The sequence below is a fragment of the Liolophura sinensis genome, chromosome 7 (assembly GCF_032854445.1).
Source record: "Liolophura sinensis isolate JHLJ2023 chromosome 7, CUHK_Ljap_v2, whole genome shotgun sequence".
NCBI classification, from domain to species: domain Eukaryota; kingdom Metazoa; phylum Mollusca; class Polyplacophora; order Chitonida; family Chitonidae; genus Liolophura; species Liolophura sinensis.
Window position 1 is genome coordinate 54,019,632 of NC_088301.1, and position 60,948 is coordinate 54,080,579.

A 60,948-nucleotide genomic window follows, 5' to 3' on the forward strand; every position below is an offset into this window, starting at 1 on the left:
AATTGATTCAGTTCAGCCATTCAATACTGGCAAGTGGGAAATATGCACAAAATAAAAAGGTACACATATAATGTTCTGTTCACTTGATAAATAAATGACGAAAGAGCGTATACAAATGTCCTGCTCAAATACATGTCTTCGATAATGGATTGTTTCGTCACGTAGTATTGTTCAAGTGGTATCAGGTGTTCCTTTAACATCAGATACAACTATCTTTTGCTGCGACGAAATTAGAATTTAATTTAACGTCATCTCTCTTATTAACAGGCAAACAATGTCTGAACGTCTGAATGCCTGAACGTTTGCTCTTGGTCTTGAAAACCTGATCTTCTTTGTCCTTTTATATTGAAACCGCTTTCTGCACACTTGTTAAATTAGGAATTCCTTGTTCTGTTGGTGCCGCATACCAAATGACCATAAGACATATAATTGTTCACCATGTGGGCCCGCATGTTTAGTTCAATACTGATCAACTAAAACACGTTTATAACACAATGTAAGAAATGACATATATACTAATAGTAAATCTTACTCTGGTGTGAGTTATAATAACGTCTATGCGTAATTTTTCTGAGTCTGAAATGAAAACCTCAACCCGTCGGTGACTTCTTTTGCCAAAAATAAGGAAAATCTGTATCTAGCTATGGGGAAAAGAAAGAAGCTACACTCCACGAACATTGCATGAGGGAAACACCATTGGCGAGGACATACATGAGGAATATTGACTTATTCGAGAAAATATACCTTAGGGACACTCAGTTTAGGAAGAACATCAATGGGTCAGTAACTGACTTTGGTTAGAACATTACGCCAGAGACAATGAATTAGGCGGGAATAATGCGTCCGAGACAATGAATTTGGCCGGAACATTACGCCAGGCAATGAATTTGGCACGGACATAAGACAATGCCAGGGACTATGGAGTAGGCATCATCTCAGGGGCAATGACATGATGAGAACATTACGTCAGAAACAATGATTTTGTTCAGACCATTATGTCAGCTAGGGACAATATCTTTGGTGATAAGATTATGTCAGCTTGGACAATATCTTTTGTGAGAATAATGCGTGAAGGACGCAAACATTGCCAAGAACGATGGGTAAAAACACTGTGAGGAAAACATCTTTGTACTTTGACAATATCGTGTGAAAAGGTATGGGTCGGAGATGTAAGAGGGAAACAGCTTGCAAAGAACACCGCTTTCCTTAAACACTCAAAGACACGTGTTATGGAGAATAGCGCATAACAGGCTTCTGGCAAAATGATCTATGAGAAACACTGGTCTTGAGAGTACAGTGTGTACGAGACCCTGGCGTTGAGAGTACAATGAGTGAGACACACTGATTTTGAGAGTATAATGTGTAAGAAACACATTGTCTTTGAGAGTATAATGTGTAAGACACTGACTGAGAGTATAATGTGTAAGAGACACTGGCCTTGAGAGTACAATGTGTCAGAGACACAGGTCTTGAAAGTACCATGTGTAAGAGATACTGCCCTAGAGAGTACAGTGTGTAAGTGACACTGGCCTTGAGAGTACAATGTGAAAAAAACATACTGGCCTTCATTCTTTTTGAATGCAATTCAAAAAACACTGTTCTGAAATGTGTAGGAGACACTGGCCTTGAGAGTACAATGTGTATGAGACACAATGGCCTTGAGAGTACAATGTGTAAGAGACACTGGCCTTGAGAGTACAATGTGAATGAGAGACAATGGCCTTGAGAGTACAATGTGTAAGAGACACTGGCCTTGAGAGTACAATGTGAATGAGAGACAATGGCCTTGAGAGTACAATGTGTAAGAGACACTGGCCTTGAGAGTACAATGTATAACAGACACTGGCCTTGAGAGTACAATGTGTAAGAGAGACATACTGAGAGTACAATGTGCAAGAGACACTGGCCTTGAGAGTACAATGTGTAAGACAGACGTTAATCTTGAGAGTAGAATGAGTGAGACACATTGATTTTGAGAGTACAATGTGTAAGAAACACATAGGTTTTGAGAGTAGAATGTGTAAGAGAGACACTGGCCTTGAGAGTACAATGTGTAAGAGAGACATACTGAGAGTACAATGTGTACAAGGCACTGGCCTTGAGAGTATAACGTGTAAGGGAGACACTGGCCTTGAAAGTTCAATAAGAAAGAGAGACACTGATCTTGCGAGTACAATGAGTGAGACACATTGGTTTTGAGGGTATAATGTGTAAGAGACACTAGCATTGAGATTACAATGTGTAAGAGGGACACTGGCCTTAAGAATACAATGAGTGAGAGACACTACCGTTGAGAATGCAATGTGTAAGAGACACTGGCCTTGAGAGTACAATGTGTAAGAGAGACACTGGCCTTGAGAGTACAATGTGTAAGAGAGACACAGGCCTTAAGAGTACAATGAGTAAGAGACACTAGCATTGGGAGTAGAATGTGCAAGAAACACTGGCTTTGAGAGTCAATGTGTAAGAGACACTGGCCTTGAGAGTACAATGTGTAAGACAAACGTACTGAGAGTACAATGTGCAAGAGACACCGGCCTTAAGAGTGCAATGAGTAAGAGACACTAGCATTGGGAGTAGAATGTGTAAGAGACACTGGCTTTGAGAGTACAATGTGTAAGAGAGACACTGACTGAGAATACAATGAGTAAGAGACACTAGCATTGGGAGTACAATATGTAAGAGACACTGACTGAGAGTACAATGTGCAAGAGACACTGTTCTTGAGAGTACAATGTGTAAGAGACACTGACTGAGAGTACAATGTGTAAGAGACACTGTTCTTGAGAGTACAATGTGCATGAGACACTGGTCTTGAGAGTAAAATGTGTAAGAGACACTGGCCTTGAGAGCACAATGTGCAAAACATACTGGTCTTAATTTTTTTGGAACGCAATTCATTTTGGAAATTAATATGTTATGCAACGCTCTTAACATCATGATTCCTAAAAACTAAAAACTTCTTAAAGAGAAACTGAACATAAAGGAAAATATACATTACAAGGGTACCTGTTTCCCCACAAGGAAAAACTCCAAAAATAAAACTGTCAAAAATCTGTAAAATAAAGGAAAAATATAAAAACTAATGCTCCATGTCCAAGATTTGATTTTTTAAATGTCCACAATGAGGAGAAGAGATATACCAAATCTGAAAGTAACACAGACACACACACAAAGATGCAAATCAGGATGTGCCCATTGTATTTGCATGGGGGCATAAAAATAACTGTTGGGGTCGGGTGCGAGAGTTCTAGGTTTCATGTTGTCTGTTCCTTGGTACTTAAGGTTACTTTCTTTGCATTTTTTTCATTACAGAATTCACATTTCACACATTTTTTGAATTTCTAGAAAAAGTACCTTTCACATGAGTGACAAAACACAAAATTGATTTGATACCTGCTATGGAGTTATGCCACCAAGGATATATAACTATACTTAAATGTGGGGCTTTTTTGGAAGTCATGAAATGCGGCCATGTTTATCTTATAATCCTTAATGATTAATCCTTCAAGCAAGTGACAAATGCTATCACAAGAGTAGGTCATCAAAGGAAAAAACAAATCTGACAAACAACTGGAAACTATATGTAAAACACCTTCACTCCCTTTTTATAACTCTCCTGAATAAACTTTAATGCATTTAAATGTTTGAATTCTTGGATTGGGTGAACCAAGCAATTATTTTAAATAATTCTTATAAATAAGGTCAATAAATTACATGTACATTTTAAAATTGAATAAGGCCTCTTCTTTTAGAAATGAGCTTTCATTCTGTGGGAACAATTATCATACTCTTCTACTGATACATGTACGACCGCAGTTTATTATATTAAAATTTCAATTAAGTACCCATAATTAATAAACTCACTTCAAAGTCATTTTTAACTGTGATGAAATTTGATTATGTTTATTTCTGAAACGGCTGAATCGCTGAACTGAAGAAACGATATATCGTCGATATGGTAAATACAGCAGTGAGCAGGTAAGACAATAGTCACCTTACAGATGAGGCATTTGTGATGACTTTCGTAAGATCCCTTGTGCAAGGCAAAACAATAATATTTCTTTAAATTCTTAAAAGAACCTCTGCTTCTATTTTGTGTAATGTTAAGAGCTGTTTTGTTGTCAAGATAACTGACGTATGATGCCTCACCTGCAGGTAATATTCAATGAATCCAAGTTCTATTTACTGCAACTACTGCAGATTCACTTATGAAATCTGCCTATATATTGAATACACGCATTAGCACTTTTCAACGTCACAAAACAACACAGTTTAGTAGCCTAAATAATTGAACACAGTAATGAAATTAATCTGCTATCTACAATGATACTTGAAATGATCTGAGAAATATAAATTAACTGACTTTCATATAATTAAAACCACAGGGCATAATGTGAAGTTGTTAAAGAAACAAGCTACCATACAAGAAAAATACTGTACTGCAAAATTAACAACCAAAAGCTAAGCTGTGATGAGAGAAACAGATAAAAAGAGATCAGTCTGAAATGTCTGAACAGATTGCTAGTCACAGAACCTATACTAAAAATTCTAAAATAAACTATTTAGCACCTACTACACACACAATAACCCAAAAATGTGACAGCAACATAATCCTATAAACACAAGTAAGAATCCTTCCCCACAATAAAGGAGATGTGGACAAGCGCACCATTGTGATGAGGTTAAGACAACTTTGGGAGAACAAGGAAATCAGATATGGCAAATTTACATAACGGACAAATTATTCAAATTGATACACATATTAAAAAATGTCTGAAATTATATAGGAGTTGATAACCTACGTATTGGTGAAACAGGTTGTTGATGTAATTTAGCAGAAAAGACTTTTCAACTGTATACTTTCAAATCTTAGGGTCCAGGAGATAAATATGTTAGTTCAATATTTACAAAATTTGCCTGGAACTGATATATTGCATCAGTATATATATTATCTACAAGACTGGGAGATTGAAATATGATGTCAATTCTTATCCTGTGTTTTAGGAAAAACCCAATCTGTTGCCTTTAAGTAGATTATTAAAAATAAGCCTTCCAGTTTTTCAACTCGAATCGTGTAAAACAGAATGAAATAGTGTAGCTTCAAGAGAGGTTGATCATCTTGTATGGTAAAGTGATTACCGTATCTAAAACTGACATTCAGTACCATGATGTACACATACATAAATGCAAAGTGCTGTATACTCAACCCAAATGCATGATAAAACACAGCTCAAGACTTTAACCCGTAAATGCACTGGGTATTTAAAGTTGTAAAAATGGTCAGTTATGAAGTAAAAAATAAACTTACACTTACTTATCAACATTTATTTTGACAAAAGTTAAACGTACATTATCCCAAAAGCAGAAGAATCCAGTTTTGTTGTGGGGGTTCTTTCTTTTAAGGTATATTACTCCTTGAAGTTTACTGTTTACGTTAGTACTGGGCATGTATGTATTTAACAAGCACTTTGATAACAAAGAAAGAGACAGAGCATGAAACAGTCTGAAAATAAAAGTTCATATCAATTCATTCAACGATTTGCAAAGTTCACTACTGATGAAATTCTTAGATTGCCTATTTATAATTTACATCAGACGTTGGGCTTCACATTGGCATTTCCCGATGACACAATATATACATATACTGTACAATTTACAATGCAATGAACAGTGATATTCACAGAAATGATAAGAAATAAGAAGACTGATGGCTCGGATAAAGATCTTGGCCAGTGTGGAACCCCAGGAGCCCCTGAGGAAACTGTTGGAAAGCATGGTATATGTACATGTAGGACATGCAAACATATGCATTCATAAACTACAGGAAACTAATATGAAGCTTCCCAAACCTGCCATAGTACTACAGATGACCTGAGAAAACCATGCTTGAAACTATGTGAAGGATACAGAGAAACCAGTCATACAATGTACATGTACATATCAAAGGGCACCAATTAATGTAACACGTAACTAAAACAGAGCCCAAAAATCCATTTTAAAACTTTTGACAGGAAATGTAGTTACATACAATTACATGTTTGTTCAGACAATTCAAGGTAAATGTTTCCCACATCAAGTTACTTCCTTTCACAGCTGAGACATTTCAATTTGTGATAAAACAGTGCAGAGATACATGTGAACTTCAGACTGACTCTTATGGACTATTACAGTTTCCAAGCTTGAAGTTAATTCAGTTAACAATAAACTCACAAAGAGCCTGATACCATGCCTTAACACCAACCAGAACTTGAAAAAAAATGAAGAAATGTTGACAAGACCTGAGAAAATCAGCTCTGGTCAGTCTTGCACTTGCAGACAAAATTTTTCACGACAATTTGTGCAACATTTCCATTAGCACTGCAGATGCCTGTGGTGTGTCCATTCATAAGTGAAGCAGGAAAGCATTTCACTCTATAAATATACTTCAACATTCACTAAAGCAAATGAAAGCCGAATGTGAAGCGAAGATGATGAGGGCCTGAGAATACTCAGTTCCAAGAATGTTTTATACCAATAAACAAAAATAAGTGATACATACAGTGATATATGACTGTCTAACATCTTATATATCATTGCACCTTGATATAAAACATAAATACATGTACATGTTATTGTATTACAATGAAACAGTCCTTAATATATTCACATGTACTTTTTATTTTTTATGTATATTTACCATCAAGAACCTGTTCTACGCAACAGATGAAGTAATACTAAAAAATCAACAGACCAGTAACACTGCTAACCAAGCACCACTGCTACATGTAACACTAGTCCTAGCAGTGAATGCTAGACCCAAAACAATCCTGCTTGCAATGTTATGCAGAATGAATCACCACTATGGCTGAGACAATTGTTCATCGATATTTAAATAGACACATCTCAGGCTACAATCAATGGTAAGTCATAAAAAAAAAAATAAAATGGCAGTAACCCACACAGTTCAGGTAAAATGTTTATGAACTTCACTAGATTTGACCATCAATGGCACCAACAGTCCATGTTAACAAATATAAAATACCATGCATAATGGTGCACAAGTCAGTAGTAAATGTATACGAAGCACTAACCACACATATAGAAAATCGTGTCCAGTGCTACTGACCACAGCTCTGGTTATTGCCATCTGTATCTGCTGTTTGGTTGGTCGGTTGTAGGCCCATAGTCCTTTTTCCAAGCTCTAAATTGTCATTTGTTACTTCAGTAGACAGTGGAGTAATATCTCTAGAATCACTGACAAGGGAGTTAACTGTCAACTCAGGCTTCCCTAAATGTTCACTACAGCCATGGGTGACAACAGGCCTGACATGCCATGTTTCCACATCAGAATTTTTCTCAAAGGCACTTTCTAGCACTGTCAATTTTTGCTGTTCACACAATCTGTCAGAGGTTTGTTGTACTGTCTCGCTGGACACAAGCTCTCTGGAAGGCAATGAACATGCTGCATGCAGATTTGGCTCAGAGCCCTGCTCAACAGGGGCAATTTCTACATCTGACTTCATTTCTTCCTGTTTGCAGTCATTTGAGGATTTCTCTACACTGTAATTATTGTTATCCCTTTCATCTTTTTCACTCTGATTAACAGTTAATAGTTTCTGTGAATCTCCGCTGAGAACCATAAGTTTTGGGACACGATCTTCTGTATTTTCATGCAGTTCTCCTCGCTGCCCTTCATCAGGAATTGTTTTCTGTGTGACCTGCTGATCAATAGCATCACTCACTCGCTCCGGATAAATTGCTGGTTCTTGTTTAATCTCCACTGCTTCCTTAATCGGCGGATTATCCTTTAATGAGTTTGTGTCTGTTTTGTCCGGCTTTGATACAACTGGCTCTTTTTTCAATCCTTCTGTTTTCTTCTTTACATGCTCACTTTTCCTCTCCACCTTATGTCCCTCTTTGCGCAGCCGATCCTTTCTGTGTTCGTCTTTACGTTGTGAGCGATGCTCGTGTCGTGACTGATGACTATCTTTTGATACACCTTCCTTAGAACGGGTGCCATCAGACTTCCTGGACACATCCTTACTGCTGTGATGATCCACCTTCTTGAGGCGTTGATCGTTCTTTACAGTGGACACATCATCCTTTTTCACAGACTGTCCTTCTCGTCTTTCGGTTTTGATCTTAATTTTCACCTCACCTTCAGCACCTGTGTCAACAGGTTTGGGCACTTTGACCTGTGTGTCACAGTTGATTTCTGGATTGCTTTCCTGCTGTGAGCTGATGGTCATGCTTGATGAAATCCTGTCGTCCTCACTGTCAGATGTTAGCTCCTGCTGATCATGATAGTACTCCTTCAACCTTACATGCCAAGCTATACTACTCACAGCAGACACAGTCTTAAACTGATGCACAACATTTCTTGGAATAAAGTAGATATCATTATCTCGTAGGGTGATCTTTGCATATCGTATGCCTTCCCTCCTTAGCTGATTAAGTTTGGCATCTTCTACCCATGTTACACACTGCAAAGAAAATCAGACACTTATCACTCATAGTATCAAACAGAAGGCACTATGTCAATCATACACACAAAATCTGCTCATGTATACACAATATCTTTAAAATAGCTATACAGATTCTTGAAATATAACTTGTTTTCTACTGTCCCAGGAGTTGCCACAATACGAAAGTATCATATACTAGTATACTGTCCACATGCTAGTGAAGCATGGACTACATACACCAATGTACTATGCGTCTAAAGTAAAATGAGCTCAATAAACTTAAGGTACATTTTTTTTTTAAATACGTCCTTCATATGGCAGTTAGGATTAAGGAAGGGATTAAGATCAAGAGCCTTTAACACTACAGTGATCTTGGCTTTTCAGTAGTGGGCAATCAGGTTGAACACATGTCATTTCGTTAACTGACAATGCCCATTTTGCAAGTGGTTTAACCTCAATGTGAGAGCTTTGAGACTGGACATTACAACTTCACGGTGGCGCCCTTTGTGCCATGACACAGTGACTTTATGGCGCGCAATGGCTAGTCATAGTGTTCAGTCCCATGCAGATTTCCAACACAACATGGACGAGTACAATACAATTCCATAATGAACAAACACTTCACAATGACTCATTTGTTACATCGCTCAACCTGTCCATGGATTTTCAGGACCTGTACAAATAGCAACTGAAGATACACGTACAGATTCAGGAGATTCATTGGGTAATGCACTCTGTATCCAATGACTGAATATTCCTAAGTCGACTGATCTTCCTCTTTATTATTTTGTGGAATAAGAAATAATGAAATTTCTTCCTCCGTCAACATTTCCTCATCAGTGTTTACAAAAATTTGGAGAGCAAATGATAAACATCACAGTGCCCCCAAATGCTTTTGGCATATAAAGGACAGTCACATGGTACATTTGTGTATGACCCAATGAATTTCATTTGACAATATTTATAGATATTTAACAAAACTTAACTATTTCCATGTTAGTTGATAACTTACCTGGGATACAGGAGGTTCATGGAGATCTAATTGCAATTTTCGGGACACTTCAATGAAATCACTGGCATGGAAACAAAGCACGTCCTTCACTATTCGATCTTCAACAGGCCTGTAACATCAAGAAAGAAATTAACAACTTCATTACTTCATTTCACCCAAAGTTTAATTTTGTCCAGTGATTCTGACTGGTTAAGGGTTTTTTTTTTTCAGTGAAGTGTGATTAATTATCTAATCTTACTTTTTTTTTACAGTTACACAGCTACACACAGTATAACTTGTGATTATGGATAATATTAAAGCAGACATTATCATGACTGAGGTTACTTACTCCTCATCACAATGTATGGCTTTCAACACTCCAACAGCAGCTGTGGTCTGACGATCAAATCCCTGGCCCACGTGGTCAGCATGGCAGCGGGTGCGATCCTCCACCAGCACTTCTCGCGGCTCATGGGCACGAGGTAAATAATGCAGGTTCTTCAGCTCATTCACTCCACTACAACACAAATTGCATTTCATGTTGGGTGACTGGTACCAAGAAGTATTTCTTCATTCAAAGAGCCGCCAACATGATACAGACCACACTTACATGTACACTTTAATTTTAACATAGGATGACAAACTGAACACCCTTTCTTATAGTGAAGTCTCACTATATTGTATTTATTTTACGTTTTCAATCTGACTATATAACTCACAATGTATAAACCTAGGCCTAACAAGATGGCAATCACTTACTCTGCCTGTGGCAAATTTCACATTTCCAGGACTGAAATAAACCTATTACTAGAATTCAATCTTAAGCTAAAACAATATGCATTCTGTTAGTTTTGGTTTTTATCAGCACTTTTTTCATGTCACATTTGACATACATGCAACTCATTTTCATATTCATTGCAGTTGCATACAGGTACATGTAAATGTATACACAGAAGATATTGCACTGTGAAGGCTGAATATCATAAATATTTTTCGAGTGAGAAGGTGAAAATAATAATTATGATATTCAACCTTCACTATGCAATATTCTATCTATTACTTACATTTTGACAATATCATGATTTTGTGTATTTAAACAAGTTTAAGCAATGTTTTTAGCCGTAGGCCTTCACAGACATGTATATAGCGTGACATAATGTCTTGTATAATGTCATGTCTTGTTGTATGATGTTGTGTCTTGTTGCGTGACGTAAGAAATGTTGAAGTTGACTGAAGCTGTATGTGACATCATTGCGCTAAGATCAAATGGGAAGGTCCGAAAACAAAAAGTTTCTTTATGGCGTCATGACGGCAAGGTGTGTCACTGGCTAGGGTTAGATATCACTTTTATCAGTGAAGGAAATCCTGACATTTCACCTTTAAATAAATAATAAATGTATGTTTACAATAAAGAAACCAGAACATATTGGTACATAGAGTGACTGGTGGTAAAATTGTTACATTACATGCAAATTATTGTCATCTTTACTTAATGACAAGTTTGATATCTGACCTACTTAAAGGTACTTTGGATCTAATACTAAAATTTCACTACCTTTGGAAAAGAAACTAATATATCTCTCTCACCTTATTTAATTACACTCCTGTAACTTAACTTCATAAAATGTTTATATTTTAAATGCATTATAATATCATTTGACAGTCAACAATCTGAAAAAAAATGCTAAATTGTGAATGATATAATGCATGTACATGCAATGACAAATCTTTCTCTTTAATCAAAATAAGTGGTGTTTTTAATCATTGTATTCAAAATGACACAAATTCTAATCGCTAAGACCAGAGCCCAGTACCCTGATTATTATCAACTTACTTTTCATAACCCATTTACAGAAAAAAAGGAGAAATAAATTGATAAAGACTGTGACACAGATGTTGAATGTAATTTTGAAATATTTAACCTGTTAAGCATAAAATGTTAATGTAAGCAGAAATAACACTTGAAATACATGTATACATAGTACCACTTAACATACATCATAAATCCATGTAACCTCCATATATTAGGAGATTACATATCTTCCTGTACACTCACATGCAGAGTTACCTCCCCTACAAAAACTGAATTTTGAAAATAAATTCTCATGAAAAGTAATCAACCTCATCTCATAAAGAGGGATTTGATTACAGTTGTGAACTATTGGAAAAATTATAAACTTTTTTAGGAAACAATGTAATTAAATTACAAATATTATATGCATATTTAATAAGTATGAAGTTTCACACTGCCACTCAATTAAGTGTTTTTCATAACCACAAACCACTGGGACAGCTACATGTAACTCTGAATCAGTGCCTGCCCCAAAGACACGTACCTAAAATTTTAGTTTCAAGCCCTGACATGGTTGCCCCATATTATATGATGCAAGTCAAGTAAATCCACCGAAATCTTACGATTATCTATAGCTGTATGTCATCATAAATGGGACAATAGCCCTTTATGAATCTGCTTTTTCAGACAATTAGGTCCATGCAGGGGCATTCAGAAATTCTGTTACAATCTCCTTAAGGAAAATCCTTTTATTAAATATGTTCCAATAGAAAATCATCGAAAGTTTTCTTTGTTTTGCAAGAAAAGCAAATGCATAAAATGTTTCAATCATGTGAGATACTACAAGGTGAAAAAATTGAGCTTTTGCATTTTTGTAGGCGAGAAAAAATATTGAGTTTCTTTACTTTCTTTTTTAAATTGAATTTCTAACAGAAATTTGACTAGAAAATCCCCCATATTGATGTACTGTTTATACTTAACTTACCGTTTTCGTTTGTATGGTGACTTAGGCATATCAGCAGTAGGAACAACTTGTTCCCCTGGCCGACACCAGAGAATAGGTCCATCATTACTTTCCCGAGGTGAATTCATTTTAAGCCAGGACCGCGCACCCCACGGCATCACAGCTTTCAGGAACAAATCCTTCTCCAACATGGCAATAACATCAGGATAATAATCACCAATCTCCTCATGAACTGTTCCCACCAAGCTTATCTGAAGAAGTGGGCCGGAACGATAAGTGTTGCTCTGGTAGGTACGGTGAACCTGCTCTTGAAACTTGGAAAATGGCATTGTTTCGATGTCTGATTTCCCTAGTACACCACAGGTGACTGTGAGGTTAGGATAGGTATAGCTGAAATACTCCACAGGTTCGGGCATGTCATTCACAGCTCCATGGATGATGCCCATTACATGACTGGACGAACCCTCTACTGGCTCTCCATAGACCTCATCAAAGTAATCATCCACAAACTCTGTCAGCTCTGCCTCAGAGAGCTTTGACAGTTCATCTTTGTAGGAGTGAACCACACTGGCACCACCATTAGGGTAATATTCAACATGCATTAAGTGTTTGTACTTTGAAGTTTTACTCCTTGGCTGACAACCAGAGCTATTTAAGTTTTTCATCCTATAGTGTTGTTCACACACAGCACCAGCCACTTTTAGCTGGCCACCTTTGATGTCAGGCAACTCTTTGCGAGTTTGTGTGGATCGTGAAATCCTGTGCTTGCTGTGGTGCTCTGACTTGTGGGGACTTGCTTGTTCCTTCAGGGGAGATTTTGTGCTGCCTTTTAAAGATGCTTTCAAGTTTTCAAAAGGATGTAACTCTTTCTGGGACTCTGGAACCTGGACGCCTTTGGTGTCTGTCTTTCGTTTTACACTCACCTGTGTGCCACAGTTCACCAAGTGTTTGCTCTTCTTGCTGGACGATTTGCTGTGTGAGGAATGAGATTTCTGTGGGGACTCTGAGGACTGGTGAGAGGAAGTGTGACCTCCCTTTTTTGGCGTCCCAGCCTCTGTGCTGGCCGGGTTGTGTCTCTGAAGCTTGAGCTTAGTTGGTGATGGCTGCGAGTGAACCTCAAGCCTTACCAAACTCAGAGCGAGATCAGATTTTGCTGCCTTTGAGGATTTAGAGCCTGAGGGTGACAACTGCTCACATGATGACTTGGACACTGACTGTGATGATGTGCTGCTCAAAGAGTTGGAGTTGGAATCAGAGTGACCCATGGAGCTGCCCCCACCATGTCCATCTGAAAGCTCACCAAACTTGCTAGACTTTGATGAACTGCCAGAAGACTGTTTCTTGTCCTTGTGATGGTGGTGATGGTGACCATGATGATGATGCTTATGTTTGTGTTTATGTTTGTGCCTGTGAACTTTCTCCTCCACTGGTTTAGAACTAACCTCTTCCTGGTGCGAAGTGTTTGTCAAGATCCCAGTAACCTCGCTTGATTCCTGATTGGGACATTCAGCAATTGGCTCTGACACTGCCTCTCTACTGCATGAACCTGAGCCATCCGACATGGATTCCTTCGAGGTGCAATCATTGAAGTCCTCACTACCAGACCTCGCAGGAACTTTCTCAGCCCTTCCTGCTGAAGAAGAGTTAGTCTGTTTAAGATCCTTAGAGCTGTCTTTATCAGTAACTATGTGAAGGGTCTTTAGAATATTCTCATGAGATGGTTGGGATGGTTTAGCACTTCCATCAAGTGTTATTTTTATGTATGGAGCAGGTTTGGTGTCCTTTGATGTCAGCTTACTGGAATCTTTGGGTCTAACTTTGGAACTATGACCACCCGAAGACTTCTGCTGTTCTCCACTCTGTGGTGCTGAACTGGATTTAGTTGTTCCAGTGCTCCGTACTCTGTCATCATGCTCAAGCCTCCTGGATTTTGTAGGGGTGTCACCACATTTGTCTTTTATTTGATCTCTCTTCCTAGAGGACCTCTTCTCTGACTCTGTAGAGGAGTCACTACTGCCTTTAGACAATTTTGTCAAATCTGAAATATTGAAAATGTAAATATTAGACAAGTTTACCTATGCAATACAGGTCACATTCTAAAAAAAAAAAAAAAATAACAATTATGCCTCCACTACAGTTTGCATCATATGAATTATGTGACACAATTAGGTCAGATTCATAAAATTAAAAAGCTTAATTGGCATATTAATAAAACCTTTCACATAACATGATAAAAGTAAAAGAATTCTTATAGGGCCAAAATTAAAATATTGTTTGTTTGATGTTACAAGCTCTTTATAACAGAAGGAAATATAGGTAGGTGGTTTTTCTTATTATTTTTTTTTTGCAGAAGGGAAGAACAATACTCAAATCCTGTTCAAATGACTGATCACAATCAAACTTCCTCAACACTGATCAGAACACAATACTAAATTATCTCACCCAATATTTAGCAATTCTCAAAATAAATATTCTTAGATCTTTACAATAAAACGAACAGGTAAATATTTGTTAAACATTTTTATGAGTACTACGGCATAATTTAAGACAACAGCTTGTGCTAGCATTTTCAGGTCCTGTACAGAGGGGGCAAGCATGTGAAAATGTAACCAAAATCCTCTCCAGCTGATACTTTTGACGGAGTGAAGCACGACCTAGTAAAATAAAATCTATACTGAGAAATCTTTTCAATTTTCCTAAATTTTCTAATGTACATGCTTGTCTAAAAGAATGAAGAGTGTAAGTGCAAGAACCCAAGCAAGCATCAGTTCAGATCACCAGTTTTGACCTAATTTACAGTCCAAATCATTTATACATGAGGAAGACCAGAACCAAAATCATGGTGTGTAAGATGAAGATTGAAGGATGGAACATACCAGCTTTGTCTTTGTATGTGAACTTCAGTGTATCCATTAACAAATGCACCTACCCTTTGTAATGTTACTACCTTTGTTTCCGCTTCACAACAATGTATAAGTAAACAGATACAGTTTCTATCCACCAAAGTTTTCTCAGCATCTGGTGGTGGTGATCTCAATGACAGTTCAGGAAATAAAACCAATATATTCCCAGCTACATGCTCCCTAACATAGGGTTTTTGACAGGGAGAACAGGTATCCACACACCTGACTAACCTTTTTGTAAATTTTGGGACCTCCTGCAAAGTATCTTTCCATGTCAACAGAAGGGGCTCAGGTGAGAGCCTCTGATACATGTGATATAAGAGTAACACAATGATGGATGCCAAAATAAAAAGGGCTCTGTTGGGGAATCTTTTTGTTTACAACAAAAATTTTCTGTCTTGATCATGTTTTAGCAGATATTATGCTGTAATGTCTCACTCTATGACAGTAAATCACTGGTTTTTTTTTAATGTACAGGCACATTGAACCATATGGGCAAGGTGACATGTAAACAGATAGTGCATGGCTTCTTCGTGCCAGCTTAGAGACCCTCCGCACCCCTACTCCCTCCCCCATTCGGTTTGTTCCACATACTCCCGCCCCCATTTGGACCCCCTTAGAATTCTTCTTAAACACGGATCATCACTGACGTGACCGCTGCAAACTACTTAATTTCCAGGCTGGGGCCTTAAGGAAACTGTACTTTGACGTCTTTTTCACCCCCGCCCCCTCCCCAACACAAAGGGAATGTTGAAAAAATTGTTTGTACTGTTACACATGATAATCTGCACGTTAACAAAAAAAAAAACCCAAAGCTTTTCATGTATCCTTTAAGCCTACACACTAAGGAATACCATTCTTTTTTTTTGATTTATGAGGAATAGGTTGTGATTTACATGTTGATTTCCACTTGCCTTTTAATGTCATTTTTTTTCTCATGGTCACATGCTTTTACTGACTTTTCATTGGTTAAAAATGAATTGGGGGATTTCAATTTACATACAAAAAAAACATAGTGTTAGTAAGACGTTCTTCAATCTAGTTTCTGTCACAAGACACTGCAATCCAAGAATGTTCAGCACTCAACTGTTCGCAGTTCATACTTATTTCAGACAGTCATCGCCTGAGTGGTGAAAAAACAGATTGAGTGTTTTTAGACATGTTTAAGATAGATGAACATGGTAAAGGTTGAATGCACATGTGGTTGTGTCGCATGCTTTGTCACATGGTCTAGATCTGAAAAGGATCCCCTCTACATTTGTCCATCCTCAGTCAGGGGAGCATAAATAAAATGACGTAAAGTACTGACGTAGAAAATTACACCAGCAAACACTGCCATGACTGTGACCGACGACCTTAATTTTTACATCAACTTCACAAGCAATAGCCCTGGTCCCAATCTCAAAATGATACTCCATCATTACATTCTCAAATTATTAAGCACAAATAAGTTACTTCTGCATGTAAGATAACTGCCACAGGTGATGAAATGTAGCGAGATCTCACAGTTCACAGGACCTGGGGGCTAATTTTCACTCGATATCCTATGCTGTGACCTAGCGGCGGCATGCTTACTACATTAAACAACCGTTGCATTGAAATTCTCCATTGAGTCCCCATAGAAGGGTTGCATGACCTATTTCTGGCAGCCATATTGGAGTACTGCTGCTCCACCAGCCCATGTTAACAGGACTCCAATATGGCTGACTGGCTATTGCTCTGCCAGAGCGATGATGTCACATGCAACATCTCTCTTCGCAGTAACTTACACTAAAAATAATGGAGAAACTGAAAATGCCAAGTGGAAAGAGTTAGCTTGAAATGTTGCCATTTTATTGGCCATGAAAAGCAGCTGCAGCCTCAAATTTCAAACTTCACTGCACACAACTGGATGCTAATTTGACCATGGCAGTACTGTTGCAGCAAGTCTTGTGGCACACATCCTGAAATGCAAATGTGGTTAATAACAAATTAAATTACCTTTAGTTTTTGGAGTTCCATTAACTGATGGCTCCATTTTAGTCTTGGTTATCAGTTTTATTTTGAGTGGTTGTACTTTTGGAGATTTCGGTGATGGCGATGTTCCCACATCTGAGGATTCACTAGTGGATGAGAATCTTCTCTCCTTCCCTCCACCGACATAATCATCCAAATATCCTGAACTGGACAAACGACGGTAATCGTGGTGAATTCGCTTACGTTTTCCAATGTCCAATCCAGACCCAAACTCTGTTGGAGATTCTGACGGTTGAGGTATTGATTTAGGAGGAGTCCTGGTCGGCGTTGTTATAGGTACTGTTGGTGGTTCACCTGCTTTACTACTTGCAGCCAAGGTTGATGGTACAGCGTTGTTGATGTTACCAATGCCCTTCGCAACAACAACAACAGGCGACAATGTTTGTGACGTTTGCCAGCCCGGGAGATTGCGATAGCAATGTTCCTGCTTGTTATTTGTCACACATTCTGGCTCATTATCTGTTGTAGCATTCTTCTTCTCTTCTGCGTTCACTGTTTCCTTTATCGGGGAGACCTGCTTCTGTATAATTTCGAATATATTGTCACTGTTGTCATCCACAGACCCTTCCTCCGCCATTTTGTGTAACTTCCAAAATCCCCGGATGAAACAGGTGCTTCGCCTTAATTTTGTATCACGCGCTTTCATTGGAGGAGTTTGGCCCTTATTTAAGAAAATTACTGGAATTGTCCAACGGCGTACAACTTCACGTAGGCAGTCGGAGTTCTCCAAGCGCGTGCGTATTTGCATCCTGAATCCTCGCAAACTTTTCAAACGTTGTTGTTCACAAGTCAGATTGATCACAGCAGAGTAAGATGTCGTTTGCTGTGCCGTCCATGCCGGCGGATAATGGAACCCCTGTCAAACAGCAGAAACTATCCACACAAGAACCGCTGTCTGATGACAGCCATGACTTTGATAAAGAAACCCAGAGAGCTTTGGAAGAGATTGATTCGTGCCAAAACGAAATAGATGCTCTGAATGAAAAGGCTAGTGAAGAAATCCTCAAAGTTGAACAGAAGTATAATAAGCTAAGGAGACCACACTTTGACAAAAGAAACGAGTTGATCAAAAAGATACCCAATTTCTGGGTAACAGCAGTATCCTTTAATTGCATGATAACCAGTATGTACTGTTGGACATCACCTGCAAAATCAATGAGTAAAGTAATCTTTTGTCCTTCAATGCTGTATATTGTATAGGCCCTGTGTTTCACATGATGTGCATCCATTATTAGTGAGTATTGTATGTATACACTAATGAATGAATTGATGCTTTTGATGTTTGATAATGCCAGTGTTTGAATTTATAAGGAGTTCGGTAGTGTCGAATTATTTGTTTAATTGATTTATGTCCAGTTGTGCTGACACTTCATGAATAACAAATCTAGATTTTACACGATGATTGTATAAGAAACATTACCTGGACCTGATAAAACAAGATGAAACAGCTTTGCCTTTTTTGATGGCAATGTTCTGCGTTCACAGAATTATTTTTGTGGACATTTATCTGGAAGTCGGCCTCTAAAGTTTAGTTATCATTTGAATTTTCTAGTTGACAAGAAAGTGTTAACGAAGTAACAGTGTAGTGGCCATTGTTGGTGCAGTTGGTAGAAGTGCTGACTTTCAACTGCATTTCCTGCTTCTGTGACCACAATTTTAAATTCAACCCTGTCTTTCAATAAACTTAATGCTCATATCCAAATGCCAGTTTGATAGAATGGATGTTCACAATGGTGGCACCCAAACTTACCAGGTATAGAAAACAATGTCCTCTTTTATGCTCTTCTGGGTTGGATTATGAAGATTGTGCCTACTGATCTTTGTGGAAATATTATAGTAAGTTTGAAATACATGCCCTGTTCTTTGAGATACAGGAATGGACTCCATGTTAGGATGAATTTTACAATTTATGATAGTACACATAGTTCACCTAGATGGACTCCTTTAAGCCAGGATGTTTCCAGGTTTTGTCAGTGGTTTACCACTTGCACTTGTTGTCATATACATATTATCCAAAACACACAAAAAAAACCCTGCATTAAACACCAATCAAATCAGTATACAGTGGACTCTCTCAACCCCGACACCTTAATTAACCGATGTCTTGTCAAAACCAACAACATTTCGTGGTCCGTTTTCTGCACCATGTGACAGAAATGTTAATTGCCTTCAGTAAGCCGACTCTTGTCTATTCTGAACTCTGACAGTGGTTTGTAGTGCAAATATTTCCAGTGAGCGTTAATCTATCTTGTCTAATCCGACACAGCATGTTGCATGACATCTGTCGGAGTCCAAGTTTGGCTTCAACTTGCCTGGTGAGTGAAGTTCAGTGGGAAGGGAGATAGTCTGCTTATCCAAACTCTCACCTACTTCAGCAGGTGGTGATCTTCTGTCTTGATACTGTACCATACCTCCTGCAGAGATCAGAGTTTAGTCACTCTGATTGAAAGATGAGTCTGACACTGAGTAGCTCAGTAAGTGAACAAAAATGCCTCAAATAACAGTTGCCGTCACAATTTTCCCTGCTATTGCTCTGACAACATCCGACCATGGCCAGTAGACCACCACATCATCGCCGTGGGGAAATAAACTAGAGTGATAAAGTTCGATTTTTGCATAAAGCAATTATGTATATGTACTAAAGTAAAGTAGAGATCAGCTTCTTTCCATGGTTTGTTGCTATGCATCACTGTGCTCTTTAACAAGTTTAATTAAATGTATATGTATGTACAATAAACATGTTGTTGTTGTAGGCTACTTACCCATGTTTAATACACCGACATCTTGGCTAAACAGACATTTTTGTTTGGTCCCGAGTACAGTCGGTTTACAGAGAGTCTACTGTGTAAATATAAAACAATATAATCATAGTTTTGTAATGATGTCATAGCTGCTCTGTGTCAATCATTTGCACACTCTTTGATCACATGACTAAAGTACAGCTGAAAACAAAGCAAATTTAACCCAGGTGAGATAGGCATTGAAGGAGATTTTAGTATAAAAAAATAGAAAATAATAAATGTAAAATATAGCTTTTAGGTAAGAAATTCTTTCTGGGATAGTAATCAGAGTGTGAGTGTCCTTTAATTATGATATTTTCAATGTCCTGAAGTGCATTAAACCTTAGAAATCAGCAAAAATCAGCATTTTGTCCATTTAGCTCCATGTTATTTATCACCTCCTAAACCTACCATAAATTGTCAAATTCACAACTTCAGTACTTAATGTATTGAGCTGAAGTTTTGCACTCATTTGTCTCCTACAGGCAAGCTCTTTTAGGTTCAGATAGCCCATCCATGCAAAGCAAGTTTATTATTTGTTCATTCAAAAAGAAAAAGCATTGTAATGGTAATGTCTAATCTTTTCCGCAGTATTATGTATGTAGGTGTCTTGATATGCTTTGATATAAGCATTAGGAGATCCAAAAAATTTAAGCAAACACAACATATCTAAGAAATGTTTAGCTTCCAAATGACATTATTGTTATTTGAATGTGTATAAATTTTCATAAGTATTTGTTATTTTTACATTTTAAGGTTTAATGAAGCCCTTAAATAGGCGAGTGAATCCAATCAAATCATGTCCAAGCTGCAGTAAGAAAGGCTTAGAAAGCATAAAAAGTATTCCAGGTTACCATTTTATATATGATGTCAAAGGTGGTGGAATTATTAAAGGTACTGAGTGATATAATATTTGCAATACTATATGTATGAATATTTGAGGCTACATAATTCAGCTGTTTATGTAGCTTCTCAAGGTGGAGTTGTGCAGTACTGGTATGTCACTTCACTGTATTCATTCATACTCCTAGGAGATACACAATATAAGTTCCCGGTAGGTAAAGGCTACCGCGGCACGTAATTGAAATTAATACTTCCATGGGAGGTTATAAGTTTGCTTGTGTTTATTTGTTCCAGACTCCCTCTTTATCCCTCGGCGCACAAATCAAAATCCATTCAGTTTTGGTGATGAAGTTGAAAACCAGCCAACATGTCTGGTTTTGATAACTTTTTGTTGTTAATTTTGCTGGGGCAGAAATTTGCACTTTTAAAGTGCCTTGTAGTTCATAATCATATCAGTGAAAAGTATACTAATTGTTATCCATCCTTTTCAAAACTCTGAATGAATTTCCTTCACCCTGATCAGTTAGTAAACCACCCACAAACATCAGCTATACTCGATGAAGAGGAAGAAGAATGTCTTCACTACCTGAATATGGTATGTACATTTTCTTGGTATGTAATTAAGTTAGAAATATATGGTGCATAAATTTTCCACTAACATGTAGTCTCATCATAATTCTTTACCAAAAATGTGATGTATCCAAGGTCACAGTATTGATCTACAATACTTAATTTTCTTAATTTTTTTTAAAATAAAATTGGTGGGGTACCTTCAGTAATAATGTAGTCAGGTGCACTGTGCAAGTAACATTTTCGTCTAAATTTCACCCCTAAAGTACAAGGCCAGTAAATATATATTCATTATAAGTAAAGATGTACAGGATAGAGAGTAATACCAGACCAGCGACGACAGTGTAATAGCTGACAAACGGTTTTGTCAATTTAACTTCGGATATAATTCTAACTGTTCATGTAAATGCATAAACAGTAGCAATTTACATGCCCACTGCCACCATGGCTTTAAGCAGAATTAGGTAAAAAAAAAAAATGCAGTGATATTAATTGCAATTTTATAGACATCACTGATCTAGAATTCTTCAAAATACTGTGTTATCATCACATTGAACATACAGTCACATTTAAACAAATGCAAAGAGACCAGGCCTCGGGGATGCTTATTTCACCAGCAGAACCCTGGTTTATGCAGGAATACAATATACAGTGTACAGCATAGAGAGTAAAACCGGAGCAGTGACAACAGTGTGGTAGCTGGCAAATGGTCACATGTTATGTAAGATGGTCTCTTATCAATCCACCTCAGTTTTTTATTCTAACTGTTCATGTAAATGCATTAATAGTAGCAGTTTACATGCCCCCTAGGCATAAGGCAACTTAGGCATAAGCTAACCTGACCAATCCTCCAGATATGGACCTTCTTTTTGTTAGGCTTCAAATAGAATTTGTTTTGTTATATATTTTTAAAATTTTTCTGTCTGTGTTAAATTCTTTGAAACCATTATTCAGAAAAAAAAAATTATCTGAAGTTGGTGATAATAAATGTTATGTGGTAATACATTCCATCAGACAGTATTAATTAAAATTAAATCAAACAGTTTTGTTTTCCTTTCAGATAGAGGTAGAAGAATTTGAAGACATCAAATCAGGGTACAGAATTAAGTTCCAGTTTTCACCAAATCCCTTCTTTGAAAATGAATTGCTCTGTAAGGAGTTTCACTTAGCTGTCTCAGGTAAGTTTGGTCATTAATATTGTGTTAAAAATGCTAATAGTATTTTTTTTTTTTTTGGTGTATATTTTGTACATTGTAAAATTGAGAAGTATGATAAAGATTACAGCATGTTATGCTCACTGGGATGTGACCAATAAGTTTCCTAGCACATGGGTGTTTCGGCAGATTAAAATGTTACCACCAGGAATACCATGCAGTTTTGGGTTCTTCAGGATTTATCTAGTCTTCCATTGTTAGAGTTATCAATTCAGCTCAGAGTTTTTCGTATGTTTAGTGCATGGAGCTTGCAAATTGATCGTAGATATGTGCTAGTGGGCTTTTCTAACAAAACAGTTTATTTGATAAAGGCAGAATAATGCCCTGAGGCTCCTCAAAATAAAGCAAAATGTGTATCGTCTTGCACATTTGCCACTGAAATACTATTTGTGCTCTTCTATGTACAAGTAGATTTCTAATGGAATAATAAAAAGGTAACTCTAAAAGAAAGACTGGTTACGTGGGAAGTAAAGAAAATTATGCCAAAGAAAAAATTTTTTAATTTTAATTTTACTGCGTATTTTATGTCCTAAAATTTTTTGTATTTTACATATTAGGACACAAAGTACATATTAAGACATGAAAACCATATGTTCCGTGTATGATTTATGGCATTAAGCCATAACCATTCATTTATTCATGTATTCGTAAAGAGGAAAGATAGATTAGGTATGGTATTCAAAAAGAGACACAAGTAGGTATTAACTTACTGGCCACATTAATTGCAACTTATGTAGCATTGTATTGTCGTGAAACGAAAATGTTTTTGTTGACCTGTGTCATGGCAAAATGTTATGTGCGTGACAGGTGAGCCCGCCTCCAAGTCCACCCCAATAATATGGAAAGATGGAATGGACTTGAGCACAAAAGCCCAGCCTTTACAAGATAAAACCAACAACAGGAAGCGAGGCAGACCAGTCCCCCGTACATTTTTCTCCTGGTTTTTAGACAATGGAGATCCTTCAGTGGATGACATTGCAGAGGTGAAATATTAGCTCTTTGTCTATTCATTGGTTGTGTTTGGAAATCTTTGATAACTTTTTTATTGATAGTTATTTTGATAGGAATAGCCATTGTTAAATAAACTTTAAAAAGTGTTTTATAATTCAATGTGATGTATTTGACAAGAATCTGAGGGTCATTGTCAATTAAATTGTCTATGATCATTCAAGGTCATTAAAGATGACATGTGGCCCAACCCGATACAGTATTACCTTGTCCCAGAGGTAGAGGCTAACGGTGTTAGGTGAGTATATTATACCTTCTTGTTAGTCATCCTTATACTCAGAAGCACATTTCATTGTGCATGTGCTTTGTTCGGTCATATCTCTGTGTGTTCTTCCAAATGAAGTCCTTATCTTTGTGATTTATCGCTTAGTGATAAATTCTGTCCGAATGTGTGACTGTCATGTATAGACAATAGTTACTACTGTTTTTATGGGTTTGTTTCAGTGACGAAGACGAGTTTGATGAGGAAGGGGCAGATAACTCTGTGTATGTGATTGATGATGATGAGGACGACGATGATGGTCAGTACCTTCTCCAAGGTCATCTATAAATGTGTATCCATTTCCTAAAATTCCCAGCGTTTTTTTTGCATTCATGTACATTTATATTAATAAATGTAAAATTGGTAGTTCACTAGATAGCTCATCAATATGCCTGAAAGATCTGTTAGCTGTTGATGAATACAAGTTGTATGCTACACTTTTCAAGTGTGTTGTTACATAGCAGAGCAGAGCATTACCTTAGAGGTTCAGTGATATCCGCTGTCAAAATCATTATTTGTACCGTTGTATACCATCAGGTAATATTCTGCATGTCTTGACATGTAAATTTAACAACATGATTGTTCATAATATTACACATCATAATCATTTTGCATGTTGACAGTTTTGGAAGAAGTTGATGAACATGATGATGTGGAAGAAATTGGGGATGATACAATAGATGATGATGGAGGTATGTTATTGTGTGATTATGAAACCGGATGTTTACATTGAAATATGTCCTTTCGGTTATTTATTGAATTCGCATAGTACATGTGAGACATTACATACATTACGAGATTCATAATGTAAATGACACGTAAATTTACTGGAATGGGTTAGGTAATTTCTTAACTCGCTCTCTTCATGTCTAATTTTGCAATAAATAGTTTTCCTTGAAGTCTTTTGAAGCTCACCAGACTCACATTAGTCCAATCCTATTATTGTAGTGAGCTTATAGTGAATGTTATTAGGAAATAAACATTCCAGGTAGAGATTTTTTGCCCTCCTTTGCTGAAAGTTGTCCCTTGCACTACTTCAGATCTGGAGTCTGATGAGGTTCTCTTGGAAGGGGAGGTTGATGGTGAAGATGATGGAGAAGAGGAGGAAGATGACATAGAAGAGCTGGAATATGAGTATGAAGATAGGGTTGTGTTAGATGACACAGATGACACAGATGAACCGGGTGTGGCTGTGGAAAACCTTGTTCAGGTGGAGGAACAGGGTAGTCTTGCGGGAACGGCTGAAGAGGAACAATTATCAGTGTCAGATTCTACCAATGTGGTCACATCAGCTGATGGTGATGCAGATGGTGAAGTTGCAGAAGGCGAAGTAGTAGAAGAGGAAGAAGCCAGTGAGGCAAAAGAGACTGACCAACCTGCAGGTACAGGAGAGGAGGAAAAGTGAAAAGTGTGAATATGTGGTTTCAAAAACATTTTATGATACATTTTGTTTTCATCAGTTTACCCTTACCCTAGCCATTAAATGTTAATTAAAGTAAGTCAGCTAAACAGGCCTGGAATTCTGATAGCCTGGGCTTGTTCTCTTCATTGTACATACAACAAGCATCATATGAATTCAGTTTTCATACAGGATTTTGTGGGATTCTTCATTTAAGTACATGTACATGGGTACTTACCACTCAGCTGTGGTTTCATTTAAAGGATTGTAAAAGAATGTGTCTGTAGGTCTCGTTCAAAATAATTCATATCTGTCACAGGGTGACATTCTTAAAGAATTGATAAACACTCAAATACCTTTCGCTTAAAATCCTGATGAAATTTTGTTGTTGAAATGTATCAGCAATTAACATGATTTTGTAAGATTGTAAAATATATTCCAAACAGAAACTTCCAATATTCTCAGTCTACACTCCAGTCTATTGTGATTTGAAAATATCATAGCAGGCTGGAAGAAATTCTGTAAGTGTTAAAAAATGCTGTAGTGTTATCCTTGCAACAACAATATTTTATCCATATACTGCAGGCTGGTATCAAATAATGTGTAGAAGTTCTTATGGAAGTCTCCAGAAATCTCTCTTGCTTGTCATTGAATGGTTCAAATCAGGCAGTTCCCCACGATTTACCTTATATGTTGTACCCAAGTTGAACCACCTAAAATGACCATAAATTTTGTATACGACTAAATTGCTCATTTTTCTCAATTATGAAAGTTCTGTTGATTTTAGAAAGGTGTTTTGAGGCTTGCTTGGAACACCAGATGATATTATACTGGAAAATTGTAAGTTTCAGCAACAAAAATAATATTTTGTGTCTTAAAATTCCCTCTTGTTTTTTAGGTTTAAAGTGTTTTTTAGTCATTTAGCTTATTTGCTTTTCTCGCCCAGACAAACTATGTGAGTAAAAAAATTCTTTTTAAAACTGGAACATTACTGATCTAACAGTATATTTCATGAAAAATGTGTGCACCAATCCTGCACCTAACTCTTGTCACATGTTAAAAGGTCATTAAACCATTAGAAGATGCATTGCTTTAGCAAGACCTACACATATAGGAGGCCTCTTTGTTGGGTCATACTGCTTGTTAAAAACTGTCTGAATGACATAATAACCCGATTTGAATAATTACATTAATTCAGGTTTGGTAAAGGCCAGCTGTCACAAGCCTTGTATACAGATGTGTACTACTGTAATTCTTGAACCTTTTCGCATGTTTGCAAGGTGTTTATTCAAGCGTATTCTGAAGGCATTATTCTGTGTAGCCTGATTAATGTATACTTTTTGTGAAGCCCTGAAATTGGCCAATCCAACCAATGTAGTTTCGTCCAGAATAAAGTTAAAAATGTGCATAGGATGCACTGAAAGTTGCTATTTCAATTGTGAAAAGGTTGAGGAATTAGGGTAATAGCTGAAAAGATTTTTTTTTTTTGGAGAAGATATTCTGATCAATGGCGTTGGTCTGTCTTACTCTATTTTAGGTGTCTCAGTTCAGCAGATGTCCTGTTGTCATACAGTTTGAGTTAGGTATCAAGCCATGGCACTAGAGAGCGCATAATTTACTACTATTTAAGCATTTACATGTACATTAGGAAAAAAAACCTTCACTCTGGTGACAAGAGGCCGTATTTCACCAGTTACTTGCAACAATTTGCCAACTGTCACACTGTTGTTTTACTCTCTGTAGTGTAAATCTTATATTATATTACTAAAGCAGCACATCTAATGGTTTCAGCTTTGCATGTATTGAAAAGGTTAGGTAGAAAACAGCAGTGTATTTTGCTTTGGCTTAAAGAGACAAACTGTCCACTCATCGATTTTGTTCTTTTGTGACCATACAAGGCAATGTAGTATTTTCAGATCGCAATACTCTAACTCCAGCAATTTTTCAAGAGTGACTGAGTAGCATGCACATGTACTCAACCTCCATTTTCACAAAACGCTGTTAGACTTTCAGTTAGTGCATCATGCCAGTTGCAGGGCTGGTTTTCCAAAGCTATCGAACTAAGGTGACTTAAATCTTATCGTCAACATGAGCTAGACTTTGAATACCATTTTTACTAATATATACTATTTGTTACTTTTAATATAAAGGTCAGATGTCAGCAAGGTTAGATTAGTTTGTAAATTTTAATTTCATTATTGTCATTTTAAAGGCAACTAATGTTTTATGGTATTTGCATTGAGGTTGAAGGTTGCTGCATAGTTGCATACATGCTTTACAAAGTGTGTCGCTGCCTGATAGAGTGGACTGTTACTTTTAGACTTGGACATTCAGTTATCCAAACTGTATAATAGTAATGATTTATAGCCTTTGGCATGGATGCTCTCAGGGGAAGCCTGGTTTGAATGATACATCTAGAGGCTCAATGTTTAGTGACATGACCCTAAGATTGCAGTCCCTTTCTTCTTCGAATGACATGCTCAGTAACTTATGATTCATATATGCAAATTCTGAAAGTGGGGATCTAAGGGTTGTCTGACATGCATGTACCACTCATGCATCGGAATCGCATGTTCCAAGTCCATATGTCGCAACAATCTAAAATACAAGTTTCCAAAGGAATATGCAAGAAATAATATTTAAACAGTAAAAGCTTGTAACACGTAGGAGGGAAGCAGTCATCATTGAATAGCTCAACATGAGAACTAAGCCTGCACCTTGTATACAGTTGCTATTTGCCATGATCATATTGCTAGACTAGGTTGATTGGCTGGAACACTCACGCTCGCTTAACTGACTAATGAGTACTGTACTACATAACTATGTTTGAAGAGAATCAAACAGATCTATTAAGATGAAGTCTGATGATTTTACCATTAATGCCACAACAGCACTTTTGAGCTTTAGATCGGAAAAAAGTCTGATGGTGGATTTTGTATATACGGTATTCTGGCTGACATCAAATTCCCCGGCAACGGAGAAAAATATCTTGTTTCGAACAGTTTTTCAAATTTGGCCAAAACTAAAAATATTTTATTCATCAGCTAGGTTGGAAAAACAATCTACACAATCTCTATCCTTACCATAGTGGAAACTGAAGTTACGTGTAACACTTGGTATGTTTGCTAGTGCTGATCTGTGAAGTAGCCCATTATGATGAATCATGGAAGGCTACCAAGAAATCTGTTACCAAATGTTGCTTAATGTTGTTCTAAGACTGTAAAATGTGCTTTAGGTAAATCCATTGTAAATAGTATATTTCCTGTGTAGATACAATCACGCCATTTTTTTTTTTTAGTTATCCAATCACATGTACATGTACATGTAGGGAGTGATGTCCTGTTGAGTGTTTTAATAAAACATGGTATTATTTTAACATAATGCGTGTTCTTGCACTTCTATCTTTACTTGAATCAGAAACTACTATCCCTGTTCTATGTGTATCTACTGTGACCTACAATACGATTTAAGGTATATATACCTTCACCATGTCACAAACTACGCAGATTTTAGCAGGTCTTTTAGCAGAGCCTTTTGACTGGACCATAGACCTTTGTTGCAGGACAAGTTATGTTTTTCTTTTTGGTATTGGTCAAAGAAATTGTTCAATTTCACATTCACATGAAAACTGACATTGCAGCTGGTAGGCTACTTTGTCATTTAACTATGAAAAAGAAGCCCATGGAACCTACTGTGGGAAAAGCATAGGCTTGGCCATAATAATGACTCAACTCCCAGGATGTCCTGGAGGATGGATGCAGTTTCATATACTGTACCCAAATTCCCTGGGAGTGGGATATAAATGGAAGATGCACGACTTCCAACCACTGACAGATGAGGTTTCGCTTCAGTCGTAACCTTAAACATTTAACATGTTTTTTGTTGGGTCCGACTCACAATAGTTCTGTCTCCTTCATCTACGAAACTCACTGCCATCAGCCATGTGAAAAAAATGTACAGTATAAAATAAAATCAATAAATTCAGGACATAGTCAGCATGTGACATCCCTGATATTTACTAAGGTTAAGTTTGAAGACAAACACACTTGGCATGCCTTTATTGCTCGAAGAATATTTAAAGAGGTATGAATAACCTGAAATAACCTTTAAGGTACACAAACAACATAGTATACTACCTGTATGTTAAAAGGAGCTGATGTGATCCAGTCTCAAAATAAAAACACCAAAGATCTTGTCTCCTTTGAGTAGCCTGGCTCAATGTTACCAATTCTGTCCTTATAGTAGACAGAGTCAAGGCCAAGGTTTATAGAGCTGCATCACTGATATGCTGAAGAAAGCAAACATGATGTTTCAGTCTTCACCTTGAGTCACATATTTATAGTCATAAATAATGATTTACCATTACCAAACCCCATGTGATGCAAGCCAAATGAGGAAGCACCAAGACCGCCATTTATAAAACTTTCAGCTTGAAAGATGCTATACTGGAAATGCAGTTGCTGCCAGTTAGGGTTATGCGGACTTCCTCTCCAGTCGTACATGTGAAGGTATGCCAGCGGCCTGCGGATGGTTGTGGGTTTCCCTTGCGCTCTGCAGGGATTCTTCCAACAAAATGCAGACCGTCGTCTTACAAGTCAAATATTCGTGAGTACGGTGTAAAACACCCATCAAATCAATAAATAACCAATATTTCCACAAATTAGCATCAGGTGGTCAAAATCATAGCTAATGCACACAGTACAACTGTCAACGCTGTCAAATGTGAGAACTGCTTTTTATTTCATGAACTGGGCCCTGTATTCTTTGTTCAAGTCGGGTCTATGCAGTAGTGACACACTAACACATTTCAACATGCATATAGATCTACTGCCTCTATGCACCAGTATGGAAGAGTTCCTACTTAGAATCAGGTGTAATTCCATGACGTTTCCATCCATGTACAAATTCAGCATCTGGAGGGCACACTGCTTGAAAGCAAGTGCTTTCCAGGCCATTTTTTAAATATTTATGAATGTACACCATGTCATCTGGGATGAAATAGTTTCTGTAATGGCTACCTGCAACTAGCAGGTGCTTCAGTTTTGGCAGCAGTGAACAGTCCAATTCTGAGAGGTTATTCCCAAGAAGGTACTTTCCCTTGTGCTTCGGGCTTGCCAGGAAGGTCTCCAGCTTTCTCAGTTCAGCTGTCAATGCCTCTTTCAGCTGTGCTGTTTGAGAAGGGTCACTGTTCTTCAAAAGAGACACAAGCTTTCCAAAAATACCAGCTATAGCTTCAACAGCTTGCCCTTCATACCCATGTTGGGTGTCTACTAATGGAAATGTGTCATTAATATACTTGGTTATCTCCCCTGAATCCGAGATTACGTTGCCGTTCTCTTTGTCAACAAGAACAGGAGTGGTCCCTGCAGGATTAAGCTTCAAAAATTCGGGAGGTTTGTTCTGAAAATCAACTGGGATGACTTTAAACACACTGGGCCAGTCTTCGACTTTGAGATTCGAGTACATCAAAGTTCTAAGACTGAAGGGACAGTCACCTATGGCCTTTCCACTGCTGTCAGCCTTCACATAAAGTTCAAATTGTGAGGAACCCATCTTAAGATAACTTCTATTCCTCAGAAACCTACAAAAGACTAAGAAAGAATAAATATAAACTGAAGCAACATGACTATAACTACAGTAGTTCAATTAAAAAAACATTTAGATTTAAGGGTATACACCTTCTGTCTTCCACACCTTGACAAAAGTATGCCAACAAAGGCTGAGCTGTACTCGGTTGTATTATTATCGAGGTCATGTAGTCAGCTACAGGTTTTCTTTACTCATACGCAGAGAAATTCTCTAGTGAAGTAGACACCAATAAAATACATAAATGCCTCAATAAAACACCAAGATGCCTGTCCCACACATAATCACTTTGATATACATGAAAGATATATCCTAATATGCACAGTGTAGAACACCAATCAAATAAATAACATAAATATTTCCTAAGAAAATTATAACACATACCTAGCACATGAAGGCCACCTACAATAAAGTTTCCCAGAGTGAATGCTGATCTTGCAAACTATAGATAATGATATATCGCTAATTAATTTTGAAAACTGGTACATTGTAACAAATACAAAGTACAGATTATCCATGGCAATTAATTAATTAAAGAGCAAATTTAGCCCAGAACTCTGACCTAACTTGGGCCTACATGTATGTATGAAGTGCCGCAGTTTCATGAAAGATGTTTCTTTGTAAATCTTGTGTGTTGTACATGTTAGCCAAGTATAAACATTTGGTGTGTATTATGTTTGCATTACAAAGTAAAGCGTATGCTAAATGTTAAGTGAATATTTATGTAGCTGTATAAATAAAGTATCTGTGCACCATATATAGTGCCTTATCCCATACCATTATTAGCACAATTCCAGAGCTAATCTTAACCATCTGCTTGAATTATGCAAACCATTATGGGCTTATGTTTAAAGCATTGTGTAATCTTTGACTCGCGTGAGTGATGGGCACCTTGCTGCTCTGTCTTTGCCCGAAACTCTGAACAGTCAAATTAGACAGTACCTCAGATGAGTCAGTTTGACATTTGGTAGCCTGAGAGTGGCAAAGTGAATGACCACTTATAACCGAGACATGTCCAAGGCAGATCTAGTTGACCTATTGACCTCTAGCAAAATTTCAGACAAAACAAAATGACAAGTAAACGAATGATCTGTACACTAAATGCCAAAACTATTTCACTAGAGTAAATTATGACAATACTAAATCAAAGAGAAAAGATTTATTTATTTGATTGGTGTTTTACGTTGTACTCAATAATATTTCACTTAGGCCTATACGAAGAGGGCCAGCATTATGGTTGGGAGGAAATCGCGCAGTCAGAACCATTTATGTACGGTATATAAATGAATGTAATATATGATAGCAATGGTAGGCCCATAAGAACTTAATAATTTGTAATTTGTGTATTATGCGCAATAATATTGTTAATATATCAAACCAAATAGATTTCACTAAACATGAGGTAAAATTATCAAAAGCCGTAACACCTCTCAAGAGCTTAGGGTCCATCAGTGCACATCCACGCTGGGACTGCTCCTCGCTGCGGCGGATCCACGCCGGGTCTGTTTGTCGCTAACATCAAACCAAAATACCTTCAAATCGCGCCTTTATTATTATTATTTTTTTATAATAAGCGTTCATAATATAAAGTGTGACATACAGTTTTTGGTGTATTTAACGCTTATTTTATTTTATTTTTTGTAAGAATGCTATGGACTCCCCAAACAGGAGTTAAGCCACAAGTGGGCATTTTTGAAAGATAATACAATCTTAGAAATACGATAAATTTAACCGTAGACTCAGAAATTATGGAAATATATAGCAGGCCTGCCTGCTGACGAGGCAGTTTACATACAGTAGGCCTGCTAACGGAGAATGAATATGGTTACTGCCAATGTTCCAACACAGGCGAAACACATACATTGCTTTTCTCCCACTTGTGCGAAAAGTTAAACCAGCTATGGCTAGTGTTCAGATCATAATTGCCACACATATTTCCGACATACTTATAGAGGGAGCTATAAATTTATTGTATAATTTTGTTTTCCGTGCTCAGTATATTTCCCTATAGCTGCTGAAATTTTGCATGCCGTTGCTTTTCTGTGTTTCGTTTCAGTCTGTTGATATCGATGACGTCATCTCCGAAAATGAAGAAAATAGAGGCGTTATTAAAAGATATAAAATACACCGCAAACATTTTTTTTTCCAAATTGTTTTTGGCATAACGTTTCCCCAAAATCTTCGTTTTGGAGTTATGTATCCTTTCACTATGTTAAAATGTTGCCATGCAATAATGCAGCATATAAAGGGCGGTGTTTCATTTGAATACATCTCTGCAACAAGCTCAACATATCCTTAATTACTTGTAATTATTTTGATAGCTTAAAAATTGCGTTTTAAAATTATTCGGCATGTAGAACATCGGTTTTATATCCGTTTATATTTGCTGTGATTTTGTCCAGCTCATGCTGGCTTCCTCTCTAGTCATATGTGGGAAGGTCTTCTAGCACCCTGCTGAAGGTCGTGAGTCTCCCCAGAGCTCTGCTCGGTTTCCTCCCACCACAATGTTGGCCGTTGTCGTATAAGTGAAATATTCTCGAGTACTGGCACCGCGTAAAACATCAATCAAGTAAAAATATGCAATAAATTCAGTTTTATTATGTCTACGTAAATTTCCTCAAAATTTCCTCTACACTTAGTGAGTCACACACTATATGTGAGTAACGGAAAACTTATTTATGACTTATGCATTGGCCATTGTGACACGATAATGACGCATCCCTGTTAAGTCGTATCTACGCATCCATGGAGTCTTGCACACATAGCATGTAAGGTGCAACACCGAATATGGTCAGTTAATCTCTCCGTGGGAAAGACAATAATTTGTCGAAATTGAAATATAAAAATATATTCCGTAACCCGTTGTCACTATATTGAAGCCTTGACCTTGGCTTCACGTTGAAAATCTGTCGGGGGTTTCCATATTCGATTTCTCAAAACGATTTTCTATGCCCTTAAGGATACTAGATCCCCAAAGCTGTAAAATTTGGGCATTTTGTATTTTACGTTTTGATTCCCAATTTTCTTATTATTCCTCTCACTTAAATATAAACACCAAATTCAAATTATAAATACCTTTAACTTGACAAAATGAATAGCTTATTGTGAACCAACGTAGTAGTGTTTTCTTAGTTGCCACTGATTGGGAAGATGCCTCCTGCTAACATTTGTCTATAAACTGTACACACCTGCTTGTGAAGACCTCTGCAGTGTATACCTGTTGAGACAAACAGCAGCTTTAATCACTCACCATGTCATTGCTCCGAACTTTGAAGAGGAAAAGAAAGAAAGAAAAACGTTATACTTTTTTTCTCAAACTTTCACAAAAGTACATGTACGTTGATCTATTCAGTTCTTGATTGAAAATAATTGGAAAGAAATCATTTATGAGTTTTGTAACACATGCACGAGGCTCCTGTTGACATTTTGTTCAGTTTCTCCCTTTCTGTGTTTGAGACAATCATATGGTTGTTCTGTGTTTTTTTTTCAGCGTGGAGGTGATTCTATAGTAGCTGTACAGGCCACAAAAATGGCCAGCTCCAGCGTGGAGGTGATTCTATAGTAGCTGTACAGGCTACAAAAATGACCAGTGCCAGCGTGGAGGTGATTCTATAGTAGCTGTACAGGCTACAAAAATGACCAGTGCCAGCGTGGAGGTGATTCTATAGTAGCTGTACAGGCCACAAAAATGGCCAGCTCCAGCGTTGAGGTGATTCTATAGTAACTGTACAGGCTACAAAAATGACCAGTGCCAGCGTTGAGGTGATTCTATAGTAGCTGTACAGGCCACAAAAATGGCCAGCTCCAGCGTGGAGGTGATTCTATAGTAGCTGTACAGGCTACAAAAATGGCCAGCTCCAGCGTGGAGGTGATTCTATAGTAGCTGTACAGGCTACAAAAATGACCAGTGCCAGCGTAGAGGTGATTCTATAGTAGCTGTACAGGCTACAAAAATGACCAGTGCCAGCGTAGAGGTGATTCTATAGTAGCTACATGGGCTATGAAAATGGCCAGCTCCAGCGTGGAGGTGATTCTGTATTAGCTGTATAGGCTATGAAAATGACCAGTCCCCGCGTAGAAGTGATACTATAGCATCTGTACAGGCTACAAAAATTGGCAGCTTCAGCAAGGAGGTGATTCTGTAGTAGCTGTATAGGCTATGAAAATGGCCATCTCCAGCGTGGAGGTGATTCTATAGTAGCTGTATACCAGCCCCAGCGTTGAGGTGACTTTGTAGTAGCTTTATAGGCTATGAAAATGAACAGCTCCAGCGTGGAGGTAGTGATATAGTACCTGTATAGGCTATAAAAATGGCCAGCTCCTTCGTGGAGGTGCTGATATAGTACCTACACGGGCTATAAACGGGCCAGCTTACATAAGAAATTAGAATGACCAGTCCTGACGTGGAGGAGGTTCTACAGAACCCATATGGGCTATGAAAATTACCAAGTCCTGCGTGGGAGTCATTCTTTAGTTCCTTGCGAATAACACCGTACTGTCGTTCTGTTTACTTAAAGTCCTACTCAAATAATCATTGGCTTTCTCCATTCCATTCTCGTCAGATTGTGACAGAGCCGCCCCAATTCGAATACCACTCGCGTCTGTGTCCAAAATAAAAGGTCTCTCCGTAGATGGATAAGCAATGACAGGTGTATATATGAGAGACTGTTTTATACGTTGGAATGCCATTTCACAGGCATCAGTCCACGAGAATTTCGTCCCTTTCTCAATGAGTTTGTGTAATTGCTTGCAATGTGTGAAACCCCTTGATTTATTGTCTGTAATAAGAACAAGTACCTAGGGAGACTCTTACCTCCGCAGTGGTTGAAGTGGGTGATGGCCAGTTTTTGTCAACGCTTATCTTCGACGGATCTGTACTGACCCCATCACTGGAAACCACATGGCCTAGAAATTCTACCTTTCTCTGAAACAGATGACATTTGCTTGGTGAAAGATTAAGGTTGATTTTTCCATTCGCTAAAGAACATCCCTTAGTTTTCAAAGGCATCAGAAAATATAATATCATCCAAGCACAGAGGACATGTTTTCTAATTTAATCCTGACAGAACCACCTCCATTAACCGTTCAAATGTAGCCGCCGCGTTACATAGACCAAAGGGAATAACCTTGAAATTATAAATCCAACACGTGGTGCTAAATTATATTTTCTCAGCATCTTCTGGACTTGCCAATATCCACTGTTAAGATCTAGTGTCAAGAACCACATTCATCCTCTTAAGGCATCCAGACAATCATCAATCCTAGGAATTGGGTATGAATCTTTTCTAGTCACATTATTGAGAAACCTGTAGTCAACACAAAAACGGTGTGTGTTATCTTTGTTTTTGACGAAAACAAGTGGTGCAGCCCAAGGGCAGGAAGACTTCTGAGTAACATAGATTTTACTTCAGATTCCAAATCCTGTCGTTTAGATAATGGTAACCTCCTTGGGTGCATTTTAATAGGAGCAGCCTCACCAGTATTAATTTTACGCTGAACAATATCCGTACGACCGATAACATCTTTCCCTTTTGAAAAGGTCCCATGAGGATCTATCAGTAATTGTAGTATTTGTAAGTGCTGTTCTGGAGATAGATTCTGGTCGGTGAGACTTGTAGGTATCTCAACTTCCATCTCCTTAATGCGCTTCACTAGACCCACTACGATAACATACCTTCTTCGCATGCGGCGAGTTGAGTGTGTTTGTAGTGTTTGTGGTGTTAGTGTTTAGTGTTAGCTTCCACAATCCCTACCATAGAGGTAGAGGAGGTGTCACTGGTTTTACCCTGAATCAATATCTCCTTATTTGGTGGTATCTCCACTGTTTCAGCCACCATTACCCTAAAAGTACACGGTAACTGACTCTCTAGTATACACTACACAGTGCGGTTGCCTATGACTAACTTTGCTGCACCCAAGATCAAAGTACAATTGTGGCCATGCAATAAGTCATAGCCAAGAATATGTGGCACATCTATGTATGCTGTAATGGTAGGTTGTGTAACCACTAAAGTAGGTGTCATAGAAGTCACCTGTCCCAAAATGTTAACTAAGCCTCCATCTTAATGTGGCCTTCCACTGGTTTCATAGCAAGTGGGGCGAGCTCAATCATTTCCCTGTATTTACGGGGATGTAAGGCAGAAATAGATGAACCTGTGCCCAGTACACAATTAACATCTATACCATTCATTTTTGACGGTAAGAACAACTCATCATGGTTCTGTTAGTGGCTGGGTTCTGACTGTACAATACTATAGCTGGAGCCAGACCCTCGGCGCCAGCTATGCTTCGTTTCCCACCTTTCGGGAATCAGCTCTGGGCTCTGGCTTTACTGCTGAATCCTACTTGAATTTACGACATTGTGATTTCCAATGTCCCAAGATACCACAACAGTGACATTTCCCTTTTTTCCTACGTAGTTTATTTTCCGCAGCTATGTCAAACTTAGTTTCACTCCTGGACAAACGAACAACCAGATTTTTGTGCAGTTTGATTAGAGCTACTGTCTAACTTGTCTTCAGCGTCCGGTCCCTGATTGTTTCTAAAACTTCGCGTTGCATTTTAACTGATGGCTATAAGATTGACCAATCCCGGCGTGTAACCATTTTTAGAGACTTGGCACAGTTAGGTTTAAGAGATTTGCTTACTAGCGGTATATACTTCATACATCACAGGAGCACCAACAAACTTTAATACAGAATTAAAGACTTATAAAAGATTGTTTACTTGTTTGCGCATAATTTGATGCATAAAGGCAACATTTGATGTGTTTTGGTTTGAGATTGGCGACAACCAGTCCCAGCATGGAGCAGTCTCAGCGTGGAGAAGCCCCAAGTTGGAGGTGCACTGATGGGTACTACTGTTTGTCTCAAGGTCTGCTTTGGCCTGTTTTGAACAACTCAAAGAAGTAGGTCAGAAATGTACGAGGCTTTGTACTCGGGCTGGTACTGCTAGTTTTATGTTTCTTTGCGAAGAACAGCGTATTCTGTTTGTCACTCGTTGCAAATAGTTTGGGTTTAATTAAATCATAAAATGTGAATAGTATTGCCAAGAGAACCCACACAAAGATGATTAAACGACCATAGGTAAAAACTACAACATTTTTTTATTGTGTAAACATTGATAATCATGAAAAAAAAAATAGTATACGTCTGAGTAACAACAACAACACTTCAAGTTGTGAAAGTTTAACGCTATACCCTAGGTTATTGTGATTTTATGCATTTTGGGATATTTTAAGCTCATGTTGCTGCCACGTAGTAGAGTGACATAAATTCATAGAGGAATTATCTAGCGTCAATCTAGTCTTTACAACTGCTGGCATTGTATACTAACCCTATCATGATGAAATATGTAGAGTTCTTAAAGCTGGGACAAATACTAGTCACAAACCTTTCCAAAACATGTCATTTGTTATTACTATTATCATTTTTACATGTGTTTTAAATTATGTTTTTCAGTTGAACTAAAGATGTGACAGGTTTGGGGAACCGATTATCTTAAATTAACAGGGCATCAAAAGTGTCATAATGAGTGGTGGTTTGGCCCCGAGTAAAAGCACAATTTACGTGTCAAATTTACCATTTTCTCTAACAAACAACGACCTTCATAAAGTGTTTATCAAGTATGGACAGGTGGTCAAGTAAGTAACCTACATGTCGGATTTACTGAAAGAAACATTTACCGCTGTTCTCAAGCTCATTGTACCGGCCCGGATAGCACAGTTGGTAGAGCGTCCGCTTAGGGACCGGTAGATCCAGGATCAATCCTTGGTCGAGTCACACCTAAGACTTTAAAAGAGGAAGTTGTAACTTCCTCGCTTGGCGTTCAGCATGAAGGGGATAGTGCAACGACTGGTTGACCCGTATCAGTATAATGGCTCGGGCGGGGCGGCTTACTTGCCTTCGGTAAGTCGTCTCAGTGATGCAGCACTAAATAAAAGAGCGGTGGAAATCCGTCCTGCAACAAGGAGGCACATTACACGTGCATGCACCCTAATGATTCCTTCGTCGTCATATGACTGAAAAATTGTTGAGAACGACGTTAAACCCCAAGCACTCACTCACTCACTCAAGCTCATTGTAATTTTGCTGGTATCAACCATGATCAACCAAGTGTTTCTATAACCTGTTCCTTTGCTGGCCTAACTAAAAATGATACATTGTAATGTCACACATACAATCACAAGAAAATCTATCTTACTCGATCAGGTTGTCTAGGTCATGCAATCAATATGGCCACTTATAATGTCATTAAAGAGACCCCTGGTCTTGACTGTACATCTGCCTGCATGTAGGCTAACAAAGCACAAGACCTCAAGGTCAGTCTTTTTAAAGCATGATGGAAGCAAGCTTACCTGCCAGCTCATTCTGGCTTCCTCTGTGGCCATATGTTAGAAATGTAGGACATATTCCCCCCTGGACAATTTTGGGGGAAAATTCTAACCACTTAGGTTAAAAGCAAGTTATTAACCTAAATGAACTGACTAGCTGTATTTTAGCCAGCTGTGTATTGCTGCAAGTGTCGAAAGGCCTTGGCAGTTGAAAGTCGGAATTAGATTATGGATTATAGCTGGATAACAGATTATGTCTGGATTATTAGATGTTTATTTACAGAGATAATTCCTACCAAAGGCTAAACTCATTTGATTATAATATTGATGTTAATATCATAAATATACACACGTACACAAACACACATATATATGCCTTTCTTTATATTACCTGTCAATAAAACTCAGACTAGAGGGGTTAAAGAACAGTGCTTCATGAGGAAGTTCAAATCTTGTATATAGATGGGGGGAATTGTCAGTGGATGAATTGCCCATAAATTGTCCGGGGGGGGGGGGGGGGGGGGGGGGATTGTCTAGAGGGGGAAGTGTTGTCGTATAAGTGAAATGTTTTTGAGTGAGGCGGAAAACACCAATCAAATAAATACAGTTTCTTGCATTTGTAATGTGGTACTTTTTGTTGATATTATTTGGTGTTGTATATTATTAGGTATTGGTCATTAAATACACAATGGATGGGTTTATAAAAGTCACTGTGTTATTTAAAATATTGGTGTGTTAAATAATTAAAGATTGTTGCTAACTTTGAAGATAAATATATCCCTATATGTCACATGTGGTGACTATATAATGTATAATATTCTCTTCCTGTATTCCTGCCCAGTTCAGTTTTTGTGAAAAATCATGTAAATGTTGGAAGATTCTGTCGTTAAATCTTTAACAAATTTAAATGAGTGTCAGAACATGTTGTCAATGTTCACAGGGTAACCATAGTAAAGGATAAGGTTACAAGAAAGAGCAAAGGTGTAGCATTTATTCTGTTCCTGACACGGGATGCTGCTCATCAGTCTGTCAGAGCTTTGAACAACACCCAGGTAACATTAACTGGTCTTGTTTAATAGTGACAAGATGTTGTGTCACTGAAAGTGTTATATTTATTTGTTTCAAAGCATACATGTAGTTGTTTTATAGTTAGCGATGTAGGTTTTGTACATATACAATAAGATCTGAAGGCCAGAGAAAAATGCAATCTCATTGTAACTCTTTTAAGAATTTTTTCCTAGAATAAGCAACATTTGGACAGAGACAGATAGATCTCAAATTTTAAAGCTATGTGTTTACATTTTAAGATGACTATGTCAGTTTTTGTAAGACAAAAGAGTTAAACATTTCAACCTGTGTTCACAAATCATAGAACAAAGTCAAAAGATTGCATGTAACCTATAGAGATACATGTCACATCTTTCACTTCACAATTTTAAAGGCTGCTTATACAAGTCACCATATTGCCCAACACAGTAACAAGAATAAGTCTATGAACTTGATATTATGGTGTGATTCATGCATTTTGTTTTCATCAAAGGCACATATTTTTATATTCAGATGTTTGGACGTACAATAAAATGCAGTATTGCTAAAGACAATGGCAGAGCTTCTGATTTTATCAGGAGAAAAAATTACCCTGACAAGTCCAGATGCTATGAATGTGGAGTAAGTATGTCCAAAATTTTTAGTTCAGAGTACTTGTACATACATGAACAACAGCACTATGGTAAAACTATTCCAAAAGAAATAGTTACCTGAAGACATACTAAAAAATTCCAGCACTTTTTCAATGGGGTTCTCCTGCAAATTTTGTAACTCTTCAGACAGTAGTGTCATCTGCCCGTCTATACTTGAATAACAGTGGCAGCTATTGTCATTCATGGTGGTCTATTATATTATTGGAATCAGTGGTTTTGTGACAAGTAGGTAGAAGGTGCTGCTATTTTAGCTGCAAGACTTACTACCATTTGTAGAGGCTCACAGAACCCCTTTGTTTTGAATGAAAACTACAAAAGGATGGTGTCTGGACTGTTTTAAAGTTAAAAGTCTTGGCAGGCTCATGGTATTTAGGCATAGGTAAGTATGAGTTTGTAAAGCAGTCTTATGCTGTAAGTTTTAATTTGTATTTGTAGGGGTAGTGGTTGATTGTCCGGAAAGTGTGTGTGGAGACGGGGTGGAAGGGATGCTGGGGCGGTGGCTAATGACAATTGGGTGTTATCCATGCTTGCTTCCTTGAGCTCATTTAAAACTGTTGTCTTGAAACCTCTAACATTATGATCATCCAAATTCAAGTCACAAATCATCATCAAGCAGATTTAACAATGACATTGTTTTTGTGTGTTATGTACCTCCCAGGAAGAGGGCCACTTGAGTTACAAGTGTCCGCATAACTTGTTAGGGGACCGAGAGATTCCCAAAAAGAAAGAGAGAAAAAGAAAAGGAAAGACGGAGTGAGTATATTCTAAACATGCCACATGGATATCGCACTAGTCTGTCCCTTGGGATATATGTATTGTAGCCAGAGTAATTTCAGTTTAACTGTAATCAATCACTAACATTTTCAAGTCAGTTTGGCAGTCTGGCTGAAGGTCAGGGATCCATGGCATTGATTCAAGTTAATAAGTATATAATTTTACTGTCATCTTCACACAGTTCTTTATGAAGTGTGTAAGGTGCACGCTTACAAGAAATTTGGAAGACAAAACAAAACAAAAAAAAAACCTCATTACAGCTTTGCCATATATGCATGTATTGAGTTGTTTTAGTGCTTTATTTTTGCTATGCTTATATGTGAGAATATTAACGTCAGCAATGTTTTATGGTTTGAGGAAACTAATTTCAAACAGTGGCACCCTGCTGATGTCTTAGAAGTAGAGCTTCATGTGAAAATTCTGATCATTATAGTTCTTATTATAGAGTTCTTATTTGTGCTTGATTAATTGCCAGCCAGGTAAATGAATTTACCGTAAACACTGTGTGTTTGCATTTGTCATTAATGTTAAGTTAAATCACCTTCACATAAATTATGATGTTTTTTTGGGGAGGATGAAATGTACAGTGCTTTTTTTTTATTGTACTTAAACTGTTGGTGTTTTACCTGTAAATGAATGTTTTCAGAATTTTTAAAAATTATTAGACCAAAAATGTTGTGGGTTACAACTTAACCATTTGTTTTTAATATCAGGGAAGATAACAGTGAAGAAGAAAAAGACAGTGGCGAGGAAGTTATTACTGAGTCCGATAGCTTATCAGCTGCTATCAGTTACCAGGTACTACAATTATATAACATTTTTCCTGAATCTTTGTCTCCAGCATGATGATCAACTTTAGAGATTTCAGAGATGTTGCATTAGTTACGGAGTAATTTGTACTAGCAACATGTTGGAATTTTTGGTGATGTTGGATATGGAGGATATATTTTTGAATAACGTGTATACATTTATTTCCCCAACGAGGGGTTATAGCTTGTGACACTCAAATGTTTATTAGTCATGTCAACAAATTGTTATTTATTTTCTGAATGCTTAGTCAAAATGACATGATTTCCCATTCAGTGTTACAAAGATGCGAAATATGTTGATGGTTAAAAAGATTGTAGGTTGTGCAACATGGTAACCAGAATGTGATATTCCTTTATCTACTGTAGAAGTATTTATGTTCATGTTTGGGCCACATCCCCAGTTGTTTTGCCAGTGCCATATATATTATTCTTTGATAAACAATTTTTGATACCTTTGTTTCCTAGTATGAAAAGATGGGCCAGGAAAACCCCGCATTTTTGGCAGGAGCAAGTTTGTCTGACTTTGAAGACCCAGAACCAAAAAGGAAGAAATATAAGAAGGATGCATATTTCAGTGATGAAGAAGAATTGGATGACTGAAGAGTTTTGAACATTTGTTGCAAAAGTATTTGTAGCATAAATGACTGGAAGTTTACATGGTACTTTTATGCTAACTATGATCCTTTGTGAGGAGGGATATCAAGGGTTTGGAAGCTTGCCCTGATTCAGATGAGAGGGAAGGTCTACTGGTATAAAGATGAGCCTTAACTTATACTAATACATTGTAGCAAGATCAAGATCTTTAGGCAATATTTGTAATGGTATGGTACCAAATGGGCATAGAAGTGGTATCAGTATGCATATAAGTGAAACATTGTTTTTTAATGGCTGACTTAATGACACACGCGTATTATGTAACTGGTAAATGAAGCAGTTATATGACAGAAAATTCAGCATGACACTGTCTCTACTCAGAACAGTAAACAGTTTCTGCAAGTAGTATTGAGTTATTTATCCATTAGGCAGAGCGTTTGCTACTTACGTTTTTTACTTTCATTTGTAATTTTTGGTGGATATATACATATACAGATGACGATGAGTCATGACTCACATTTGTCCATTTCCATGGTTTTCTTGGTAACCAGATAGCTATTTTCCTTATACATACTATATAAATAGAAACGAGTTTGTGTCCGGGCTACAACTTTGTTGTCCGCATAAAGTTTACATATGTGGAGGACACTTGTTCACTTGCGTGTTTCTCATGGTAACCACACATTTATCATCAACACCCATGAAGATCCCCCTCAGGGGTTATACTCACCACCATACTGCTGGTATTCTTTTTTTAAAAATGCATTTGTTGGGGCGTATGTTGTGTCCACCTGATCTCTTGATAATTTATTTCATTGTTATTTAAATGCTGTACTTCAGAATTTTTCCCCGCAACAATCTCGGTGATTTTCATTTGTGGAGGAAACTATAGTGCCTGGAGTAAACCACCAACCCTTGGCAAGTTACTGTTCAACTTTAGCACATGTGACACACCGATATGCTCCCCATATCAGTAGAAGATCTTCAACACAGACAACCAGCCACATTATGTCGGCCGTTTTTATCCCCACAAACAAGCAGAATGGGAAAATCTACTAATTCCCTATCCTACCCTGGCTGTCAAACAACTTTTTTCACTAGAATACATCCTGCTTCTCATAAATTAATAACTCCCACTTAATGATAAATGAGTGAGTGTTAATAAATTCAAAGTCAACTTCTAAGAAATTCCTATTCTTTCCCTAATTTGATAACCTGTTCAACCCATTCTGTCATTTTGATTTATGCCATTCTCATGTATATATCTAATCTTAATAAGTTAGTTGATAGCCACTAGAATTTATGTCCTGCAGAAATAAACCACAATGACTTTGGTGGAATGATTATAGATAACAAATAGTCCATGACATACTATAAATCTTTTTCAACCACTAAAGCACTTTTAATCAGTAGAATTTATGCTTACAGTATCACGAACATGATGCTAACATGATTCATTTGTGTCAGTAAAGAATGATTGCTTGGGGTTTAATGTCACACTTAAAAATTTTTCAGTCATGTGACAATGAGTCATCAGTAGGTGTGTGTATATATGCTGTGTCTTCCAGACTTTTGGTACTACAACTTACATTGTGTGAGTTGAGTATCGTTCTACCCTCCAAACAAATCTCAAAATGTCTTTCATGAGTGCCAGACTTGAACATTCGGGCTTTTTTGGGTTTACATTATTCGTATGAAAATTAAATAAGATAAAAAAACTTTTACAATGGTCAGCAGTCAAACACTATATTATATCATTTCACACAACATAAAAGATGATACTGTAATGCAGCATTCATATCTTAACAAGTTAATAGCATACACCAGAGGAGATAAGACTGATATGACTACAAGGTCTGACATCTGAAAAAATGTCAGTCTTATCATTTTTATATAATACCGGTGGGGCAAAGTATCACAATGTATACATGTCCTTGTATAAAACATTAAACTTCAATCTTCTGCATAGAAAAAAAAGATAAGTAACAATCCATGCTAAAAAGGCACTAATAAGGGCAGCAGTATAAATTCTGTGGTTCAAGGTTGACAGGATTGGATTAACTTTGAGGTATAACATAAAATATCAATGCAATAAGACCATAAAATATGAGTTATTATCACACACTTCAACACTCGGCTTTAAGACTTTTTTTATATACTGTTCTATGTACCCTTGGGTTCTGTTCATGATTACATATCCTCAGATACCTGACCTTCATGACAACAGAATAAATTTAAACTTGTCAATTTCAAATTGTTATAAATCACTATTGACAATATATATATATATACATGTAATACATTCCCACAGTTGCAAGGTCATGTAAAGTTGATCTTAAAAGTCCCCACTTATTAACTTTGGATATAAATACATGTATAGCAACTTCATTAAAGTGAAATCAACAAGTAGAAATATACACATACACTTTGGCATACTACATGCATGTACACAAAATCAATATAAATTGCTCATCATCATCCAAAGTTCTGGCATTGAAATGGATCTATTTACAATTCCACATCCAGCAGAGAGAGGTGCTTCCTGCGTATACACATTTTACAGTACAAGAGGTTTTCTGATGTATGGGTCAATGTCTCCATACTTAACACAACCCTGACTGTCCAGAGGATAAGAATTCAAATCATTGTTGTAACCGTAGTTGGATTTCTGTCCCTGCTTGACATTTTGAAAAAGCACAGAAGACCCTATTCTTCCTTGGTGGGAGGTGTCATATGGAGGCATGCATAGGTGGAGCCTGTCCAAGAGAAACCCAGGCCAAAACGCATTATAGTTCACAGGACCATGGATCCTTTTGTACTTCGCTGACAGGTGCCTAAAACATACATGTATACATAATAAAAAAATCTTCTTTCTGAAATTAATTATCTGATTAAAATGATGTATATTTTGTTAAAATCAATTGACCTCACAGCCATGTTAGGGACTATTTGGGGGAAATTATTATGGATATTATCTAGCATCTAGTTATGTAGCATTAACCACCTGAATATGTAAGCATGAGTCCCCCTTCCATTCCCCAACATTTCTAACAATGAAAGAAAGCTATGAAAACCTTAATGGATACATGAAATGCTTTGGTGTAATTTCTTAATATGTAGATTATGATGTGTGATAACATATAACAGAAGACACAAATTTTTCACCTTTCCCTTTGAGAGTATAAAAATGGCTTCACAGTACAGTTTTCTAATTAAGTACCTTGCAGCAGTGACGTCAACAATAATCCCAGTCTAAAAAAAAATTGGGGGGGAGGGGAGGTGCGGCGACAGGATTGGGTATGGCCGAATGGGTGTGGAGAACTGACTGAAGGGGGGGTGTCATGTGGAGGTGCCGCTAAGCATGTTCACCAAATTCCAAGCAAAATCAACAATGACGTACTTTACGAAAAAAATTGAACTTGACGGAAAATATGCTTAATATAGAGAGGTAATTAACAGGTGAAAAAATGCCACCAAACTGAAAATATTTTAACAAAAATTAATGGGCATAATTTCCTTCATTGGCACAGAAACATAATCTTTGTTACAAAGTTCCTGTATACAGTCGATGTATACAGTGTACATGACCCAATCGCAATGCGGTACCGTACTTGTAAAACTCTTTTCTGCCCTTACCAAAGCCATTTAAACCTACATACTCTTTAGTTCCGTCCCGCAGTACCACACACTTTGGCTTACGAAACATTTATGGAGTACACATAAGCCCTGGAAGAGTTGCACTAAAATGGTGCGTTTCGACTACAGTTTAGACGTTTTTGTGCACCTGTCAACCCCTTCAGTTAATGAATAAATCGTTGGTATTACAAGTTCAGTTTGAGAAGAAAAACACATGTAGGTTTATACATGCACACGAACTTTAACTTCTCGTGTTTGGCCCTGAGTTTCCTTTTTTCGCCAACAGATACTGACCTTGTGAGTTCTTCATATTGCTCAAAACTCAGCCAAGTGTCGCTTGCTGGTCTAATAAAAGCTCTTCCAGTTGACAAGTTAACTCTTTTGCCCCTGGATGCAATCCATTTCTGTTTAGGAAGCCCAATCTTCCCATCAGATGTTCTGGTTTTTTTGGCTTTTTTTTCTTTATTTGTCATCTTTTCTTCTGGAGGGTCTTCTGAATTTTTGGGTGGGTTTGCAAATGTTGATGGAAGTAGTCTCTGGCAAGGTCTCCTTTTTATTTCTCTTAGAATGACATTGTGTGGTTTATCAGGGGGATGCAATAGTACTGCAAAACATGAACAAAGGTAAGATATATGTATAAGCCATGTGTTAAACACTTCCATACCTTGTGTCCTGAATACCTGTGCTTAAATTCTTGGGTAGCAGTCCTCAAAGACTTAAATAACACATTTTATTGGTGTTAGCAAGCTGTATATAGGCAGTAAACAATACTTCTTAAAATTCCTTTTTTTTTAAATTTTTTAAATATTTTTCTTCTCATTTTTTTTATCTGAGAGAACAGGTTTTTTCCTCAGTTCCAGGTCTAAAATTATTATTATCCAATAATATCTTGGACTTTGCCACATAAAGGAAGTAACCACTGTAGTAAACAAAAATGTAAAACATGCAGTTTTAACTACTTGTAAATTAATGAGTATTTCTATATTTTCTTCTATGGAAGTTAAACAAGAATCGTTTTCTTAAGATTTCCAGAAAATATCAGAAAATAATTCTTGTGTGACTCAAAATTAAGCAAACCTTGTTGTTTTCATTCCAAAAAAAATATAATTTTTTAGAGGGAAGAAAAAAAAAAAAAGAAAATCCCCCCAAATATTTTCTTTACTTTGCTCAATTATGTATGCAGATGGAATCCAAAGGTTTATGTATTGTCATTAAAACTTAATGACTAGGTAAATTGTAACCTCAACTATAGTCATATACCTTTATCCAGAAGCTCCTTGGTGAGATTTACCCCTCTCTCTTGACAAAGGGCCCTAACTGCATAGTACTCCCTGAGTTTTTCCTGTCGGAAGCGGTTCATCAATTCCCCTGAGTCACCATCTAGTTGGGAAAACATGCTGTGATTGTCAATAGCTTTGTCACCGATTTTGATCACACTTGGATACCTGATGTCTCTGTCAGATTTTGCCTGCTTGAGAATAAATGATACAAGCATGAGAATATTCCACGTGGAAAATGGGTCAATGTCACGCCAATGTAATATAATTTATAATAGTCTCACATATTCCGCACATAACCACAAAACAGTAAGTTTGGGATAATTAATGCATTAATGCTGTGTAATCAAGAACTGATTTATACAAAATTGGCATATTTCATGACTATTACCCTAATTCTTCAACCATTTCACATACAAAAGAAAACTTTCAGAGCACATTGGTGGGATTTGCCATTTTCAGGGCTTCACAAAAATTAAAATTTTATCAATCTACACAGAATAATACCTTCAAAAAATGCCCGAATACACACCATGCAAACATGCGAAAAGGTTGAAGACTTACACTAGTATCAATTACTATTCTGTCCATAAACTTGAGTTCAACATGTTTTATTACATGAGTGTAATAGGAGACCTGCAGAAGTATGAAGTGGGCACATATTATATTATTTTAGTAATTGAGCATCTGCAACACATCCTCACACAGAGCAAATTACAGATGAGCAAATGTCGGTGCTATAATGTTAACTGAGAATCAGCCTTTAATGTTTATCAGAGGGAAGAAAGAAAACCATGTCGAGGTATTATCCACTGATAATATAAGCGTAAATATGAATTTTGATTCTTGCTACCTGAAATAATTTCATAAAAGATTTTATATGTGCTCAATTCTATGAAGTACAGAGATTTTGCAATTCACAGATGCTACCAATTATAACTATTGTACATATCCTCCCACCCTCAACCATCACTCAAAAACAGTCCTTAGATATAGTAAAACACTAGCTAATGGTACCTTTCTTCCTTTGGCTGAGGCTGTCAGGATGGACCGGGTCACCTTGATGTGGTCTACCATGGCTTCATCTGACCCTAGGACAAACTGCTCAGGTCGCAGGTCTGGCTCTGGTAAAGCCAGCTGGGTGGGTGTGCTAGCACAAGAATTCGAACTTGATTTCCCTGCTGATTTTGGTTTTTCAGTTGTGCTCACACTTGAGGGCACCTCTTGAACCTTGGACAGAGTAGTTTTATCGAAAGGTGTAACTATGTGCTCACGTGGGCTAAATTCAGGAGTAGTAACTCTCGAAGATTCATGCTGGGGGCTGCCATAAGTCTTACACATATCTGCTGGACTGTTCTTGGCCTCAAAATGAAATAATGCTGGAGAAGATTTTCCTGAGCGAAGGTTTTGTTTTCTGCCCTGTCGACTTCCAAATGATGGTGTTCTGCTCAAACTTGACAAAGTTACTACAAAAGAATGTGTAAATTACAAATCCTGAGTCGTGAGAACTATTGAAATTGTGCAAGTACAGAGAGCATTGTTTAATCTGACACATCTTTAATAAAATATGTATCCTTATTTCAACTGTCATAGGCCTTGCACCATGGTTTCATGTCCAACAAACATTGGAGTCTTCAACCCCAAGTGCTATTTCCATACTGTAGTCAAATGATCAGTGTTGCCATAGTACTTTTTGACATGTTACATTACATTTTATTTTTAGTTGAAGATACCTAACTAAGATGTGGGTCAACCTGTTGAATTTTTTGCAACTGTCTTGGGTATGATTGGTCGAACAGGTGTACTGGAATGACAGGTTGGGTAGGTCTATTCATATTCCATAAACTCATAGCTAGCTACACGTACATGTAGCTAAAGCTGTCCTATATAAGCTTTCATTAATGAGTAGATATGTAATATGAAAAGTACTGGTACTTTCAAGCTTGACCAATCAGTAAATGATGAAATCATTCATTTCTCAATCTAGATAACAGAAAAGAACATGTTTAAATAAGTAGGCATTATCTAAGGCCATTCTGTGTTTTTTTCAAGTTTTTTTTGTGCATTCTTAAGGTGAATAAAATACAATGAGATTCTGCAATGAGACGCTATAGTTGGATTACAGTGAACAAGCTGCAGCAGAGTGATGTCACTGATTCTTTCTACCTGCAAAACATGCTCTGACTGACTGCTACATCTATTTAATGTGAAAACGTAACAGAGTCTGTTGAGCATCAAAAATGAACGTGACTACACACTTCCTGATCAATTTGGCCCAATAATTCCACCATAAAACCTCAATGTTTTTTTTTAAATTTTTTCACCGAAAAAATAAAAAAAAACTATGAAAACCATATTTGGAATGTACATGAAATGGCCTTCATATTATGTGCATATCTATGATAAAGGTGTTGTTCTCCCTTAAAATAAACCTACAAACTGCATAATTCATTGCTCAAATTAGCTATAATTTCTGCCATCCACTGCAGTCGTGTTTTTTTACTGTCAAAAATAGTGGATACTTTCCTTTTAGCACATATATGCTTACAATCTAAGTGCTGGTCCATATCTTTTCTCTTGTTTTCCCTACGTTCACGTCGGAATCGGTCCATGCCCTTTGACAGCTCTCTGTAATCCAACTCATCACTGCAGTCTGTGTCCAGGGCCAAAACTAAATCTTCTGCCAACTCCTCTGTCAACGGCACCTTGTGCTACAACAAAAATAGGTAACTGCAAGGTGTTGTATGACATTAAACCATTACCACAGGGTGTTCTTGACACTTTAAGATGACAAAAGCCACTCAAAAGCAACCTGGAGAAAGAATTAGAAGTGGTGTACATGTATGTGTGACGGGAATGTGGAGTAAATGTATATGTGATTGGGATGTGGAGTACATATATGTGTGACTGGAATGTGGAGTACATGTATGTGTGACGGGAATGTGGAGTAAATGTGTATGTGATTGGGATGTGGAGCACATGTATGTGTGACTGGAATGTGGAGTACATGGATGTGTGACTGGGATGTGGAGTTTATGTATATGTGACTGGAATGTGGAGTACATGGATGTGTGACTGGGATGTAGAGTACATACATGTCTGACTGAAATGTGGAGTACATGGATGTGTGACTGGCATGTGGAGTACATGGATGTGTGACAGGGATGTGGAGTAAATGTATGTGTGATTGGGATGCAGATTACATGTATGTGTGACTGGCATGTGGCATACATGTATATGTGACTGGAATGTGGAGTACATGGATGTGTGACTGGGATGTAGAGTGCATATGTGTGTGACTGGGATGTGGAGTACATGTATGTTTGACTGGGATGTGGAGTACATATGTATGTGACTGGAATGTGGAGTGCATGTATGTTTGACTGGGATGTGGAGTACATGTATGTGTGACTAGAATGTGGAGTACATGTATTTGTGATTGGGATGTGGAGTACATATATGTGTGACTGGAATGTGGAGTACATGTATGTGTGATTGGGATGCACATTACATGTATGTGTGATTGGGATGCACATTACATGTATGTGTGACTGGCATGTGGAGTACATGTATATGTGACTGGAATGTGGAGTACATGTATGTGTGACTGGGATTTGGAGTAATTGTATGTGTGACTGGGATGTGGAGTACATGTATGTTTGACTGGGATGTGGAGTACATATGTGTGTGATTGGGATGTGGAGTACATGCATGTGTGACTGGGATGTGGAGTAATTGTATGTGTGACTGGAATGTAGAGTACATGTTTGTGTGAATGGGATGTGGAATACATGTATGTTTGACTAGGATGTGGCATACATGGATGTGTGACTGGGATGTGGAGTGCATGTATGTGTGACTGGGATGTGGAGTACATGTATGTGTGACTGGAATGTGGAGTACAGGGATGTGGAGTACATGTATGTGTGACTGGAATGTGGAGTACATGTATGTGTGTTTGGGATGCACATTACATGTATGTGTGACTGGCATGTGGAGTACATGTATGTGTGACTGGGATTTGGAGTACATATATGTGTGACTGGAATGTGGAGTACATGTATGTGTGACGGGAATGTGGAGTAAATGTATATGTGATTGGGATGTGGAGTACATGTATGTGTGACTGGAATGTGGAGTACATGTATGTGTGACGGGAATGTGGAGTAAATGTATATGTGATTGGGATGTGGAGCACATGTATGTGTGACTGGAATGTGGAGTACATGGATGTGTGACTGGGATGTGGAGTTTATGTATATGTGACTGGAATGTGGAGTACATGGATGTGTGACTGGGATGTAGAGTACATATATGTCTGACTGAAATGTGGAGTACATGGATGTGTGACTGGCATGTGGAGTACATGGATGTGTGACAGGGATGTGGAGTAAATGTATGTGTGATTGGGATGCAGATTACATGTATGTGTGACTGGCATGTGGCATACATGTATATGTGACTGGAATGTGGAGTACATGGATGTGTGACTGGGATGTAGAGTGCATATGTGTGTGACTGGGATGTGGAGTACATGTATGTTTGACTGGGATGTGGAGTACATATGTATGTGACTGGAATGTGGAGTGCATGTATGTTTGACTGGGATGTGGAGTACATGTATGTGTGACTAGAATGTGGAGTACATGTATTTGTGATTGGGATGTGGAGTACATATATGTGTGACTGGAATGTGGAGTACATGTATGTGTGATTGGGATGCACATTACATGTATGTGTGATTGGGATGCACATTACATGTATGTGTGACTGGCATGTGGAGTACATGTATATGTGACTGGAATGTGGAGTACATGTATGTGTGACTGGGATTTGGAGTAATTGTATGTGTGACTGGGATGTGGAGTACATGTATGTTTGACTGGGATGTGGAGTATATATGTGTGTGATTGGGATGTGGAGTACATGCATGTGTGACTGGGATGTGGAGTAATTGTATGTGTGACTGGAATGTGGAGTACATGTTTGTGTGAATGGGATGTGGAATACATGTATGTTTGACTAGGATGTGGCATACATGGATGTGTGACTGGGATGTGGAGTGCATGTATGTGTGACTGGGATGTGGAGTACATGTATGTGTGACTGGAATGTGGAGTACAGGGATGTGGAGTACATGTATTTGTGATTGGGATGTGGAGTACATATATGTGTGACTGGAATGTGGAGTACATGTATGTGTGTTTGGGATGCACATTACATGTATGTGTGACTGGCATGTGGAGTACATGTATGTGTGACTGGGATTTGGAGTACATATATGTGTGACTGGAATGTGGAGTACATGTATGTGTGATGGGAATGTGGAGTAAATGTATATGTGATTGGGATGTGGAGCACATGTATGTGTGACTGGAATGTGGAGTACATGGATGTGTGACTGGGATGTGGAGTTTATGTATATGTGACTGGAATGTGGAGTACATGGATGTGTGACTGGGATGTAGAGTACATACATGTCTGACTGAAATGTGGAGTACATGGATGTGTGACTGGCATGTGGAGTACATGGATGTGTGACAGGGATGTGGAGTAAATGTATGTGTGATTGGGATGCAGATTACATGTATGTGTGACTGGCATGTGGCATACATGTATATGTGACTGGAATGTGGAGTACATGGATGTGTGACTGGGATGTAGAGTGCATATGTGAGTGACTGGGATGTGGAGTACATGTATGTTTGACTGGGATGTGGAGTACATATGTATGTGACTGGAATGTGGAGTGCATGTATGTTTGACTGGGATGTGGAGTACATGTATGTGTGACTAGAATGTGGAGTACATGTATTTGTGATTGGGATGTGGAGTACATATATGTGTGACTGGAATGTGGAGTACATGTATGTGTGATTGGGAGGCACATTACATGTATGTGTGATTGGGATGCACATTACATGTATGTGTGACTGGCATGTGGAGTACATGTATATGTGACTGGAATGTGGAGTACATGTATGTGTGACTGGGATTTGGAGTAATTGTATGTGTGACTGGGATGTGGAGTACATGTATGTTTGACTGGGATGTGGAGTACATATGTGTGTGATTGGGATGTGGAGTACATGCATGTGTGACTGGGATGTGGAGTAATTGTATGTGTGACTGGAATGTGGAGTACATGTTTGTGTGAATGGGATGTGGAATACATGTATGTTTGACTAGGATGTGGCATACATGGATGTGTGACTGGGATGTGGAGTGCATGTATGTGTGACTGGGATGTGGAGTACATGTATGTGTGACTGGAATGTGGAGTACAGGGATGTGGAGTACATGTATTTGTGATTGGGATGTGGAGTACATATATGTGTGACTGGAATGTGGAGTACATGTATGTGTGTTTGGGATGCACATTACATGTATGTGTGACTGGCATGTGAAGTACATGTATGTGTGACTGGGATTTGGAGTACATATATGTGTGACTGGGATGTGGAGTACATGTATGTTTGACTGGGATGTGGAGTACATGTGTGTGTGTGATTGGGATGCGGAGTACATGCATGTGTGACTGGGATGTGGAGTAATTGTATGTGTGACTGGAATGTGGAGTACATGTTTGTGGGAATGGGATGTGAAATACATGTATGTTTAACTAGGATGTGGCATAAATGGATGTGTGACTGGGATGTGGAGTACATGTATGAGTGACTGGGATGTGGAATACATGTATGTGTGACTGGGATGTTGGGTACATGTATGTGTGACTGGGGTGGGAAGTACATGTATGTTTGATTGGGATGTGGAATACATGTATGTTTGACTGGGATGTGGAATACATGTATGTTTGACTGGGATGTGGAATACACGTATGTTTGACTGGGATGTGAAATACATGTATGTTTGACTGGGATGTGGAATACATGTATGTTTGACTGGGATGTGGAATACTTGTATGTTTGATTGAGATGTGGAATACATGTATGTTTGACTGGGATGTGGAATACATGTATGTTTGACTGGGATGTGGAATACATGGATGTTTGATTGGGATGAGGAATACATGGATGTGTGACTGGGATGTTGGGTACATGTATGTGTGACTGGGATGGGAAGTACATGTTTGTGCGACTGGGATGTGGAATACATGTATGTTTGACTGGGATGTGGAATACATGTATGTTTGACTGGGATGTGGAATACATGTATGTTTGACGGGGATGTGGAATACATGTATGTTTGACTGGGATGTGGAATACATGTATGTTTGACGGGGATGTGGAATACATGTATGTTTGACTGGGATGAGGAATACATGGATGTGCAACTGGGATGTGGAGTACATGTATGTTTGACTGGGATGTGGAATACATGGATGTGTGACTGGGATGTGGAGTACATGTATGTTTGATTGGGATGTGGAATACATGTATGTTTGATTGGGATGTGGAATACATGTATGTTTGACTGGGATGTGGAATACATGTATGTTTGACTGGGATGTGGAATACATGGATGTTTGATTGGGATGAGGAATACATGGATGTGTGACTGGGATGTTGGGTACATGTATGTGTGACTGGGATGGGAAGTACATGTTTGTGCGACTGGGATGTGGAATACATGTATGTGTGACTGGGATGTGGAATACATGTATGTTTGACTGGGATGTGGAATACATGTATGTTTGACGGGGATGTGGAATACATGTATGTTTGACTGGGATGTGGAATACATGTATGTTTGACGGGGATGTGGAATACATGTATGTTCGACTGGGATGAGGAATACATGGATGTGCAACTGGGATGTGGAGTACATGTATGTTTGACTGGGATGTGGAATACATGGATGTGTGACTGGGATGTGGAGTACATGTATGTTTGACTGGGATGTGGAATACATGGATGTGTGACTGGGATGTGGAGTACATGTATGTTTGATTGGGATGAGGAATACATGTATGTGTGACTGGGATGTTGGGTACATGTATGTGTGACTGGGATGGGAAGTACATGTTTGTGCGACTGGGATGTGGAATACATGTATGTTTGACTGGGATGAGGAATACATGTATGTTTGACTGGGATGTGGAATACATGTATGTTTGACTGGGATGAGGAATACATGGATGTGCAACTGGGATGTGGAGTACATGTATGTTTGATTGGGATGTGGAATACATGTATGTGTGACTGGGATGTGGAGTACATGTATGTGTGACTGGGATGTGGGGTACATGTATGTTTGATTGGGATGAGGAATACATGGATGTGTGACTGAAATGTGGAGTACATGTATGTGTGACAGGATGTAGAGTAAATGTATGTGAGGTTGGGATGTGGAGTACATGTATGCGTGACTAAGATGTGGAGTACATGTATGTGTGACTAAGATGTGGAGTACATGTATGTGTGACTGATGTGGCATGCATGTATTTGTGACTGGTACATATTTGTGTGACTGGGATGTGGAGTGCATGGATGCGTGACTGGTACATGTTTGTGTGACTGGCATGTGGAGTACATGTATGTTTGACTGAGATGTGGAATACATGTATGTGTGAGTGGAATGTGGAGTATACCTATGTGTGACTGGAATACATGTATGTGTGATGTGGAGTACATGTATATGTGACTAGGATGTGGAGTACATGTATGTGTGATGTGGAGTACATGTATGTATGACTGGAATGTGGAGTACAGGGATGTGGAGTAAATGTATGTGTGATGTGGAGTACATGTATGTATGACTGGGATGTGGAGTACACAGATGTGTGAAAGGGATGTGGAATACATGTATGTGTGATGTGGAGTAGATGTATGTGTGACTGGGATGCGGAGTATATGGATGTGTGACTGAATCGTATGTGAAGTATCTGGGGTGGAAAGGAGTGATGGAACATGGCTATTTACTGTACCAGTTCAAACAAATACCCCAGCACATCAATGACAGGACAATTATTATAAATCATGGATCAAATATACATAAACTTAAATGTGCTGATGTCAGACCCAGTCACATACTATTACTCCCCATTTAATAATATCGCATGGAATGTACACATGTATACATTAACTATAAACACCAATATCTGAGTATTGAAAAATGAATGTAAATCTTACTATTTTCATGGCCTTCATAAATTCATCTCGTGATATAGTCCAGTTCTTATCCTTGTCAACAGCTGTAAATAAGTCAAGTAATCTGATTTTCTTTTCCTGCATGAAGTGCTCCAAAATCATGAGGGCTTTAGGGGAAGGAAGCTTCACTGTTGGAATAGCTTTTCCAGGATCTGGACTAAGATGTGATTCTGGGGTTTGTTTTGGTGATGGAAGAACAGGCTTGCTGTCTTCTATCATTTTTTGCATCAGGGCCTTTTCCTGAGGTGATTTATCAGGTTTGCGTTCCAGATATGCCTGAGTCAGACCCATATTGTTTAAATCTGAACGAAGCTGTTGACGCTCTTTTATCCATTTCTGGTGCTCCTCAATCGTATCTGTCTCTACCTGGGAATCAACTAACCACTGAGGAGTTTCTCGAGGAAAAGCAACATCCCCTTCTGCTGGTTTCATGTCTGTGCTCAAAATGGGTGGGTCGGGGTATAATACTTTGTTCATGTATTCTCCAGTGCGGTGTCTCATTGGAGTTTCCATTGAGGGAGCTATAAGAATTCGCCGTCTGCTATGTGGTGCACCAAAAAATTTCACAGCTGCTTTATAATGACGAACATGTGCCATATTCCTTTGGCGAAACCGTTTCATTCTCTTCTCCTCAGGTATGTGATCCAAGTTGAAAGGATCAAAGAGCCTTTGGAGCTCAAAGCTGATATCCTTACTATTCATATCTGGGTTTCTGAAGTCTCTTGGTAGTGGCATGATTGTACTGTAAAAACTGCTCTGAACTAAAAATGGTGCTACCATTCACCAAACTGGTGTTACATTCCTACATGTATTAGCCACATTGTCAAATGGTGCCACCATAGTTAATGGTGTCCTGGACTATGTTGATCGTGCTGGAATGAAAGTAAAACACATTAGAGCTCTCCTTCAAGTCACTTTTGGGGAAATCTTGTCTAACTCTTTTTAATGTATATATATATATATATATATATATATATATATATATATATATACACTATATATACTATATATATATATAGTCTGATTTTTCTGCCCTGAAAAATTAATTTTAAAATACAAGCATAATAATTTTTGTTTTAAAAGTACATGTACAATGGGAGAAAAACACCAGTTCATACACATACACTGTCCATACAATCTTTTGCAAAGAACAGGTGCTTTAATTAGCTGATTACATTTCCCTTTTTCCAGTTTAAACTAATTTGCGGTTCAGACTAGTTATCCACATTTTTATGTTCTAAATTAGTTGTGTGTCCAAATTCTTAGGTCCTCCTTTAAAATGCAATACCTTTCACTTAATCTGCTACAGTACATGTAGCTGCCCACTGAGTATGAAATATGATTACATTTGTAAATGTGATCAAATGATTTACCTTTTATCAGTAAAATACATCTACCATATGTAGCCCTTTTGTAATGGGATGGAGAAACTCAGGACTATAATGCAAGGATTGATAAGATGTATTAAACCGATTTATTTCATTGGCATTTTGATGCTTACACACGCGGTTGGATTTTTCCTCAGATGTGTTAAAGGGAACCAGAATGCATGAGGTTTTGATTCATGATTTATACATTCAGCTTCAGATTTACCTATCATTTCCTATGGTTGTTGCTTTGGTACCAAAATCACTTTTAACATTAGTGTCTTCCGCTTTTCAGACTTAATATTGCCATCTGAGCTGCCTCACTCAAAAGCCATGCCAATTACACATTTATATATTTTTTTCTTTTGACTGGCATGTTACACAGACTAACATATATTTTACTAAACAACAGTCACGTTTTGTCCTAAACAGGAAGGCCTACAGGAAATAACTTGTCCAACAGAAGTCCAACAGAACCTACTCTGACTTGCTAAACATCCCAACCTAAACTTCTACCTGTATCGGCAGGAGACAACGCATGTAGCCGCACCGATTAAAGAGTTGTCATCTACAATCAAATGAGTTACATTTCTTAAGATCAGATAACAAGATATGGAATACAACTTATATGTCTTCTCACGGCCTCAGGTTTACATTATTACAACTGCCGAAAACTGTTCACTTACATCCAATTTTCTAGCTGCCCTCATCCCGACTCCCTGTACAGATACATCATTGATAAACGTGACAAGAACAATTTAACCACAAATTGGAAGTGACCTTTATCGGAAAACTTCTCACGTGCGTTACTCAGTGACCAACTTTCGCTTCAGTTCTACAATCTTCTTTTTCTGACAATCAACAGATGTGTCATGCAGCAATTTCCGACAATCGAAATTACCTTTTCGCCTCGTCAGTATTAAAAGAAACGTTATGCACCACCAACTCCTATAGTGACTCTATCACATCTGAACCTACCGATACTGACATTTTACACGCCATTTTGTTGCTAGCATAAACAAATCCAAGGGAAGTAACCCGTACGTCTATATATGCCAGTCATCCGGTTTTCTCCGAATCAGTTATCATGAAGTGAATTTTTCGAGAAGAATGTGTTTCAAGATAGATTGTTCGCAGTGCGGGAAGCCTACATGGAAAGGTAAGCATACATTTGTAAAACATATGAGAGCAGATACTATGACATGTCAACGACTCTCGTGTACATTAGGTTACGGTTTACCTAGTTAACTTAGGCAGTATGTTTTAAGCATATTTGTAACGCTTGTTGTTGTTGTAAATGTTGAGCTTGGCTTATTTCGTGGGCCTTGCACTCATTGCCAATTTCACGTACCGTACACGACAAACCCTCTAACAATTTTACGTACACGGCAAACCTTCTTAGTTGCCAGTTTAAGGGTAAGATCGTATAGTAGCTTAACATAGACAGACGCACATTGCTTTGACGTTAGCTCTGGCAAAATTTTGTGCGGCCAACGCCGCCAAGGACAGCGGGACGACGTTAAAGGAGAAGAAAACTTAAATGTCAAACAAATACCTTTGAAAGGAGTATACATTTTCTCGCAGGTGCATGCCATAAAAAATTGTAATATGTACCTCAAGTTGATAAATTATGAATAATGTCCGCGCCAAAACACCAGTGGGCGACTCCATTTTGCCCAAGAACTAGTCCAGAAATCGTCTGTGTCGAGAGGAGAATTGCCGTCGGAAACCGCCAAAGTGCAGTTCATACATTTCAGGTAGAACTCTTTTTCCCAGTAGGTAGCGAACAGTACAGTTCGTTTTCCGCTTGACGATCGGGAAACCAGAATTTTGGATGTAGGTTCCCAGTTTACACACACACATGCTGGGAGTTTTAACGAGTCTCATTGGCCGAGAGCCATACACCCCCAGTATAAACTACAGGGTGTTAAAGATGGAGGACGCGATGGACTCAGCGATTTATGCCAGCTTTGCCGTTTTCAGGCTTTACGTGTATGGCGAAAAAAAATTGCAAAATTATGCAGCAGGCACCTCCAGATAGAAAAAAGTGTGCTCTTTTTAGCAGGTAGTGTCATAATTTTAAGTTTTCTTCTCCTTTAAAGACAGCCTGTTGATTTAGGGTATAAGAACAAGGCAAATTGATATAAAACCGCTTCCTGCGTGTGTAGATTGACTTAACCTGTCTATGCATAATTGATATGTTAAAATTGAACCATTATTTGCGAATACGGGTGATATCGTTTATTGCCTAACAATATAGGCTATGTTGTGGATATTTTGGATTACTGGTTCATTTTATCTGCATTTGTTTGTATTGAGAAATTGAGAACATATGCTTTGGTTCCAAAGGGTAAAGCACATTTTAATTCCAGCACCAAAAATATGTTCATACTAATGAATATATAAATCTCTCTTACTCTAAAATACACTATGATAACATATACATGTATTCAGTAGAAAAGATATTAATTTATTGACAGCTATGCATCAGAAATATTTTCACAAATAGCATATAAAATATAAAAGCACATTTTAATTCCAGCACCAAAAATATGTTCATACTAATGATTATAT

The 60,948-nt window shown here is 37.9% G+C and overlaps 5 protein-coding genes across 12 annotated transcripts; 2 read left to right on the plus strand and 3 right to left on the minus strand.

The window, feature by feature from the left end:
- Positions 1-3,890: 3,890 nt before the first annotated feature.
- LOC135471876 (uncharacterized) lies at positions 3,891-17,691 on the minus strand. The gene is made up of 5 exons (XM_064751285.1): positions 17,078-17,691; positions 12,216-14,232; positions 9,788-9,955; positions 9,460-9,568; positions 3,891-8,465 (listed from the first exon to the last, which is right to left on the minus strand). Exons 1-5 carry the CDS (start codon positions 17,688-17,690, stop codon positions 7,101-7,103), a joined length of 4,272 nt encoding a protein of 1,423 aa, XP_064607355.1. The 5' UTR covers position 17,691; the 3' UTR covers positions 3,891-7,100.
- Positions 17,692-17,902: 211 nt separating this feature from the next.
- LOC135471877 (protein SET-like) lies at positions 17,903-28,557 on the plus strand. Its single transcript, XM_064751286.1, has 8 exons — positions 17,903-18,211; positions 21,260-21,331; positions 22,367-22,484; positions 23,328-23,503; positions 23,693-23,766; positions 23,973-24,049; positions 24,414-24,482; positions 24,831-28,557. The coding sequence occupies exons 1-8, from the start codon at positions 17,927-17,929 to the stop codon at positions 25,193-25,195; spliced, it is 1,236 nt and encodes a 411-aa protein (XP_064607356.1). The 5' UTR covers positions 17,903-17,926; the 3' UTR covers positions 25,196-28,557.
- A 1,360-nt stretch (positions 28,558-29,917) lies between these two features.
- LOC135469962 (chloride intracellular channel protein 5-like) lies at positions 29,918-32,618 on the minus strand. 5 transcript variants are annotated; one of them, XM_064748631.1, is made up of 3 exons: positions 32,203-32,234; positions 31,652-31,820; positions 29,918-30,780 (listed from the first exon to the last, which is right to left on the minus strand). In XM_064748631.1, the coding sequence occupies exon 3, from the start codon at positions 30,740-30,742 to the stop codon at positions 30,047-30,049; it is 696 nt and encodes a 231-aa protein (XP_064604701.1). In that variant the 5' UTR covers positions 30,743-30,780; positions 31,652-31,820; positions 32,203-32,234; the 3' UTR covers positions 29,918-30,046. The 5 variants fall into 5 exon arrangements, with proteins under 5 accessions (XP_064604701.1, XP_064604698.1, XP_064604702.1 ...); XM_064748628.1 differs by lacking the exon at positions 31,652-31,820 and having other exon boundaries at positions 32,203-32,618; XM_064748632.1 differs by lacking the exon at positions 31,652-31,820 and having other exon boundaries at positions 29,918-30,770; positions 32,203-32,220.
- A 5,081-nt stretch (positions 32,619-37,699) lies between these two features.
- Positions 37,700-43,498, plus strand: LOC135469963 (zinc finger CCHC-type and RNA-binding motif-containing protein 1-like). 2 transcript variants are annotated; one of them, XM_064748634.1, is made up of 7 exons: positions 37,700-37,860; positions 38,236-38,417; positions 40,048-40,159; positions 40,668-40,775; positions 41,466-41,560; positions 42,295-42,379; positions 42,856-43,494. In XM_064748634.1, exons 2-7 carry the CDS (start codon positions 38,305-38,307, stop codon positions 42,988-42,990), a joined length of 648 nt encoding a protein of 215 aa, XP_064604704.1. In that variant the 5' UTR covers positions 37,700-37,860; positions 38,236-38,304; the 3' UTR covers positions 42,991-43,494. The 2 variants fall into 2 exon arrangements, with proteins under 2 accessions (XP_064604704.1, XP_064604705.1); XM_064748635.1 differs by lacking the exon at positions 37,700-37,860 and adding an exon at positions 37,935-37,979 and having other exon boundaries at positions 42,856-43,498.
- Positions 43,499-43,682: 184 nt separating this feature from the next.
- Positions 43,683-59,391, minus strand: LOC135469961 (EF-hand calcium-binding domain-containing protein 12-like). 3 transcript variants are annotated; one of them, XM_064748627.1, is made up of 7 exons: positions 59,276-59,391; positions 56,990-57,879; positions 50,446-50,608; positions 48,915-49,363; positions 47,881-48,088; positions 46,915-47,224; positions 43,683-45,818 (listed from the first exon to the last, which is right to left on the minus strand). In XM_064748627.1, exons 2-7 carry the CDS (start codon positions 57,785-57,787, stop codon positions 45,542-45,544), a joined length of 2,205 nt encoding a protein of 734 aa, XP_064604697.1. In that variant the 5' UTR covers positions 57,788-57,879; positions 59,276-59,391; the 3' UTR covers positions 43,683-45,541. The 3 variants fall into 3 exon arrangements, with proteins under 3 accessions (XP_064604697.1, XP_064604695.1, XP_064604696.1); XM_064748625.1 differs by having other exon boundaries at positions 47,881-48,091; positions 59,276-59,390; XM_064748626.1 differs by lacking the exon at positions 59,276-59,391 and adding an exon at positions 59,061-59,260 and having other exon boundaries at positions 47,881-48,091.
- Positions 59,392-60,948: the final 1,557 nt, after the last annotated feature.

Excerpts from the sequence above, each read along its gene's own strand:
- LOC135469961 (XM_064748625.1), bottom strand. The coding sequence starts at position 57,787 with ATGGTAGCACCATTTTTAGTTCAGAGCAGTTTTTACAGTACAATCATG. Across the intron at positions 50,609-56,989 it reads TTATGAAGGCCATGAAAATA|CACAAGGTGCCGTTGACAGA; the intron begins GTAAGATTTACA and ends TTTTTGTTGTAG. Across the intron at positions 48,092-48,914 it reads CCTCAGCCAAAGGAAGAAAG|CAGGCAAAATCTGACAGAGA; the intron begins GTACCATTAGCT and ends TTTATTCTCAAG.
- LOC135469962 (XM_064748628.1), bottom strand. The coding sequence starts at position 32,224 with ATGGACCCTAAGCTCTTGAGAG. Across the intron at positions 30,781-32,202 it reads GGACCCTAAGCTCTTGAGAG|TCTTTTGTAGGTTTCTGAGG; the intron begins GTGTTACGGCTT and ends ATTCTTTCTTAG.
- LOC135469963 (XM_064748634.1), top strand. The coding sequence starts at position 38,305 with ATGAGTGGTGGTTTGGCCCCGAGTAAAAGCACAATTTACGTGTCAAAT. Across the intron at positions 40,160-40,667 it reads GAGCTTTGAACAACACCCAG|ATGTTTGGACGTACAATAAA; the intron begins GTAACATTAACT and ends TTTTATATTCAG. Across the intron at positions 42,380-42,855 it reads CAGCTGCTATCAGTTACCAG|TATGAAAAGATGGGCCAGGA; the intron begins GTACTACAATTA and ends TTTGTTTCCTAG.
- LOC135471877 (XM_064751286.1), top strand. The coding sequence starts at position 17,927 with ATGTCGTTTGCTGTGCCGTCCATGCCGGCGGATAATGGAACCCCTGTC. Across the intron at positions 23,767-23,972 it reads GTAGAGGCTAACGGTGTTAG|TGACGAAGACGAGTTTGATG; the intron begins GTGAGTATATTA and ends GGTTTGTTTCAG. Across the intron at positions 24,483-24,830 it reads TACAATAGATGATGATGGAG|ATCTGGAGTCTGATGAGGTT; the intron begins GTATGTTATTGT and ends GCACTACTTCAG.
- LOC135471876 (XM_064751285.1), bottom strand. The coding sequence starts at position 17,690 with ATGGCGGAGGAAGGGTCTGTGGATGACAACAGTGACAATATATTCGAA. Across the intron at positions 9,956-12,215 it reads TCACCATACAAACGAAAACG|TGGAGTGAATGAGCTGAAGA; the intron begins GTAAGTTAAGTA and ends TTTGTGTTGTAG. Across the intron at positions 8,466-9,459 it reads ATGAACCTCCTGTATCCCAG|TGTGTAACATGGGTAGAAGA; the intron begins GTAAGTTATCAA and ends TTTTCTTTGCAG.